This window comes from Equus przewalskii, chromosome 22 (genome assembly GCF_037783145.1).
Source record: "Equus przewalskii isolate Varuska chromosome 22, EquPr2, whole genome shotgun sequence".
Taxonomy (NCBI): domain Eukaryota; kingdom Metazoa; phylum Chordata; class Mammalia; order Perissodactyla; family Equidae; genus Equus; species Equus przewalskii.
Window position 1 is genome coordinate 6,443,029 of NC_091852.1, and position 72,089 is coordinate 6,515,117.

General features: G+C 41.6%; 1 protein-coding gene across 2 annotated transcripts; it reads left to right on the top strand.

Moving 5' to 3' along the window:
* Positions 1–2,976: 2,976 nt before the first annotated feature.
* Positions 2,977–29,727, top strand: LOC103563421 (solute carrier family 28 member 3-like). 2 transcript variants are annotated; one of them, XM_070590795.1, is made up of 17 exons: positions 2,977–3,385; positions 9,030–9,178; positions 9,945–10,036; positions 10,731–10,920; positions 11,988–12,132; positions 13,388–13,501; positions 14,118–14,195; positions 16,265–16,345; positions 17,715–17,795; positions 19,730–19,855; positions 20,998–21,128; positions 23,055–23,223; positions 23,625–23,822; positions 26,838–26,919; positions 27,653–27,751; positions 27,977–28,097; positions 28,979–29,727. In XM_070590795.1, exons 2-17 carry the CDS (start codon positions 9,087–9,089, stop codon positions 29,103–29,105), a joined length of 1,926 nt encoding a protein of 641 aa, XP_070446896.1. In that variant the 5' UTR covers positions 2,977–3,385; positions 9,030–9,086; the 3' UTR covers positions 29,106–29,727. The 2 variants fall into 2 exon arrangements, with proteins under 2 accessions (XP_070446896.1, XP_070446895.1); XM_070590794.1 differs by lacking the exon at positions 28,979–29,727 and having other exon boundaries at positions 27,977–28,384.
* Positions 29,728–72,089: the final 42,362 nt, after the last annotated feature.

Below are 72,089 nucleotides of genomic sequence, written 5' to 3' on the forward strand. Positions count from 1 at the left end.
TTCAGAAGATTAATGGAGCTCTAGGATATTCAACATGGAAAATTCAAACAACTGATGTCCATAGAAAGAGGAGGAAAATAAGGCCTCTACCCTCCAGGTCCTTCTGACTCGTCTACGTATGAAATTGACATCAGAGAATAACAAGACAAAAATCAAACAGAGCTTATAACATGAATACATGGGAGAAACCTAGGAAAACTGGGTAACTCAGCCAGAATGGCTGAAGTTGCCACTTTAAATAGCAGCTAAAGACAAAGGAGGGTGTTGGGGGTAGTGGTTTGGGACTTCAAAGGAGAGGAAGGCAATTCACAGGGAAATGGAAAAGCAAATGTTTGGTAGACAGAACTTTGATAAGAATGGGCTTAGCAAGGCCCTTCACAGTCTACTGATGCCCAGAGTTATCTATGGTGATGGTCTGTCCTGGAGACAGGCCTTTTATCTTAAATTTCTTTTAGGCAGTTAGTGGGCAAGTGAAAATTACTTTCAGAGTCTTTTGTTCTTAAAAATAATTAAGCCAAAAAGATACTTTTGGCAGTGGCCAATTCTCATCCCCTACCTGGAACCTAATATCCAGACAGTCTTCTAATTAAAGGTGTGAATTACCAACTAATTACTCCAGTCCATACAAAGTAGTTAATTCATCTTCTCAATGTCAATCAGCAAGCAATTGATTTGTCAAAACCCAATCCATTTTAAATCCCAACAAACTTGCTCTTCCCTTGTACTATCCTGAAGGTATTCCAGGTCCTTATCACCCATTAGGTGGGAGAGGCACATTATTGTCTTTAGGTTTCATAGGAGGAAAATGAAGCTCAGAGGAGTGATTTACCCAAGGTTAGTGAGCTACAGTGGAACAAAGCCAACTTACAACTTCACCTTCTGATTCCTAGTCCAAGATTGTCTGGTACACTGTCATAACCCCAAAGTATTTGCCAATATTCTAAATTCCTACTTAAATTTGATTTAATTCCTAAGTCTTTGAGGAACATTTTTTTAATGTATCAGAAGATATCTCTGGAGCTGGTTAGAGTTAGGATTGAAATCTCTTATCACATATACACCATCAAGAATATTTACCACATCAGAAAGCTGAGCTTAGTTTCATCCTTCACTTTACTTTCTGAGTCTCTGATGCTGGGGGCTGAGAGATTCTCTTGGGTGGTCAGAAGCACTCAGGTTTCACCAATGTCAATGGGATGGAAACAATCCCCAGGGGAATGGGAGGTGTTCACCCTAGACAAGCAAATGGCCAAGCGTCTATTTCTGTCTACTTTATTTTATGCAGTGTCAGCTTGCTGTAATGGACTACACACATTCCCTGCAGTTAAGAAATCTGATACATCTGCCCTAAAGCAGGTGGACGTGCCCTATTAAATGCTGCCCTCACCACTGCTACTTGTTAACACTATGTCCACAACTGAGGATAATGCATCATCAGCATTTCCTAAATTAGACCATGAAAAACTTAGTCTTTACTACACTATATTCCTTCAATATCTTCTAGAATGGTGTTTCTAATTCTCAGTACACATATTCACACATCATAATGACAACAGTTTCATGAAGTATACCTTCCGTCACTCTGTCTGATACACTCTGAGATGTCCTCTTCTTCCTTTTAATGATGGTTATCATGCCCTGTGTGACTTCACAACCCACTAAGGGGTCCCAACCCACAGCTGTAAAATACTGTTCCAGAAAAGCAGTGTATGCTCTCATTGCATGTATCTAGTAACTCGACAAATGCCTGTCAAGCATCCTCAGTATCCCAGGTGCTGGTGCTGTAGGGCTCACACACATCCATTTTCCAGGAAGTTATAGTCAGTCAAGGCTCCATAAGAAAACACAATCAGAGAAGACAGTAGGAAGAAAGTGCAGAGGATGCCTCTGCCTGAGCAGATGCAAGAAGGCTTCGTAGAAGCAAAGGCCTGAGCTGTGCCCTGAAACCTGAAGGGAGCTAAGACCTGGACATGTGGGCATGACTGTGGGAAGGAGGGGACTGGAGGTCTTAACCAAGGGGAAGGGGGCTTCCAGCTAGTGCCAGGGTCCTGTGAGGTCCTGGAGATTGAGAACCTTCTATACAGGATGAGAAGTGCTTGTTTTAGAAATGCTGTCCAGTGGCAATGGTTAAATGTGCAAGTAAATTCCTTCCATCTAGCCTTAAGCAGGAGAAGGAGAGGCCTCTGTTAGATGCGTCATTGAGGACAGAGGCACCTGCAGGAAAGCCAGGTCTCAGAACAGGTGTGGAAGGGACTGGGAACATCCCGGGAGAAGTAGAGGGCAATCATTGTGGGTACAGCCCTGTGGCCTCTCCATACTCATCACTGGTGGACACCTTCCTCCTCAGAAGAAGTGATTGGATACAAACATTGTTCCCATAGTACCTGTACAAATTTGTGACCCATTGGGCCCTCTGTCCCTCTGTTCTCCCAATGATCTGGTTTCCAATGGACAGATAACCCATTCATGCCACCGGAGGTTGAGCCTCAAGGGGAGGGACTCTACTCTTGGTGTTGGTGCTGCCAGCTTGGTGTGGCTTCCCCATTGGGAGACCCAATGGCCACTCTGAGGATTTTGCTCTGAGAATCTCTTGAAGGAGGTCAGTGGTGCCAACCCCATGGCACAACTATAAACATTATTTCTTTAAGTTGTCTCATAAATTCAGCTGCCTGAACCTTGGGTATAAGGTTGCCCCAGCCTTGGATTCGAGTCCCAAGGTCTGCATGTTGGAGCCTGGCTTCAGGGTTCGAATCTCTGTCCAGAGGTGGCCTGGCTCAAGGGAGTGACAGTTTCCATGTGGTTGGAAGGATTGCACAACCCGGCCACCCCAGAAGAACTGATGCTCGGCTCTGGCCAATGGGAGCAATTCCTGCTGACTAGTGATTGGGCAGTGAGGGCTCAAAGACCATTTGAGTTTGTCACTGCTGGGGCTTGAAGCCCGTTTGAGGGCCCTTTGGTGTTTTGTATTTTGTGAGTGACAGAAGGAGTTGGTCTCTAGACTCAGAGTCTGAGTCTTATCTTATAACTGTGGTACAAGGCTGGGTTAGGTCCCTGAAGTCTGAGTCTTAACTGCTGAGCCATCTGGAGCAAAGTGGTGGGCACACCCAACAGAGGATCCTCGTATGCCTCTGTTTCCTCAACAGATGAACTTCCAGGCCTCTGGGATCTCTCTGTCTCAGTTTCCTTACCAGCCATCCTTGGGGAAAGTCAACGCTCCTGTTCTTCTTTCCCCCTCACTTCCTGCTGGAGAGGTTCCGTCGGCCTCTCCTCTCCCAGGTCGGACCTTCCTGGGGTCCTTAGTCTCCTTAACCGTCCTCCTTCGAAAGGGTGCCTTTGGTTTTGCTGGTGGAAGAAACAAGGCTCAGAACTTGAGAAGACCTCTGTGGTGAGTCACGGAACTCGTGCATGACAGGGGCCAAGGTACTTGCTCTCCCAGCACTTGGCTCAATTTTTGTTTTACTGGATATTGGATCTGTCAGGGATTTTTATTGTTTTTCTCTTTGCACTAACCTTTTACAAGAGGACTGGCTAAAAATGATGGGCTTTATGTAAAATGATTGCACCTCTTTTGCCTAATTATATTTTAAATTATACTGGGGGGATTGTGAGCACATATAAATCCACCCTTCAGGCAATATTAATTAACCACGCTAAGTGAAACCTCTCCTTAAATTGCCCAAAATGGGGCAAGATCAGTTGACTGAAACCGCTGTATTTGCATTCAGAATTGGAGACAAAGCCAGCTATAAAAAATTAAAAACCAATGGGAAGCCTATTTTATTTTATTTTATTTTTTTGGTGAGGAAGATTGTCCCTGAGCCAACATCTGCACCACTATTCCTCTGTTTCATATGTGGGATGCCACGAAAGCGTGGCTTGAGGAGCAGTGTGTAGGTCCACACCTGGGAACCACACTCTTGAACCACGAGCCACCAAAGCAGATTGTGTGAACTTAACCACTACACCACTGGGCCAGACATGCCTATTTTGATTTTTGAGGCTTCCAAACATGTTCAAAAATCCCATACTTCCTCTTTAAGAAAAAATAACTACATAAACAAACGTGCTAGGGAAAGGACATCCAATCTGCTGCTCCTCCCTCCTCTCTTGCTGGGCTCCCCGACTTCAGCTTCGCCAAAATTCCAGATCTGACACTAAGCAAGTGAAAATAGGTAAACTTTTAAAATATTTTTAAAATTGTAATGGCCATTTTGGGGAAACTTTGTTCTAGAAAAGTCCACTTTAAAAGAAAGCATTCCAAACCTCTCACAGTGGCATGCATTCTTTGATTAATACACAGATGCTGCTTACAGATAAAATGACTTTAAAAGCAGCTATAAAACAGGATCCTTAGAGCAAAAAGAAAAAAAAATCTTTAAGACAAATCTTTAGCCATCTGAAGAGGTCACAACTTGGATCCCACATTCTTTTAAATTTTGTGCCTGAGACATGGCTGAAATTTTTAAAAATCTCTGTTTCTGATTGTCTACGTGTCTCTGTGTATGTGTCCAGACGGTGTCATTTCTAAAGAGAACTCTATTTAATTGACTTAAAATAAGCGCTTATATAAATTATTTCTAAATGTGATAAAAACTAGCCCAGATTTCTCTCAAGTTGACTTGATCTAAAAGGATCTTTGGTAAATAAAAGCTTGTTGAAGTTTGTTGGTTTAATTAAAGTAGACATGTCCTCAGAGTTGTCAACATAGGATTTAATGGAAACACACAACCTTCATGAGTCAAACAAACTTGTGTTGTCTCTGTTACAGAATTTGTCAACAAAAGTAATAACTTAAAATAATAGCAAATTTTGTGTGATAATTCATAAAGTTTTTATAGGTAATCTAAACAATCTTTGGAAACAGGTAAACTAAACAGATGTAAAAAGGTAAAAGCTTTGGGGAGAACTTTTAACAATAATCATGTGTTCTAATATATGTACATACAAGAACATAAAATGATGGCGAACTGCTCTGGTGTCACATTAAGACATTGTGAGTAACCTGGACGTGATTGTTAAAAACAAATGGCTTAAATGTGAGGTAAGAGTTTATGGATAGACATTTAACAATAATTATATTTTATAACATATGTATTTAGGATAACTTCCAAAATCTTTTTGGTAAGTTAAAACTTTTAAGTTTTACTCGATTAAATTAAATGATAAAAATTCATTAAATAGCAAGATAATTTCTAAGGAAGATAAAATATCACATAAAAGTTAATCTACTTCTGGCTTCTTATTACAAAAGATGCTCAAGTCTATTAGTAAACTCGTCCTGTATTTTATTAAAAGATTATACTATGAAGGAGCATGTTTCTAAAAATTATAAAAGTGTTTATAAATATACCAGGCTACAGAATACTAATGCAAAAGACAATATGTAATTACTTACCTCTTAGTTTTCACAAACAAAATCAAAGTCTGTAAGGGCTAAAATTCTGATTAATACATGTGATTAACGCTACTAAAAGTTGGGCCTGGCCCCATGGCCGAGTGATTAAAGTTCCCCGCTCTTTGCTTTGGTGGCCCAGGTTCTTGGGTTTGGATCCCGGGCATGGACCCACTCCACTCACCAGCCACACTGTGGAGGTGTCGCACATACAAAAAGTGGAGGAAGATTGGCACAGATGTAGCACAGGGCGAATCTTACCAGCAAAATAAGTTACCAAAAGTTAATAAGGGAAACGTCTTTGTATTCAAGGAAAGTAAAAGGTATGTTTTCAGGAAAGAAGACATAAAGAATAGAGATATTTTTACTTGTTTCATCAAAAAGATAAGTTTCTCTTATAGTACTAGGAAAAAAAGGAGGAAGACATGGAAAAATTCTAAATGTAAGAAGCAAGTGACAAAAGGTTTGTGAAAGTAAAAACCCCAAGAAAAGAGTTTTATACATAGTTGACTAAGATTAAAATAAATTCAATTAAATAAATGAGTTTCTGTATCAAAAGCAAAAGCAAGTTAAGAAATTAGAAATTTGGCTTTCTCTCTCTTAAAAGGATAATCTTAAAGTTTGGTCCACTCTTGATAAAGAGATTATGAAAGGTTCTTTTTTTTTTTTTTTTTTTTTTTTTTTTACTTTTGAGTGAGTCTACTTACAACACAGACAATCTATGTTTGGTTAAAATAATTTGCTATGCTCAAGGAAGCTGAGGTCTCTCTATTAGGGTTTTCTTTTTAAACTATTGCACTCTCTCTGTTTGCCTGTGACATTTTCTGTTGTCACCTTGATTAAATGGATAATAAAATATCATTTCCTATTTGACCAACTGTTTTAAAACCTTTTGATATTTTTTGACAAATTTCCCCAAGCTTCAAACACTAAGTAAAGCCTTTCTTTTGAGGGGTTTCCAGTGGGGCCCTGAGGACTTCTCAAAGAATTTGTTCTCTTTATTTTGTGAGGAAGATTGGCCCTGAGCTATCATCTTGTTGCCAGTCTTCCTCTGTATACTTGAGGAAGATTGTTGCTGAGCTAACATCTTTGCCAATCTTCCCCTATTTTATGTGGGGTGCCACTACAGCATGGCTTGGTGAGCAGTGCTAGGTCCAAACCCAGGAACTGAATCTGTGAACCCCAGGCCGCCAAAGCGGAGCGTGCACATTTAACCATGATGCACTGGGCCAGCCCCTGTTTTCTCTTTCTATAAAGGGGGCAATATTAGACTAGTTAGGCTTATTTGTTGTATTAAATTACACAAAAATTGTCAAATAAATAAGAATAAACCTTCTTAGATTGTATCAGGTGGGTAAATGTTACTGATATAAGTGGTTCTTGATACCTGTTTCACATCTCAAAGTGCTCCAGATATCTGTATGAAACTCCAAAAATTGACAATAGGGCCTGATACCAGTTCTGTGCAGTTAGTGGAGGTAGCCTTCAGGGTGCTCAACACCCAAGACATGACAGAAGAAATGAGAGATGACCAAGAGATGAAGAGGCGAGCAACTCTGCTCTTGATGGCTCTCCAGTCTGCTCAAGGTCACCCAAGGGAGAAGAAGAAGACGCCAAGGGTGATTGACCCTGACCACCACCACAGGTCCAGCAGCCACCAATGAAGTTGGGGCCTAATCAGTGTGCAACTATAGACAAGAAGGGCATGGGGATTGTTCGAACCAACCCGAGAGAGGGAAGAGATCAGACAAGACCAAGCCATGGCAACTGCCCATGACTACAGATGAGATTTGATGGGGCCATGGAGCTCCAAGGTTGGCTCCAGGCAACTAGATCTTCATCTCCAGGTAACCTTAGCAGTGGGAGAAGAGCATGTTGAATTTTTGCTCGATACTGGGGCCACATTCCTGGTATTAAATACCCTAAAGGGAAACCTTTCAAAAAAGAAAATGTGATAGACAAGGAGTATCAGTAGGGAAGAGACCAGGTTTCTGGAGCCCTTGGCCTGTGAAATGAGATCAAAAACATTAAGATGTTCTGTTCTATATATACCAGAATGCCCTGTTCCTCTCCTCAGGAGGAAGATGTTATCAAAACTAGGGGCCTCAATACGGTTGGAACAAGACAAAATAGAAATCCAAGTTCCCAAAAATCAGGAGGTCGAGTTCATGCCTTGTTAAAAAACACACCAGTACCTGAAAAGGAAGAAATCCCCCAAACATTCTAGGTTGAGTCAACTCAGAGATATGGACACAAGGACAAATTGGACAGGCAGTCACTGCCATACCTGTAAATGTGGTCTTAAAGCAAATAGGCCACTGGCCTCTCACATAACTATGCCCCCTAAAGTCAGAAGCCATAAGAAAAATCCTTCCTGGAATTGACAAATTTTTAAAACAAGGAATAATCAGGCCATGTAGATACCCATGTAACACTCCCTTTTTACCCATTAAAAAGCTGGGGAAAAGGGAGTACAGATTTGTTGAAGACCTTAGAGCCCTCAACAAAACAGTCTAAGACCCACATCCTGTAGGACCTAATCCTTGCACCTGCTGGCTAATCCCCCTGGGACAGCATGTTTCATACAGCACTAGATTTAAAAGATGCTTTTGAATGGGAGGACCTAGACTCCCACCAGAAACAACAATGCTGCTGGGCTGTCTTCCCCCAAGGATTTAAAAACTCCCCTGCAATTTTTTGGGGGAAATCCTGTGCTGAGATTTAAGGGAATTAAAATTAAAACAAAGGACTGTGTTACAGTATGTGGATGGCATCCTAGCAGCCAGTCCTTGTAAGAAAATCTCTGATGAGAGCATAGTGACCTTGTTAAACTTCTTGGCCAGTAAGGAATATAAATTTTCTAAAGGAAAAACACTGATATCTAAACAAACTGTAAAGTACTTGGGGTTTATTATTTCAAAAGGGCAGCACTGCCTTCCTCAAGAGAAGAAAATGGTAATATATCAACTTCTCCATCAAGGACACGTAGGCAGCTATGAGGATTCTTGAGATGGCTGGGTTCTGCCACATGTGGATCCCTAATTTGGGTTGATTGCTAAGCCTTTCTATGACAAATTACAGGGGCCAGAAATGGACCCCTTTGAATGGAATAAGCTATGTGACCAAGCCTTCAATAAGCTTAGAAACTTCCAAATAGAAGCACCTGCACTGGCCTTACCAGACCTGAGCAAACCATCTGAATTGTACCTTCATGAAGGACAAGGAATAATTCTGGAAAGATTAGCCCAAATGTTGGGACCCTTAAAGAGAGTGATAGCCTGTGTCTCAAAACAGCTAGACACCATCGCGAAAAGATGGCCCCCATGCCTGAGAGCTGTGACTGCCACCTGCCTGTTAATCAAAGATGTGAACAACTTAGAGCTATGCCTGGTGACCCACAGACTTACCTTAGACCAGCAGGAAAAATTCTACTCCTCTACTACCCCCATGACAACACTCATGCTCAGGAAGAAGTAGTTACAAAAGATGGACCTTTGCCCCATGCCCTCAAGAATGAGGAGCAGGATAAAGGTAGAGGAAGGATTCTGTCACCAGCCAAGGACTCCAACCCGCTTCACTTGTCCTGCCTAAACTCTAACCTTTTGTGTTTGACCTAATTCTCTTGTCTTCTTGAAAGGTGCAGATGTTCTTCTTTCCAACAACTTTGGCGTCTTGACCTTATGTGGTTTCAGCTATGCCTGAGGAAGAAGCTGTAACTGACAACCGCCCGGGACCCAATAGCTCTGAACCTGACCAGACCAACAGGAACGACACCTACGCAGACAGGTGGGGAGTTGTGCTAAAGTAATCTGCCCTCATTAACATCGTAAATTCTCCTCTGGGAGGGAAAGAGCAGCCATTTTTAGATCACATGATGCACATAAATGCTTGATTTCAAACCACACATGTGCAAGCTTCAGCCCACATCTACATGCGATGATAAAACTTCCCCTTTGAATATTCATTCCGAACCCCAAATAAAGGTACCAACCTCCCTGTGCTCAGGGAGCCATGGCTTTGTGAATTATTCCCTATGGTCTCCATTTTCTTTCCTGCCTGCCGCAAACAAAGTTTCTGCTTTGTGTGACAACTACTTCTGGTGTAGGTTGATTAACTTGCCAAGTAGGGGACACATGTTTAGTCTGGAAACATACCCACCATAAACACACCCCATACTCATAACGAAACTCTGGACAGAAGCAAAGACCTGCCAACAATTATAGAACTCTCTGAGAAAGTTATGTTACAACCTATTGATTAATAGCTCTCAAATCCACAAAATCCTACTTTACCTTCAAGCACCCAGTAAAGTCTGTCAGCCTCCCACTAAAAAGTATGGTGAGTGAGGACAGGGAACCACCAGCTTTCTCAAACTTTGTGGAACCAGAAGGGATGACAGTTCATTGGATTTTTTTTTCTTTTAAATCTCGACATTTAAGGACAGTGGCTTAAAAGCAAGTGAAGGGCCTCATAGTCCAGGGAGAAACACTCTTGCCTTATGACTTATTTTCAGCTTTTGGTTAGTCCTCCATCTTCCCTGCTCCATTTCCAGGCATCTGGAAAGGAAGTATGGTGCAGTTTGGGATTTTTATCGAAAACACAAAACCAGCCTTTGGTACATCTTCCGGAGCATCTTATTAGCAGGTAAGTAACAAAGGGGGATGAGATAGAAGTGTCTCTTTTTGCAGATCCCCCAAATGTTAGCTGTACTTGCCACCTACAAAAGCAAGTGGCAGCCACATTTAACCTGCAGACCATGTTTGCTGACCATTAACAGGAAACCTTGTCGTTCTTATCCTACAACCTCCTCTTCAAAAGTAGCCCCCTTGGTAATTGCCCCACCCTTCCCCTTTCCTGAAGAGATCCCGGGACACTTAGAGATTGTTGGTGGGCTTGTTTTCCTACTCAAGCTTAGGCCAAATCTGAGCTGCAAACCAGGAGAATCAATACCTGTCGTCAGTGGTTGCTTCAACGCCTGGCCTTTCTCTGATGGAAGCTCACCCGCCAAGTCTGAATGCCAGAAAAAAGTGGTTAGTACTGAGTGAGAGGCCCGGTGATAAAGCATCAGGATTCAAGAACTCAGAAGGTTCTATGAGAGGAGAAGACCTAGCACACTGTCCTCCTAGTGTTCATGGTGAGACTGTTAGGGACTTAATTGTAAAAATAACAGAAGCTCCCAAAATCCACTACTTATAATCAGAGGAGCCCACAGCCCTATCACGAGCTCTCCTGCTTTCAATGCTCTCGTGACTGAACCTACCCTTGGCAGAGCCGATTGGTGCTGTAGCTGGTCTCCAGCTGGTGCTGATGGTCCCCATCTGTGTCTGCTTCCTGGCAGGTTACCTGGCTATAGTAATCGCTGCATGTGCACTCAACTTTCACCGAGCCCTTCCTCTCTTTGTGATCACCGTGGCTGCCATCTTCTTTGTGGTCTGGGATCACTTTATGGCCAAATATGAGCATCAAATCGAAGAGCTCCTGTCTCCTGGCAGAAGGCTTCTGGACAGCCATTGGTCCTGGCTGAAGTGGTAAATGCAGTTGGTTCTCTTACAGCCAATGAGGGGGAGCTTAGTCTTTTCAAAAACTCTTCCAAAACTGTGTTCTGAAATTGCTTCCTCATTTAGGGGATATTGAAGGTAGAGACAACCTAGTGAATAATCTGTTAAAATGCGTTCCTTTTACAAACAGGAAATCAAGGCCTGAATAAGGTAATGATTCATTCAAGATGTGTTCAAATGTCCCTACAAACTGCCTTAATTTCAACTGCCACTAAATGATAAGATGTTCTCCAAAGGATGGGATGGTTCTCACTTGGGGAGGTGACCCTCTGCTCTAGGCATGAAGCTGGCCCCCTTGGAAGGAAGGGTCTGTGAATTATTAAAGCCAACCCTCTCCTACAGGAGCCCATGGCCTGCAGGTGACCACTCAGGGCGTTTCTCACAGCCTCTCTCTGTGGGACTTCTTCTCCCTCCAGGTGGCCCTGCTGGGTAGGACCCAGGACCCACTCTCCCCAGCATGGCCCAACTGGGATCTACCAAGAACCTTCACACATCCTTGGCCTAATAAACCCGGGTTGTGCAATACCAACACAGCACCCTTTCTGGTTCTGCCATCCAAGCCGTGAGTCAGCCTTGTCATGCCCACCTGATTCCCCAGGGAGTTGAATCCACTCTAAAGTTCGACTTGGTTTTCTGGGGCTCAGGTGCCGGCTCTCCCTTAAAGGGAAAAAAGTAACACCTCAGCCATCTTCCAAAATGGAGATGAGGACTCCCCATAGATCTCTCAAAGAAATCACTAGACTTCTCTCCAAACATCCTTTCTTCTCTCTGACCCCTTTATATTATCCTTGAAGGGCCCAAGAGTTGCGGAATGAGGGGGACACATTGCTTAATGTTTTGGCTATTTGCCTTTATAGCCACAACAAAAGAGGGTCTGTTGCAATTTCTAAAAGCATAACTTCTGGTGCCAGAGTGTGTTACTCTTAATATTTTTTGTTTGTTAGTTTCAACCTGATTATGATTTTCAAGCTAGCACGTGAATGCAACAAACGTTGCCACAAATACAACAAATGATGCCTCCTTTCTGGTTCTCTCAGGGTGATTTGGAGCTCTCTGATCCTGGGAGTTGTTTTCTGGCTGATCTTTGACACCGCCAAATTGGGCCAACAGCAGCTGGTGTCCTTCGGTGGGCTCATAATGTTTGTTATCCTGATGTTTTTATTTTCCAAGCACCCAACCAAAGTAAGTATCAATTTGATCATTTTTTGTTTTTTTCTCTCTTTTTTTCTCATGTGTAAATTGCTCAAAATAATGAGTGTGAGAGAATTTAACTTTTATTCAGTATTTTTCTTACCTTGCTTTGATATTTTGAGTGGCTAGGGGTCCCTTCTTCCTGAACGTTCATAGAACTGTCACTTTCTCATTGGTCATTCTCAGTAATTTTCCAGTTACACAATCAGTGAGATGTTCTGTCCTGTCAAGTAAAACTTCTACTCGTGTCCCCTCCTCTCCCCATAAAACACACATTCAAAGAAAACTCATCCATTTTGACCCAGATTTCCCCTGGCCAGTAAATAATCTAACATTCTACCATTGGATTCTGCAGTTTGTCAAATTTCCAATTGCAATTTTGGCTATTTTACTCCAAAACTCTGTCCTTAAACAGTTTTATTCACATTGAATTCCAGCCTCATCCCTGTTCTGTCAGTCGGTAACCCAACACATGGGCAAAAATTCTGACACATCGATTGTTCACAAATGACTCATAATGGCAAACCTTGGAAGACTTTACTGGCTGAAAGCTTCACTCCTCAAAAAAAGCATTAGTCAGAGACCAAAGCAACCTGATGTGATCCAAATTCTTTGCCCTGTGAACATCTCTGCTGTGTTCTATGCCTCCAATCTCATAGTTCTTTGCAGGCCGCTCCTCTCTGCACCAAAAATGAAAGCAGCTGAATGTCCATGACTCTGCTCTCCCTGGGTCTGCATTACAGATAATTGGTTCCTTTTACAGCGAAATGAGAGCCCCTCCATAGAGTGGAATTTCTTTCACTTAATTCACTTACAGTTTGTCAGATCAACACACCTAGGACACACAGAGAAGTCATGTTCTGCCTCTTCGTCATCTAGACAGGGGAAATAATTATATGTATTGAATATTTACAGCATGACCATCAAGGCTAGATCCTCGCTCCTTATGGCCCTGCTAAAACTCCTCTTTGGGTCTGAGTTGTTTTATCGTGACATCATGGTTACAGACTCCCCTGAGAGTGAAGGCTTCAAACTCGGGTTTAGAAAGAGGGAATACAACCCTGAGATTTCTGCATATGAGTCTATCAAGGGACTCTCTGCTTGTGACTGCTTGGGCCTCACAGAGAAGGTGGGTTACAGGCCACATGTGAGAAGCTTCCAAGGAAACCGTGATCCTCTGGGCGTTTATGCTGAGGTCAGCATTCATCCTCTAACAAGATACGTCTCTTTCCATCTTTCTCCATAGGTTCGCTGGAGGCCTGTCTTTGGGGGAATTGGGTTACAGTTTCTTCTTGGGCTCATAATACTAAGGACTGGCCCTGGATTTATGGCCTTTCAGTGGTTGGGAAAACAAGTTCAGGTAAGTTGGGTTCAAAAGAATATCTTACTTTTATAGTGCTTCTAACATTTGAATATAATCCTTAAGATATGTCAAAAATAGGCTTATTTATCTCCATGAGTTGACTTAAACTTTAATTTTATAGCATGAGTTAGACAATTTTATGTAGAAAATGTTAATCTGTCCAGTTCATTGATATTATTGTTGCCCCTCACCCATACCATCCACTACATCTCTCCCCTATCCCGGTTGCCCCCTTCATCCTGCCCAAGGGGTGTCACAATTCTAAGATGGTTCCACAAACAGTGAGACAGGCTTTCTTTTCAGCTAGTGGTCAGCAGTGCCACCTATGTGCCATCTATTGCTTCTGGAGCAAATTACCACACCCAGCTTAATTTTCAGCACCCTAGAGTCAGATTGAATGTTAGAAATGCCAGGAAATCTGTGTGCAGTTATAGTTCAAAACTTCACTTCCATGCCACCCACTGGAGGGAGAAATGCTGAGAAAACTAACTCTCCAAGTCTATCCAACAAGTGAGCTGGGTCCTCACCCTCCGCAGAGCCTGGTGGGTCCTGGGAACCGTAACCACCGCTTCAGTGGTTATGATGATCTGCTCTTGCCCTTTCTTTATCTCAGACCTTCCTGGAGCACACTGACGCTGGTGCTTCCTTCGTCTTTGGTGAGAACTACACAGACCACTACTTGGCATTTAAGGTAAAACCAAACCCTTTTCTATGGAGTCACATCATTTTCAGTAACTTCTTAGTCTTTGTAGATGTTCAGATAGAACCCAACTACTGGAAATCAGGTGTATAGCTGCTGGGCATGTCATAGGTGGACAGCACACCACTGTCCTTCCTCATTGCAATTTTATCTGAAGTCATTGGAATGTAAATGTTTTAATTTGTTACTATAGCATTGAGGGAAACATCTAGAGGACACAGAAATGTTCAAATACTTTTGGAGGGCTTGTAGTGTTGTCTGAGATACTTCTGAAAAACCTTTGGGGTAACAGTATCTGAGATTTCAGGGAAAAGATCATTAGGTACCTGGCCGTGAACAGGCATATGGCCACTAATGGCTTCCGGATCCAGGATCAGTGACAGGTGCACCCTCAGGAAACCCTCAGTCCCAGGCCAACCAGGACACCTGGTCACCCACATCAGCCTCTGTCCTTCCAGAACCATCCTCGTGCTAAACGGTTCCCATTTTCCTTCAGCACAGCCTTTGCCTAGGGAGGCCTGGGGGCTGGGCCTTCTCCCAGCCAAAGAGGGATGTTATATTACAGGGGAAAGGCAACCTGGCCCCTGCCCGGGCCTCATCGATTCCCCCCTGGGGTTCCCACAAGCCCCAGGAAGTCACTGTCCTCTGGGAAGTCCCTACAGATTCCTGTCGATGAGTCAGAAAGATGCATTTGGCTTTTTCCTCGGCTTTCCTTTACATGGTGTATTATTGTTCCTACACTTCTAAACTGTCTTCTCATTTACAGACTCCAAATTTACCTCCAGATTACCCCAGTTTCAGTTAGGCCAACTGTTAGACTCTATATTTTTTCAACTACTGATTTGATGATTTGGTGCTGAGATAACTAAGCCATCTCTGAAAGGTCAAGTGTTTACAAATTAAGATGGAAATATGCTCATATCGTGATCTGAATCCAGAATGGTAAAAGATAAAGTCACAAAGAAGGCGTGACTTGCTGCCCAGACTGCACCAGTGTCTCAGCCCTCCCTCCCGCTCCCCCCAGGGCAGTAGCCTCCATCCTCTCTGCCAGCACAGAATCCCTGTGGGCACATTCGAGAGATGAGCCCCTTCAACTCCCTGATACTTTCAGGAAGGCTCTGCCTGCCCATTAAAGCCAAGAAAGCACATAAGTGCGTGAGCTCTGAATGATGGCACAGAAAGTCTTTTAAAAGATAGTATTAATAGAATTTCCTAAATTGGATCCTGTACAAATTGTCCTCAGTCATTCTGAGCCTCTGGTGGCAGCTTGTCCCTGGCCATTTAGCTGGGGAGCAGAGGGGAAGGGGTGTGGAGGTGTAGGGGTGGGGAGGGACTGAGACCGCAGCTCTGTGTGGTCTCTGCAGGGGAGACATGGCTCCCTGTAGACACCCAGGCTGCACTGAAGGCACCCAAAGAGCATCAGGAAAATAGGATCTAGGAAAGGACAACCTTTGTGAACACAGAAGTAAGCTGGTTTCCAAAGTTTAACCACTTGTTAGTGATCAAAAGTTTATAAGTAAAATAGTTTTCATTCTAAAAGCTAAAAGAGTGGATCCTTGCTCCATAGGAGGCACTGTGTGTGAGGACCTACCGTGCTCTATCTAATCTGTGCAGCCACTTTGAATAAGGATCTGAGGTTGCTCGCACTTAATCGCGACCCAGGTTACTCTGCTAATAAGTGGCAAAGCTCATGTCTATTTAATATCAGAACAAGAACATCTGCCAGTGGCCTTCAGTTCAATGAGCCTAATTATTACATATTCCCCCAAAATTTTATTCCTTCTCAGAGGCACTAAAGGAAGAAAAGATCCTTATAGCAGAGGGGAAAAAATGTCAACTTTCCTGTGAAATATACTCAAGCTTATTCAGGTCAAATTAGAATAAGAGACTGTAGATGGGGCAGCTGCCTGATAAAGTGTTGCTTAGTTCCAGAGGAGTTTCCAGTATTTTTATGACTTTTCAGGGGGGAAAAGGAGGTAGAAAGAAGGAGACTGATCTGAAACCTACTAATACTCCTGAGGCCAACGTTACCCCATGATTGCTTCCGTCTTCCCCTCCAGTTCCTGCCAATGCTGGTTTTCTTCACGGCTGTCATGTCCATGCTCTACTACCTAGGACTGATGCAGTGGATCATTAGAAAGGTACGGGACCAGAGGGATGGGTGACAGCTGTAGAGCTGATTATTTCAGGGACAAAGTCCTAAATACCTTTAATCCAGAGTTCTCCAAAGTGCCTCTCTCTTCATGCTAAGATCCAACCCCTGCCCCAAGTTATTGGATTCAAACTCAAACATCCTACACGCGTCCCTAGAGGGAAGTCTATCTCAGGGACTTCTGACAGGGCTTTGACTTGCAACCCACTGATATCTACGTGACACCTTAGCAGTTACTTCTTTAGCCACAGAATTGACTCCCACAGGTCCCACACCTGCCAGGGAAAACAGCACTGTCCTCCATCTTTGCGACGACCCTGTGCCTTATGCAGAGTCACTGCTTATCCGCAGGAGTTTCCAAAAGGGGGCACTCTGGTCTGCAAGCTGATAGGGAATCAGAGCAAGAAGGGGAAGCTGCTTTTCGCTCCTCAGGGAATTTTATAATGACACAGATTTTTTTTTTTAAGTCTAAAAAGTTAATCTCATTCCTGCTGCCTCAGCAGCTGTCAGTCCTACCATTACATGTTAGACCAGAAATCTATGAAACACGTAAGCTGGTTTGAAGGCACCTGAGAGTGAGGCTGTGCCCACAGGGTTTGGGCACAGGCCAGCCCTCCTTTGATCTCTGTCAATAAATAAAATGAAGAGAGAGAGAGAACCAGAATACCAGCAGAATTCACAATTTCAGCAAGAGCACCAGGGCCCGCAATTTTCCAATTGTAGACTTAAGCATTCAGAATTACTGTGCCCATGTCTAAGGAGAAAGAATGCCACAGGAAGTCCCCATCCTGAGGTGGGCACCACAGTCTCCGGTTGGAAGGGCCACTATGAAAGTGGGACCATAAGCCGTGTTTGACTGAGAGTTAAGTAGAAAAGGCCAGATGTCAACTACACTCCACTACTTATTAGCTGGGTGGTTTTTGACAAAACAGTTAAACTCTTCTGTGCCTCAATTTCATCTTCTGTCAAATGGGCATAATTATAGGACCTCCCTCAAAGGGTTATTGTGAGGATTAAAGCATTACTCAGATCAAGGGCTCAAAATTGCCTGGAATGCAGTAAGCCTGCCGTGACTGTCAGCAGTTATTATAACTTATGACTTGTCCACAACGTTTCAGTAGAAATTCATTCGTATGATGTTGAAAGTATGTACAATGACTCAGACTTACCCCTCAAATAGGAGGGTGTGATTGCCCTGCTCTAAGGACGAGGTAAGATGTCCTCACAGTTAGCACATTGCTGGCCTGCCCACAGTTGTTGAAGGCCTCAGCGTTTTCCTGCAAAGACTTTTATCCCTACTTTGAAGTTTTGTGTGTACAAATAGCTCTTCACTGACTTTGTCCCTTGTCCCCTTTTAGATTGGATGGCTCATGCTGGTTACTATGGGATCATCTCCTGTTGAATCTGTAGTTGCAGCCGGTGGTATATTTGTTGGATATGTAAGTGGTAATATCAAAAAGAAAAACAAACACCTGCTAAAGTGGATATGCTTTCCAGAAAGCCAAATAAAAAAATATGATAGTTTTATTTCTTTTAGTGTAGAGGGAAGACTGTTAAAATAAGGACCCCTCAACATTGACAAAGTCCAGATTCCAGAGGAGAGATAAAGAGAGAGAGAGAGATATCCCTTCCAAGATTCTCAGTGCACGAATGCGGCATTGGGGTTATGGAAATTTGGTGGAGAGGATGAAAGATGAAAGAGGCATTTTGTCAAAGCATCAGACTTCTCATGCATAGATTCTCAACCTATCTTTTCTGAATTTATAGAGTTGTTGAGGCCTCTGGACCACCCTTCAGAGGCGAGCAGCTCATTCACTCACATGGAGTTACCCACTATCTCGAGCCTGCAAACCTGTAACAGGCAGCCTCACCTGCTCTAGTGTAAAGCTGGGGCAATGAGAGAGACCAGGAAAGGCTCCCACCAACAACCGTGTAGCTGTATAGATTCCTGAGTTCATTCTCAACTTGTCTGAACTGGCCAACAGTCTGTCTTTGCTGAGCCTGAGGAACAATGCTGATGAGCAAAAGCATTTTCACTCCCTGATCCATCTCATGGTTAGATGCTCTTTTGCCTGAAGTCCATTTAAGCAAAGAAATCTGATTCAAAAGGAGTATCTCTCAAAACAGCGGCATTCCTAAGGGGTGGATGAGTGAGAAGTAGTAATAATCATCCTCATCACTCTGCACATGGAGCTTCAGGCAGAATGGAGTCACATACCAAGGAAACCAAGTGTGAGTGCTCACCAGCATGGCTGCCCAAGGAAGTTGGATTTGAAGCAAAAATAGTCACCCAGAAAAACACATGGCCCCAGATCCTAGGCTTACGACTGCTCCAGGCAGCTGAACCTTCTTCTCGACCAGCCCAGCTTACTAACCTGGGGCACAGGCTTCAGAGCAGGGTCCATACTTCCTTCCCTAGGAATTGAAATTATTATAATTACAGTCGTAAGATCTCTCAGGACTAATTAGGGCACCATCTTGAGTTGATTACTCCTACCTGTGGGGTAAGAGGGATCATGTACTGAATTTCTATTCAGTCCATAAATTGACACTCAACACATTCACTCTTACAGAACAATTAGAAATAATGAGGGGAGAATTGTAAAACTGCACACATGCTCATTTTGATACCTAATAAGCTAAAAGTTCAGCTATTATTTATGAAGAGCCCCAGGCTGCAGGCTGCCTGCCCTCCTTGAGGGGACTCGAGCCTTTACAGCTACATTCTACCTGATTCCTTTCCACCCAAGGGGAAAAAGAGGTCTCTGATTCTCAGTTAGGAAAAGACCTCTTGGCACCTGTCCTCGCTATTTCTTTTCTGCTTGTGTCTCTATTTCCCTGTGGTGTCAGCAAAGAGGTTTAAGGTCTGTCGAGATGAAGCTGGAAGATGGGAAGTCACAGAGGCTTGGGAATCACCAGTTCTCAAGGCCAGGCCACTGGGCAGAGTTACTTAGCCAATGGTGTTCCAACCTTAGAAAAGTGTCCCCAGCCAGTAAAGTCCAGTCCCAGGTTAAGTGGGGGCCATATGTGAATTGGCCTTGCACGCTCCACAAACTTGCGCATGATTCTGTCCACACATTCCTTTAGAGTTCAAATGACCCAGACATCTACACCCTAGGTGTTCTCAAAATCAAGCATGTCTCAGAACCACCTGGAAGACCTGTTAAAACAGGATTGCTGGCCCCACCCCCAGAGGTTCTGATTCAGTAAGTCTGAGAATTTGCATGTCTAAGGAGTTCCCAGGTGATGCTGATGGAGCTGGTCTGAGGTGTTCTCTTAGAAACACTGCTTTAGAGGATGGAATTTTGAGTAGATTGGCATACCCTCCTAAGACTTAAAGGGAACGCTTAATCTGGTCACTGTTCGTTTCCAGACAGAGTCTCCAAAGCTGGTCCGACCGTATATACAACACGCCACCAAGTCTGAACTCCATGCAGTCATGACCACTGGGTTCGCTACCATGGCTGGAGATGTCTTAGGCATATACATTTCTTTTGGGGTAAGAATATTTGGGCATCAATTTATGGAAAATACAAGCTCTTCTTTGTTTGCTGTTGTCATTTCTTTTTTTTTCTTTGCCGTTGCTTCTGGATAAGGAGGCCAAAAGAGTCTCCTTTTTACTCTATGGCTGGTCACAGTTCCTTTGGCATTTGAATGGAGTCCCCAAAGGAGCTTTGGGGCTTCACTTTTATATCCTTGCCACCTAAATGTGAATCATATCCAAACAGGGCAGAATACAATCATATTTTGAGGCTACTTTGGCTGAAAATATAAATATGTAAAAAAAAAAAACCCTATTACACTAGTAAAGGCAATCTAAACTAGAGGTCAGCAAAGCATGACCCATGGGCCAATTCTAGATCACTGCTCTTCTCTTGTAACTGAATTTATACTGGAAACCAGCTACTCCTATTTGTTTCTCTATGGCAGCTTTCATGCTACAGAGTTGAGAAGCTCTGTCACTGGATCCCCAGATGACCCACTCTCCACCACTGTGGGAACACCGCCTGCAGAAATGTGCTGGGTGGAATGGGAGTTGGGGTGGGGTGCCTATTCTGGAATTCTGAAAAGATAGGGAAGAGAATCCAGAGACAATAACGGTGTGGGGAGGGGAGGGAAAAGAGTTTAAGTAGACCTGCAGTGAGGAGAGCAGAGATGCTCACAGATCACAGGGACTCTGCATAAAGGAGTGTTACATAAAGGCACAATCTTTCGGAAGAGCACAAGGAAGACAGAGAGGGTTGTATCCATGCCTGCAGCCCCAGACATCCCCATCTAAATCGAGGATGTAATGAAATATGGGCTTTAGGGACTGTTTGAAAATTCCAAAAGCAACAGAGAGGTAGAGAAATCTTCTTTGAAAGTTCCTACAGCACAAGATTCATTCTCTTCTAAAATAATCAGACTTTGGTTTTGTGCCTCTCTCCAGGGGTGTGGTCAATTCTCACAAATTCCTCCCTCTGACTCTCACGATGATGCCAACTTGGCTGCCTGAGCTCCTCCAAGCCTCCTAAGAAACATTGTTTTCTGGCATAGACACAATCCTGCCCTTCTCTTCCCTCGTAAGGTTTTTGGGACATTCTTTCTGAACACAACAGAAAAGCAAAACCTAAGTGGGCCTTCTTTCTCCTAAAATCACAGATTTCACCTGTGCACTTATTAAGTACTTTAATTATGTCAGCGCCCATGTCATTGGCTGTGGCTAAACTCTTTTGGCCTGAGACAGAAACACCTAAAACAACCATCAGGGATGCCATGAAAATGGAAATGGGGTAAGTGAGATACATTCACCTCATTAACGACTATACCTGCTGGGGGGAGAGGAGGGCGGCGGGTCTACTTTCAAAAAACAGCAAAAAATTGACAAAAGGACCATAATGAATTATGTGATTAAAGTGAATTTAATTTCCCAATGACTATTAGACTTCACTCCAAAAAATCTTGTTTCAACATTTGAAAATCATTTTTTTTAACTGAAGTATACTTGACATACATTATTAGCTTCAGGAGTACAATACAGTATTCACCATTTATATACATTATGAAATGATGACTATGGCAAGTCTGGTAACCATCTGTCAGCATACAAAGTTGTTACCATATTATTGACTATATTCTTTATGCTGTACATTACATCCCCATGGCTTATTTATTTTGTAACTAGAAACTTGTATTTCTTAATCCCCTTCACCTTTTTCACCCACCTCCCTTCTCTCCAGTGACTACCACTTTGTTCTCTATGAGTTTGTTTCTGTTTTGTTGTTTATTCATTTTTTAGGTTCCACATATAAATGAAATCATACAGTATTTGTCTTTCTCTGTCTGACTTATTTCACTTAGCATAATACCCTCTAGGTCTATCCATGTTGTTGCCAATGGCAAGATTTCATTTTTTATGGCAGAGTAATATTCCATTGTATAGATATACCACATCTTCTTTATCCATTCATCTATGGATGGGCACTTAGGTTGATTTCAATATCTTGGCTATTGTAAATAATGCTACAATGAACATAGGAGCGCATATATCTTTTTGAATTAGTGTTTTCATTTTCTTTGAATAAACACTCAGAAGTAGAATTGCTGAATTGTATGGTAGTTCTATTTTTAATTTTTTGAGGAATCTCCATACTGTTTTCCATGTTTGCTGCACCAATTTACATTGCCAAGAATAGTGTACAAGAGTTCCCTTTTCCTCACATCCTTGCCTACACTTATTTCTTGTCTTCTGATAATAGCCATTATGAGAAGTGCATTTCCTTGACTTCAATGTAGATATTTTATTTTAAATATAGTGTAGTGTTCATTTGGCCTTGATTTAAAACTTGCAAAACCACAGGATGACCATTTATGGAAGTGTCTTATATAATAGAGAAAGAAAGCGTGATACAGGTATCCTTAACCCCTCTTCAGTTCATTTTCTTTTGCCCTGTGCAAAACAAAGAGAAAAGGGTGGGAAAGACTAAGAGACTTAGGATGTACAAAAGTATTTCATTAAATAACCTAATCCATCAACTAGCATGTTTCTGAGATTTGCCCCTTGTTTGTATGGAGGTAAAGTCATAACCATGAATGAAAAAGCAGGTTGTCAAAGAATATGTATATGGAATATGTGTGATTCCACTTACAAAGTTAGCAAATGTGTGAACCTACCCAACATATTACTTAGGGACGCAGATATATAGGGAAATTGAAAAGAAAGGGAATGATAAGCAACTTCTAGGGAGCCAGGTACCTCTGAGATTAAAGAGGATGAGATTAAGGAAGGGCACTGAGGGGAAGGGAGACTCAAAGGTGAGAGTGACGTTACATTTCTTAGGTGATGGATATCCAGGCCTTCCTTGAATTATTAGTTCTTATACCACGAATATTTTACAAATATTCTCTGGAAGCTACTTTTAATTAAATATAATTTTTAAAACCTATAATATTTTCATCTTTTCCCAATCTTTAAATTATAAATTTCCCCAATTAAAAGAGTAGTAAAACGGTTAGACACCCATATGCCCATCACATACACTCAGGAATTATAAACTTGTCATGATTTCATGGAATCCAGGTGAGGATTTTGACCAAGGCATGGGCCTGAGTGTCTGTCTCTCCATCCGAATGAGCTCTGATTACCCCATATCTACATCTGTGATGTCCATCTGCTGACAGCTCCTTGTTAATTCTGCCATTCCTACTTTTTGATAAAGTGATTCGAGGAATCTCCTAGAAGCAGCATCACATGGAGCATCCTCATGCATCTTTCTGGTGACTCACATTGCTGTGAATATGATTGCCTTCCTGGCCCTGTTGTCTTTTGTGAATGCAGCCCTGTCCTGGTTTGGAAACATGTTTGACTACCCACAGCTGAGTTTTGAGGTATATTCTATCATATTTGTCCTCCATTTTGTTTCTGCCTGTCTCTGTTTAAAAATAAAATAGGTTTGTGAATTGCCTCCACTAACTGCCTCTAGTGTTCTCTTACACCAGCACAAACCTGTCATGTATCCTCTATCTTCCCACAGCTCTTTCTCTGTCTCTTGTCGCCCTTATTTCTCCATGATACAGTCATTGTCTCCATCCCGAGAATCCAGGTTATTTCAAATGAGCCAATTCCCGCCTTGACTTCTAATGGATGAAGATGGACAAGGAGCGTGTGAAGGGATTTCTATGTCTACAACAGACACGGAGAGGGTGGGAAGAATCTCATCATGAGGGTGAGGCAGAAGAACGGGAGTAAAACACTACTATAATAAAGTATCTATTTTTGGTTTTTGTAGATGATATGCTCCTACATCTTCATGCCCGTTTCCTTCATGATGGGAGTGGACTGGCAAGACTGCTTTATGGTTGCCAAACTCATAGGTTACAAGACATTCTTGACTGAATTAGTGGCCTATGAGCGACTCTCAGAATTGATGTCTTTAAGGAAAGAGGCTGGACCCAAATTTGTGGATGGTGTGCAGCAATATATGTCGGTGAGTAAATAGGTTGATTTTTCAGTGCACTTCTTTGTCACATCTATACACCCATCAAATAGTTACTGGTGACTCTGTTTTTGAGGCCAGGTACTTGGGATAAATCAAATAACAAAACAGATGCCAAATCTCAGAGCTCATGGAGCTCATAATGAACAGAGCACCTCATAAGTCTCAGTTACATTATATTAATAATTGTGTGTGTGTGTGTGTAGAAGCACAGCTAATCCTTAACGCTACGATCATTTGCTGTTGAGCACCATGGATCCAATCCCAGAGTCATATGAGCTGGGACTGGAATCAATCCATCAACAATTATCAAATGCCTTCTGTGTGCAATGCACCTAGGAACTGAGGCCACAGCGTTGAACAAGTGATGAGGCCTCTGCCCTCGTGGGGCTCAGAGTCTAATGATCAGGGAGGTCTCTTCCTTTCAGCTTAAGGGATTCTATGGACTCTGATAAACTGCCTAAATGCAATCTAGTGCCTGGACATCCTAACAAAGTAGTGAGACACAATCGCTGCTCTCCATGTGGATGAGAGAAGAGAAGCAGCGCAGGGTCTGTGGTCTGAACCTTTGAGACAAGCGCCCTAGAACTATGTCAGGACTTCAGGTCAATAGCCTGCAAGGAGATGCTCATGTCCCCTTGGCCTTGGATGGGATAAAGAAGCTCAGGTGAGGCTCTTACTTGGGCCATGTTTGCAGCTGAGTCTCCAACTTCTATTTTCATAAAGAACAGAATTGTCACACATAGAAACTCCCAGGGAAATGGTGAAAATTTCTGACTGCCACCATTACTCCTGGAAACGATCCATTTGGAATTAATGTCCTAGGCACATATTGGGCTTTAAAAGGAAAGGGGAGGGAAAACATGCTGCCCAAGCTTCTAACTGAGATGGCCCACTTCTGAACAGCCCCCACTCTCCAGTCTCCCAAAGACCAAAGATGGACATTTACTCCCACGTGTTACACAAAATAACAGCACACCCCAGGAGAGAGTTGATATGTATGTTCTAATCAGGGCATTTGACCCACACATCTGATGTGCACAGTGGCTCTGTAGGTCTCCTGTTTCTCAAATGTGCATTCTTCAGCTGAGCACACAATGGGGCTTAGCCGAATATCCTCATTGTCTGGTTCCCACCACAAACCAGCTTGCTTCCCTGCAAAAAGTAAACAATAGGCTCAATTAAGTGAAATGGTTTTCATTCCCAACTGCCAGTTGCTGGGAGAAAGTAGTTTTGTTAACAAGCAAAGCAGGCTCAGTTCTGGCAGTGCTGAGCAGGTTTGTGAGCAGGTTAGTAAGAGGAGAGAGACAGGCCAGGAGAGCTGATTCGGATTGGGGTTGAGCCCGACCAGGGGCAGGTGCACAGAGGACATTTAGGAATATGAGCTCAATAGCTTCTGTAGTTGATGACCCACGATGTAAAGGCATTTTGTTTTTCTTCCCAGTTTCTTATTTCTAATCAACAAAATGGGGATGAGTCCCTGCAATTTCTGTTTACCAACCAAGAAGTGGTGGGGGGTGTCCCAGTAGTCTCCTGGAAAAGGTACCATGTGACTGAAATGTAAGATCTGGGTCTACAGGCAAAAACCCCATGTTATCCATTAAATTATGCCCACTGCTGATCTCCATCTGAGGTAAGAGGTCAGAATGTGTATGTTGCACTTTATTACTCCATTTTCTCTTTCTTAAAGATGACACTTTGCATGTTTGTTTGTTTACATGCAATGCATTTCATGGCACAGAACTCAAAAGGTACAAAAAGCTATAGAGGGAAAAGTGAGTCATCCTCCCTATTTCTCTGGCACTAGCTCCTCTCCCTGTGCCATATTATGCTCACTGTCTTTAGCCTTGCTCATTGCTCTTAATAACATATCTCAAATGCCTTTCCATACCAGTGCCTGGGACACAGTATTCTATTTACAAACACACCACAGTTTATTTTAGCCAGTCCCCTGTTGATGAACACTCTTATCGATTTTTTGCTATTGGAAGTAGTGCTACAGTGACTGTCTCTGTACATATGGCATCTTTGCTCATGTGCAGGAGAGCTGTAGGATGTCCTATTAATCTCCTAGTGCAGTTCTTTCCATCACATAGTCTTGCACATTTATGGGCAAAGACAAAGTGGAATCATCCCAGCCTCCTTTCCCTCTTCTTATAAAACCCTACGTGGCCCCATCTGTGCGCCCTCTGCAGATCCCCAGAAAGGAGAAAGAGGACTCTCGAGCACTTCACGCCCTCTCCCTCCCCATGGTCTCCTAATAAGTTGCCTGTTTTTGAAGCCAATTGAACTAAATGAAAAGCACTAGACAGAGCAGGGGACGAGGATGAGCTTTTCCAGAAACAGTGGACTGCTCAAATACTTGAACTATTTCTTCCCTGCCTGCTATATGCACGCTGATTGAAAGCATCAACAAAGGAGTTCTCAGAAACCAGGGAAAGAAGCGGCACTTTCTCAACAAAAACTTACCATGACCACTTGAGTCTTGAATGGCAGCTTTATAAAATCCAGTTAGTGAAAGAAAAAAAAGGCACCACCAGTTTTGAATGTAGCATTGACCTGGTTTGTTCTCTGCACTAAATCATAGATTTTTCAAAATTTGGGGGAAAATAATAATTGCCTCAATTGTGTTGGTGCCTTTGCCAGATTGGGTGTGCCTCCAGTGAACAGTGAAGTACCCTGGCTCTTCCAAGCCTCTGTAGCCAGTTTTTCACCCTGAGAAAGAGCCATCTGGCCTGAGCAGTACCTCTTGACTTCAGAATTGAATTCCAAGTCCTTTGTAGAGAGTCTCTGAATCCATACAGCCCCTTTCTCTCCATTGAAATTCAAGGGGAAATGGATAAAAGAGTCTAGGACACGTGTTTGCAGCAGGTGTTTGACACCGTGCACTGTACACTTATTTGCCAGTATTGATTCTGTCGTTGGAATAGAAAGCCCAGTTAGGGTGTCAGATTTACTAAGCTGGTCACACCATGTATGTATCTGTGTCTTTATGCTTATTTACAGATTCGTTCTGAGACAATTGCCACTTATGCTCTCTGTGGCTTTGGCAGACCCGATGCCCTAGGATTAGCAATCAAGACTCTCAGTAAGTAAAAAGAATATTCTTCAACAACAGGTGTGCTGTAAATGTGCTTCAGATCTCCATGTTGCTCTGTAAGATTATTCACATAAGGAAAAGAAGGCCCTGCAAGAACAGTAAGTTGTTCGGGGTCTATTTGTTATCCCTGCTCTGCAGTGTAGTTCCCTGTGTAGACCCAAGCTAACATCGGGAAGGATCTGCCCAAATGCACAGGTGCCTCTCCAGCCAGGGATGACACATGGCTTTCACTTCACATGCCTATTCCAATAGACTTATAATGGACACTGAAGAAGGATTCTGAGGTCCAATGGAAGGTAAGTGGGAAAACACTGTGATTAGTGAGTGATGTCTGCCGTGGGCACAGATGTGGATGGTGACAGATGAGTTGCAGATGTTTGGGATCCTCCCTTGCATTGCATTTGCCTTGCTGTGCCCTCAACATGCTGTGTGCACCCTTTGGATGAAGCTTAGGACTTGTTTCTTCTGTAGAGAATGGAAAACTCTGGGCCTTTCAGTGTGGACAGGCTTCTTTTTCTCCTGCACCAGAGGACTTCTCTGGACATGGAACTCATCACTAAGCTCTTGAATCTTGAATTTCCCAACTAAGTTTGAATAAAAAAAGCAAAAGTCAGCTGATCCGAGACTCCAGCCCCAGAACAATTCTCAGAGGTTGGGAATTTGGAATTCTAATCAATAAGCCTCAACATTAACCTCTCATATCTGCTTCCATATTTCCCAGCACTTATAGCGTTTTTCAGAAGGGATGATATCACTGCAGTGGCAGTGAGAGCTCTGATTGCAGGAATCATCTCCTCCTTCATGATGGGCTGCATCGCAGGTACTGCTTCCACTCTGTCTGGTGTCCCTGTGCCCACAGCTCTCAGGAGGCAGTGCCTGCAAACTGCACATGCAGCATATGCTGTGCAGAGAGCTGAGAGGCAGAACCGTGTTAAGCATGTCATGAAGTGAAATGTGTGGAGCGTGGTGGACAAGCTAAGAAAAGATGGAGACGTCAGTGACTTCGTGAATTAGTAAAATCAGTGGCGCTCTGTTCCACTTCTAGGCATCCTCTCCAGCACTCCTGTAGACATCAACTGCCATCACACTTTAGAGAACGCCTTCGCCTCTGGCTTACCTCTAAACACAACCGATGTGGTGTCGTGTTGCCAGAGCCTATTGAAAAGGTATTGTATTCTTGATCATAACCTCTTTATATCCATCATTAATTTAAAAATTAGACCTAAAGACCCCTTCTGCTTATTTTTAAACTTCATAACTCTTACTTTATTTAAGTATGAGAACCTCTGTGGCAATTCTAACTGCCTTTCATTTTGACGTTTCTCAGCTAAGACTAGGACCCATAGCCATCTAGTGTTGCTCAAGCATTTCACACGCCCCCGCTGTGTGTTGGGCACTTGGTGTGAATTAGCTCGCTCACACCTTGCAGACGCTGTGTAAGTTAGGCACTGTTGCTTTTTTAAGCGTTATATAAAATCAGGACTTGGGGAGGCTATGTCACTGACCCAAGCAAAATCAATGCAAGCACAGTCAAGATAGAAAGACCAAGAAAATCTGGGTCTTTCTGCTCACAGAACCCATGCCCTTAACTAGTACTGTAGTATTCTAGTACTAGTTACGAGATGCTGCCTCATTTTCAAGCGGATCAAGCAATGCTGGCTGTCCTGGCAACACAGCGATGGTGAAGGGCCATGGTGGATGAGGGGCTGCCAATGCCCCATGCCGGCCACCCCCTCCCTGTACGGCTTCTATTTGCAAAATTAATATCCCCACCCCATCTTCCCTTCTTAATGTGCAGGTGTTTTATAAGGATTAGTTCTATCCTTTCTTTATTTATTCTGGAGGAAATAGGGGGAGTCCTGAGGCCAAACATGATTTGAGAGTCAAAACTATTTCTTTGGCGCCTCTGTCCTTAACCCGCCCTAAGCTGAATGTGGGGAGGAAGTCAGCTCCCTGTCCTATGCTATTTTTAATGTGTCATCTTCTGCTCATCTACACTTTCTGTCTTCTAAGTCTCAGCTAACTCTTTCATTCTACTTTCTACCAGCACTGTTGCCGTGGGTCCTGGGGAGGTCATCCCAGGAGGGTACCACAGCCTGTCTTCTTTGAAGAACTGCTGTGAATTGCTGAAGCCATCAACACTGAACTGCACTTGGATCCCTGATCAACTCTGAGCTCAGCTACTTCTCCAACAGAACTCTAAGTACAGATGCTGAACTTTCTGCTTCTGGGAGAAAAATAAAAGCTATTCTCCACAGATTGGTGTTTCCATCATGGAGTCAGCTTTAACTGGAAAGAAGAAAAACAGGAGTGAACCCTTCACATCTAGGGCATCTTCCTCCCCTCCTCAGCCCCTTCCCCGCTGCGAACTGCTATAGTGTCCCGAAGTGAGGTGTTTTCTCCAGTCTCCAAAATGTCTTCTGACCTTAGAATTTCAGGACATTTAACCAGAACACAGGTATAAATCACAGCTCACAACAACTGGGCTTTGACTCGGCCCTACTCATTAGTGTGAATCTCTAAGTAGTCAAGAGTGACCCACTTTAAAAACATCTCAAGTGAGGTCTCTGTGCATTCACCCTGGCTGAGCTGAAATAGCCTAACAGGGAATCTCAAGTGGAGGAGGACCAGTCACATATCACCCACTCATCACCTGCCCTGAGGAAGTCCTGCAGAAATCAAGCATCCTTCAGGAGAGCGCCTAGACCAGTCCAAAGCTGTTTTAAATCCCGTGTGCTTTGAGTTTTATCAGTCAGCTTATGGTGAACTGTGCTGCAATAACAAATAATTCACAAACCCTGGTGGCTTACAAGTTTATTTTTGCCATATTATGTGTTTATTCAGGGTCAACTTTGGCCATACTCTAGGTTGTCTTTATTTCCAGGACCCAGGCTAAAGGAGCAGCCCTATGTGGGGCATGTTGGTCTTATGGGAGAGGGAAATGAAAGGTGGGGACCACATGATGGCTCTTAAAACTTTTGCTAGGAAATGACACCATTCACTTCCACTACATTCCATTATCCAAAGATAGTCATGTGACAAGCATGAGTCAATGGCCATTGATGTTTTATCCTGTCATAGGGAGGGATAGCAAATATTTTGAAGAAATAATATCATATACCACATGGGTACATAATATCCATGTCTCCCTTCAAGAAATCAACCTGTTATAGGGCATAACTGTAAGCCTATTCATGTGCGAATTTGGTTATGTTCCTGGTGACAAGACTGGAAAATGGTGCTAGTCTTTAGACAGAAAGCCATGTAAGAACGATTTGAAGGAGAAAAATCTTCCATTGATACTTCCAGAAGAGCATCAGCATCAAACTTGCTTAATGGGTATCAAAGAAGAACCTTAATGTGTTCTGACACTAAATGTGTCTCAGAAGAAATTCCAGAAACAATGATTGGATGCTGTTTTATGAAATGCTCATCATCAATGCCCTTAAAAGCATAAGGACCACATTTTGTGAGAAAACACAAACAGTAATGATTGGATTAAAAGATGACTCATACAAAATAAAGCATGTTAAAATGGTTTTGGAATACCTTAAGTAATTTATTTGTTTTCCTTTTTGTTCATGCACAAGAGTAATTTTTTTAAATCCCTGTGTGAATAATTGTTTTTTTTGTGTGTGATGGTGGTAGTGATGGTGAAGGAGGGAGTTAAATGCCTACAGGACTCTTAATCTATGAAGTACAATATATGTATTAGGATATTTCTAATTATTGATCATTTGTATCAAATTTTTCTTGGAACTCAATGTGTCCTTTCAGTATTTAAACTTTGTTTTAAGAAAATATATTTACCTGTCTTTCCCCCCATTCTCCATGCTCTGGTGTCAGCCTTCACAAAAGCCTGTGACACAGTGTGTCAGGGATGCAAGTTATTCATAAGTTGATTCTACTTTGTCTGTTGTCGCTATTATTTTTCTAGCGATTTTTTGTCCTTTTAACTCTTTGCATTTTTCTATTCTGTTTTATTCCTAAGAATTCTTTCTGAGAGAATCTCTTTGCTGTTTCTAGTGGACCTCTCTGGCCAACTAATTTTCAAATTCTGCCTGTTGCCATTACTATTCCTTGGATGTTAATGGTTCTTCTTGGAGCTTTTATTTTTTATTTCAAGGAAAACTTAATTACTGCCATTTTCTTTTTACTGTTTTATTCTTTTTCATTAAAAAGTAATATCCATTTGTAATAAAACGTGACAATATTTTACATAAACACATATCTTTCTTCCTACCCTCTTCAAGCCAGCTCTCTTTCTAGTACCACACACCCTTGAGATTGTTAATTAGCATATGCACCTTTCTCCAAAATTATATAAGAAGACGGGGAATTTGTTGTTTCTACACAAATAGAATGAGCCTCTTTACATATCACCTTCAACTTCTTTTCACTTGTCGATACACTTTCTACAAGTCATTATATATAGTTCTAGCTCTATCCTTCCCTTCCTCCTAGTGTGTGTGTGTGTGTGTGTGTGTGTGTGTGTGTGTGTATGATTCTACACAAATGAGACAATAGACATGCTGGGTATGGGAGGGAGTTAGACATTTTATTGTCTTTCTACTTGCTTCCCTCTTCCTCTCTCCTGCCCCTGGCCTGCCATACACTGGTCACCCAGGTTAAATAACTTGATGGTTTTTAACATCATTGTACTTTTCCCTGTACTTTTTTCATGTTCAGGTTGTATTTTACAAGTATATCCATATATTGAGCATTGGGATGATAGTTTTACAATACAGATCTTCCTTGACGTACAATGGGGTTATGTCCTGATAAACTCTATTGTAAGTTGAAAATATCGTAAGTCAAAAAAGCATTTAATACACCTAACCTACCAAACATTATTAACAGCCCGGCCTACCTTAAACATGCTCAGAACACTTACATTAGCCCACAGTTAGGAAATACTCACCTAACACAAAGCCTGTTTTATAAGAAAGTGTTGCATATCTCATGTAATTTGTTGAATACTGTACTGAAAGAGAGAAACAGAGTGGTTTATGGGTACAGAATGGTTGAGTGTATCGGTGGTTTACCCTCGTGATCATGGGGCTGGCTGAGAACTGTGGCTCGCTGCCGCTGCCCAGCATCACGAGAGAGTGTCATACTACATAGAGTATTGCTGGCCCAGGAAAAGATTAAAATTCAAAGTACAGTTTCTATGGAGTGCATATCGCTTTCACACCATCTTAAAGCCAAAAAGTCATAAGTTGAACCACCATTAAGTTGGCCACTGTCTGTACTAAGATTACTCACATTTTTATGCCGTTTATTTTTCTTCTATAATAATACTTTGTGGATAGTGAAGTCCACTGGAAAAACTTTCTTCTTTTCACAGGCTTCATAACAGCCCATGACACGTTATATATTTGTCTGACCCATTCATCTATGCAGAAGCACTCGCTTTGTTTAAAGTTTGTTTTTGACTTATTTGAATGGTGTTTGTCCATTCACTGTACATACCGCTGCTTTTATTTTCTTTAGCAGTGCTGTCTGATGGAAATATAATGCAAGTCACATGCAATTTACAATTTTCCAGTAGCCACATTAAAAAGTACAAAGAAATTTGTAAAGTTAATTTAAAAAATATATTTAACCCAATATATCCAAGATATTATTTCCATGAGATATTTTACCTTCTATTTATTGAATTAAGTCTTTAAAATCTAATGTGTGTTTTATACTTAGAGCTTATCTTGAGACACTAAATTTTCATTGACAATGCTTGATCTGTACTTAGATTTCATAAAATTTGCAGTTGAAAAGTAAATTTACATACCAAGGTTGTTCCAAACATGCTTAAAAGTTTTGTAGTGGAAACTTCCATTTCCAACTGAAATGAACATCATTTTTAAATTAAAATTTTAGGTCCTCAGTTCCATATACAAAATTGTTCCATATTTCAAGTATCAGTGGCTACCTTATTGGACAGTGAAATTTGATAGGATGATTTCCTAGGTGAATTGAAGTGTGTGTATATTTGGTATTAATATATGTTGCCAGATTGCTTCTTAGAAAAATATGTAGTCTTAATTTTCATCTGATTTGTGGTATAATCTTTCTGATGTGTTTTATTCTCCCACCTCTGTGTGTATGTGTGATATTTTTATGCAACATGTTCACATAAGTCCCATGCTGATTTTTTTTTTAATATCGTCCAACCTTGAGCCAAGGATGGGCTTACTATTCCTGAGCCATATGAGAAAACATAGTAAAGGTAAGGACCAGGTGGGTGAGCTGGTGAGCACTTTGGGCTTGTTGCCTCCAGAACCTTCTCAATCCCCTGTGAATGTTGTGAGTGGCTCTGGGTTGGCTGGAAGTTTCCCTCCTCCCAGTGAAACCACTTGATGGAGGTTTTTGGTGGTGGTGATGTCTTCACTCTTCTCTAGCAGACACAGAAGGTGAAAGGCTGTTTGCTCCCCCCAGTTCATCCTCCACCCACCCGCCCATAGTCTCCTAGGGTGGCAAAGATGGAGTGTGCGTGTGTTTCCTGTGTGTTTGCTCGGGTGTTGTCTGAGGTCACTCAGGGCTGAGAGCAGGTTGCTGTCTGTCTATGCACCCCGACCGTGTTTCAAGCCAAGACTGTGACATGTATTTTGAAGAATTCTGTACTTTGTCTAGTCTGCCTATAACATTTGAAGCCCCCAGCTTTCTCCCTGTGTCTATCTTCACACTGGTACACTTTTCACTAATCTGAAAACCCTTCTTCAAGCATAGTATTATGGGTCCAGATATGAATTTTTCCAAATTCCAATGAAGAAGGAAGTTTCTTTACTGCTTCTGTTCTCCTTGTTGTTCTCCACTGGTTTGCAAAAGGAGATGGAGGTAGAAATGGCATTTCTCACCCCAGTCCAGAAACCATGGTAATTAACAAATTCTCTGACCCTACAGAGGCCTAGGGTCTCAGCCAAAAATAGACTGCTGTCATGGGATATGGAGAATTTTCTTTGATTTTTTTTTCCATTGGTCAAATCAGCGCATCCACACAGTTAGATCTGAGTGAGAAGGTCTCTGTAACTACACAGATCACTAACACGCATTCATTTTGCAAATACCTCCAACTAATGGCTTCTATATTTCTGTAGTCTAATTAGGCTGGTAGGCCACTGTAAAGAGCTGAAGACACGTACTTGCCCAGAGAGGCTGACTTCCAATTACAGAGCAATTCCCAATGAGGCACGCTCATGAGGAAGGTGCTGGAGGACAGTGTACAGGGAAGGGTTAAATTACCCGAGTGCACCGGAGCAGGGGAAGGGAGACAACCAAACACATTTAAACAGGCAGGAGCACAGGACTTAAGGAAGGAACACCTGGTACAGAGTCACCACGGGGAGCTAATGAGCCATATGGTCCTGAGAAAAGCTACTTTTTGCCACTGTTACTTCATTAAAAAAATAAAAGTAAAAAAAAAACCTTGTTTTAGGCTAGAGCAAGAAGAAAAGTATACATTTACCCATTCTTCTTCTGGCTCTAAAGACAGCACAAGCTTCTGATAATAATTATCCTTTGCTTTACATTATAAAGGCAGTGTGACTGCCCCCTGGATATAGGGGGACTGCTTTCAACCCTGGTCATTGGTGGGCTACTTGGCAATTTCATTTCAAGAGACTCTAGAAAGTAAGCAAAGAGTCTGCTCCAAGCCAGCCCTCTTACCCATTATGCCTTTTGTGAAATGTGAAGACAGTGACGAATTTTAGAGATCAGCCTGTAGCCATGGAACAGAGAAAATCCCTCAGATGAGAACCTTGAAATTTGGTCCTTGGGCAACTGACAACCAACCCCTTTACCAAGAGAAACTAGGATCATGAAAAAACTGATCTCTTACAAGCCACGTAACATGGAGAATCAGCCCTACATCTTCCATGCTCTGGGCATGCTTCTGGAATACTCATGAAATAAAAGGATGGCAGAACCCTGGGTCATTCACAAATGCTTCTCACCCTCCAGTCATCTAGAGTCACCGAACCCATGGGTAAAAGCAGAGCTGGGGCAGAGTCTCTTGGTCTAATCTGAATCCCTTCAACTGCAGAGCTCCTGCCTCCTTCCAAAATTGTCCATACGTCTTTCTGACCCCTAGACTACTACTTCCTGTGTGTCTCTAGTACCTAGGATCTAGCATCTAGTAGATATTCGGTAAATGTTTACTCAATGAATGAATTAGTGAATATTGCAAAATGGCCAACCTTCAGATATTCAGGAAAAGTTAATTGGTTCACTGTTAAAAACTTTTTAAAAATCTCATCTACAATCCATACTTTTAATAAAAATTGCAATTGGAAATTTCCTCCCTCGTCAATCTCCTTCCGCATAGTCGGCCTCTGTTAACACTTTGGTGTCACTATTAATTTTCCCTCCATCTTATAAACAGTACAGTAAGCTACAACTATCAAGCTGGAGTGGATGAGTATTCTTCGCAGCCCAATGCCTCAATCACTTCCACCTTCCATTTCTTGGCAACCTCAGGCACGTGATTTTGCTTGTCTTACAACATTAACTGTGTTAAACAACGATCAGCAAACACAGTTCAGGAGACTGGAATTCGTGATAATCTACAAAGCCAGCCTGCAGTTTAGTAGCATTGTCTATGCTGAAGCTAAATGGAATCATTAAAAGCATCCCAATGCCCAACATAAATAGGCGTATTTTAAATAACCAGATTCTTCTGCCTAGATGAGCAATTATTCTGCCACATTTGGAAAAGCTCTTAATAGGAAATGGAAAAGCACAAGCTGGTGGCTACTTCTGACAGGTGTGGAAGTATAACTCAGCAGCTAAGAGTCCAGCTCAGGAGCTGAACTGTTAGTGTTCAAATCCTCACCCCAAACATGAGATCCATAACTTTAGATATTTAGGTAACCTCTCTGTGCCTCTGTTTCCCTATCTGTAAAATGCAAATAAACATATCTCTTCTTCTATATTTTTGTGAGAATTAAATAAGTTAAATCATGTAGAGCACTTGGAAGAACGCCTCACAGAGAAAGACTATAACGTACTCTCTTCATTGAGGTATAATTTATACACAGTAAATGTACAGATTTTAAGTATACAGCTTGATGAGTTTTGACAAATGTCTACACCTTTGTGACCATCACCCCAATCACAGCACATTCCCATCATTTTAGGAAGTCCCCTGAGCCCCTTCCCAGGCAATCTCACCCCCATCCTCCCACGTAAGCCTGATTGACTTTCTTTCTCCCAGAGATCAGTTCAGATAAACGGTTCAGAGAGAACTTCATATAAATGGAGTCACATGTGTTCTTTTGTCTCTCATTTTTCTGAGTGCAACATATTTAAGTTTTATTCAGTAGGTCATTCTGTTTATATTGCTGAGTATTATCCCATTGTATGAAGAAACCACCATTTATGAATCCATTCTACTAGGTTGTTTTCGGTTTTTGCAGAAGATTTGTTTTTGAAAGAAGCTTATATTTGCCACCATTTTTTGGGTGTTTCAGAATATTTCGAACTTTGGAAATGTAAACTGGGGCTTGAAGAAGGCGTGGGACCCTCATAGGGGCTGCTACTTATTGCCCTCTCTCTCCCTTGTCATCTTGCCCAGTCTGTTCACTTATATGTTATTATTCACAGGGATTTTCAAGTCCTTCATTGGCTTCAGGCCACAAACTGGAAGATCAGTGACGCTGGAGCCTCAAAGGGAACATCAGGGAAGCTGGAAAACCCTGAGGCCACTTTTGGTCTAATAGCACATTGATCAGCCTGCCCTGACACTCTGCATAATGGCCCTTTCACTGTGCTGCATTTTGAGAAAATCACCTGGCTTTTCTAAGTCTCAAATAGAAGTAAGAGTTACATTAACATTTGATTCCATAGGGCTATAGAGCAGGCACATGAATAAAAAAAATACAAGAAATGTAAAAAAAACACTTTGCAGTTTGAAAGCAGCGTAGGAAAGCCTGATGAGCATGCAAGATGAGCTCTGATCATAAGAGAATTGCAAGGTATAGAAGCATCCGTCAGCTGGGAACTTTCCCACTTAGGAGCTATAATAAATTTAATCCCATTTATGTAAAAGGTTGGCAAGTTCTTAAAGGTACTTGAGTCTAGCAAAGACCCTAATTTTCATTAGAATTCATCCATCAAAATTCAACCTGAACTTTTATTATTTTGGTGAGGAATATTGGCCCTGAGCTAACATCTGTTGCCAATCTTCCCAAAGCCCCAGTACACAGTTGTCCTTTTGCTTTTTCTTTTTTCTTCCCAAAGCCCCAGTACATGGTTGTATACCCTAGTTGTAAGTTCTTCTAGTTCTTCTATGTGGGATGCTACCACAGCATGGCTTCATGAACAGTGTGTAGGTCCATGCCCAGGATCCAAATCTGCAAACTCTGGGTCTCCAAAGTGGAGTGTACATACTTAACCACTATGCCTCCAGGCCAGCTCCCACCTGTCCTTTCTGAGAGGGGCATCTCAAACAGTTGAGAAGTATTTGCTCTTTTTGACCATCCATTCATCAACGTCTGGCTGCGGAGAACAGCTTATCCAGAAAGTGAGGGTTTCTGCATCTACTTCAACCAAATGGAACCAAACAGACGGAAACTATGTTTTGGGGATTCAGGAAAGGTCCTCCTGTTGCTGTCTGACTTGTTTTCGTAGCAATAGAATCCAAAGACTTCAGACAAGTACAGTGTGGTCATGGAGGCTGCAGCTGGACCCACAACAAAGTTCTTTCTTAAAAGGTACTGGAGTATTCAGAAACAATTCAATCAACATTCTCTCTAAAATTGGTAGAGGGTGGTCTTCTAGATGACCTGAAGATAAAGTGAATTTCTTAAACGCTTTTTCCTCCCTCACGCCAGTAAATGCTTGAGGGGAATTTTATTGAGGTTACAAGTGCCTCTGCTTGGGTGGATGGCACAGACACAGTCCAGACATCAATATTGAGGGAGAGGGCAGACCCAGAGAGCTTCCCCAGCAACTGACCAGAGCCCGTGTGGGCCTCGGAGGACAAGGCAGGGGTTCTGGTTCTAGAGGAGGCTCCCTGCATTGGCTGCTGCACCTGTACCTGGACAGGAGCTCAGAGGCATTCTTGCCTCTACTCCTTCTCATAACAGCTTCTGTAAGATGCTTTACTGTAAAAGTGATCAGTCATATATGTTGTATAAAAATATTCAAAATCTTAAGAAATTAAAAGCTTTACCCATATCCCTGCACAAAAATATAACAAGTGCTAACAATCTGTGGTGTAGAGCCATTCAATGTGTGTGTGTGTGTGTGTGTGTATAACACTTTTAAAATGAGATCTCTATTATGATTTTTTCTTTTTAAAGATTGGTACCTGAGCTAATGTCTGTTGTGAATCTCCATTTTATTCTTCTTCTCCTCCTCCCCAAAGCCCCCCAATACATAGTTGTATATTCTACTTGTGAGTGCCTCTGGTTGTGCTATGTGGGACGCTGCCTCAGCATGGCCTAATGAGTGGTGTCATGTCCATGCCTAGGATCCAAACCGGTGAAACCCTGGGCTACCAAAGCAGAACGTGCAAATTTAACCACTTGGCCACAGGGCCAGCCCCAATTTTGAGGTCAGCTTTTCCCCCTTTAATATATCATGAACACGTTTGCATCTTGTTAAATATTCTTCTACATCATCATTTGTAAGTGGCTCCACAGCATCCTGTGTGTGACTGTACCATAATTTATCCCGTCTCATATAGTTGCCTGTTATGGACGTTTCCCATTTTTCATGATTACTAACACATCTGCAATAAACATTCTTGCAGCCAATTCTTTACACAAATTGACAATTAGTTCTTTGCAAAATATGCAAAAATGCTAGAGACACATAGAGAGTTATCTCCCAACAGAATGTTTCCTATCTTATGATAAGCCTCAGGGCGAAGCCAATGATGCATCTTTGAATGGACATTTCTCCAGCACACAGCCGGTCTACCTATGATCAAACTCCTAGATTCTGCTGGCCATCAAGAAGGTGGTTGAAACATGACAGCAAGCCTTGTCTTGTGTGAGATTTCATACAATCACTTTGTAAAAACACTTGGTACATGACATACCAGGTTATCTTCATCTGCTTAAAGGTGCATTTTCTAGTTCCAGAGCTGGAATTAAAATTGATTTCTCTATTTCTTCAGTGGGCTTTTATCCTGCCCACACAGATTCATTGATATGAATAAAACAAAAGTAAGCCTGAATGCTAACTCCCAACCATCCTTAGACCCAGTCCAGGAGGAAAGAAGTCCTAGTCCACAGAGAATCAGAAAGTATGGTCCTGCCAGGGATGACGCAGTGGTTTAGTGGTTAAGTTCAATGCACTCTGTTTTGGTGGCGCAAGTTTGTGGGTTCAGATCCTGGGCATGGACATACACCATTCATCAACTATGCTGTGGCAGTGACCCACATACAAAATAGAGGAAGATTGGCAATAGATGTTAGCTCCGGGCAAATCCTCCTCAGCCAAAAGAAAACAAAAAGGTATGGTCCCCACCAGCACAGTTGGATACAGGGCGTGTTGACGGCAAGGGAGAGGTGAGCACTGCATGGGTCCCTGAGGAACTGGTTCTGTTCACCACATCAAGGGAGGGCCAGCAATTTTGCCAGCAAAAGTAGGGTCCAGAAGTGTGTGTCACATCTCTTCAGGTTGCCCAGGAGAGCAGCCATGGGTTTCCCTTTGTGTGGAGAGGGGCTCAACTCCCCATTCTCATGGTTCAAAAATGGCAGCCTACTGTACACTGTTCTGTATCTGGGCTCTTTGTTGCTTAATAATATATTCTAGGGCCCCTTCTAAATCACCACATAAAGACTGCATTCTTCTGTACATATCATGTGGATTTATATCATATAACTTATTTTGTACTCCTCTATTTACGTTGTACCCCACGTTTTCTAAACAAACACACACAAATGCTGAAGTAAATACACTCTACCTATGTCACTGCAGACATGTGTGAGTATACTTGCAGGAGAAATTTCTAGAAATGCAATTGCTAAAACATAGGCCATGTACATTTATAATTTTGGAAGATGTTGACAAATTGTCCTCCATGGAGATTTGATTGACTGATATTCTCACTAGCTAAGCACAGTGCACTATTTTATTAAAGTATTGGATTTTTGAAAATGCAAACGATATGGCCTCTCAGTGTTGCTGTAATTCGCATTTCTATTCTTTAACAAGGCTGAGGATCTTTCCATATGTTTAAGAGCCATGTGCATTCTTCTTCTAGGAATAGTCTCTTCTTATCCTTCACCCATTTCTCTGTTAGATAAGTCATCTTTTCCTCAGACATTTGTAGGGGTCATTTGTCTGTTGGGGAACATAACCCTTTGTCTGTGATAAGAATTGCACATATTTTCCCCATATTGCCACTTGTATTTTTACTTTTTTTGTGGTACCATTTTGCCCTATAGAAGTTTGTACTCCTCACTTATCAAATACCGGTAATTTCTATTTTTCCCATTTACTTGAGATGCAACTTTTATCACATAATAAAGCCTCATTTATTGGAGTGTACATGGACTTTCTGTTCTTTTCTGTTATCTGTCAATCTGCTCCAGTGAGGATCAGTCGTTTTATCGTGAGGGGATCAAAATGTGCTGCCCCCAAAGATGCCACTTTGGTGTAAGGATTGTTTTGATCTGAAAGCAGTTAGATCTCTGGTCTCCTGCCTAATCACTTTAGATGATTCATCAAAGGAGAAGGCACCAACTTGAGTCTGTATGACACACCTTACTACATAATTCTCTTCCTATCGTTTCCCCATATGTTTACCTTCCCACAATCTACTGCCACTGGGATCCTGGAAGCACAATATACTTTCCAAAATTTACCCCAAATACTTTGTCTAGTTATGTCACAATTTATCAATCTTTGTTAAATGGTGTATAAGTCCCTGAGTCTAATCACTCCTTTGAGTTTTCATTTCTCTCTTGTGAAGCTCCCTTATACATGCAAAATAAACATTTTCTCCTGTTAATACGTGTCTTAGTTTAATTTGTTGGTCTCAGTCACAAACCTAAAAGGGTAAAAAAAAGATTCTTTCCCTTCCCGACAATCTCTAAAATAGAGATTATAATATCTACCCCAGAGAATTAGCCTGAAACAATTGAGTGCTCCTGTGCCTAGGGCCACCCTCACTCAGCTGCAGTTCTAAGAGAACTGAAAACAGCATTGTAGCCCTGAGGCCTATAGCAACTGTAAGCCCCTGAGCCTAGCAACCATCTAATCTGGATACCCACCTAATTAACAGGAAAACTGCAACAGGACTGTGCTGTTAGATCTTATCGTCAACCATGCTGAGGCTCCCCAAACTGGATTTACAAACAGCTGGCCAGGGAAGGAAAGACTAGACTCCCTGGGTACCTGCATTAAGAGCAACCTTGTCACAGGAGAAAGAGACAAGTAGCCCACAAAGGGGTCACTCCTGGATCTCTTGGACTGCTGATGATAGGGAAGCACACTGTTGGGCCTCCAAAGTCATCTATACATAAGGCCACTTCTCCAAGATCAGGAGACATAGCCGACTTACCTAACACATAGAAATCAGCACAGAGAAAGAGGCATAATGAGGAGATAAAGGAATACATTCCAAGCAAGGGAATAGGACAAAACCCCCATAAAAAGGACTAAATGAAATGGAAATAAGTGACCTACCTAACAAAGAGTTCAAAGAAAATCTCATAAGGATGCTCACAGATATTAGGAGAAGAATGGATGAACACAGTGAGTTCATCAACAAAGAACTGGAAAATATAAAAAGGAACCAACCAGAAATGAAGAATACAATACTGGAAATGAAATATTCACTAGAGGGACTCAATAGCAGAGTAGAGGATACAGAAGAACAGATCAGTGAGCTAGACTAAAGACTAGAGAAAATCACCCAAGCAGAACAGAAAAAAGAAAAAAGAATTAGACAGAATGAGAACAGTCTAAGGGAACTCTGGGACAGTATCAAGTGCACTAATATTCTTATTATAGGTGTCCCAGAAGGAGAAGAGAGAGACAAAGAGGCAGAAAATTTATTTGAAGAACTAATAGATGAAAATTTTCCTAATCTAAGGAAAGAGACATTCAAGTACAGGAAGCACAGAGGGCTCCAAACAAGATAAGCCCAAAAACGCCCACACCAAGACACATTATAACTAAAGTGTCCAAAATTAAAGCTAAAGACAGACTCCTAAAAGCGGCAAGAGAAAGGCCACAGGTGATATACACAGGAAAGCCCATAAGGATATCAGTGGACTTCTCAGCCGAAACCTTACAGGCGAGAAGAGAGTGGCATGACATATTTAAAGTGCTAAAAGGAAAAAACCTATAGCCAAGAATACACTATCCATCAAGGTTGTCATTCAGAATGAAAGGTAAGATAAAGAGCTTCCCAGACAAGCAAAAATTACAGGAGTTTATCAGCAAGAAACCAGTTCTGCAAGAAACGCTAAAGGGACTTACTTAAGTGGGAAAGCAATGACCACAAATAGGGATAAAAAAATCATTAAAAAAATAATCCCCCCAAAAAAACAGGCAACAAAATCACTTGTAAAAGTAAAACTATAGTAAAGGTAGGAGATCAACCACCTGTGAAGATAAGATGAAGGTTAAAAGACAAAAGCACTAAAACTACCTATTTCAATGAGAAGAGGGTAATGGATAGACACACACAAAACAAGAGATTAGATATGATTTCAAAAACATAAAATGTGGGATGAGGGTGTGAAATATTAGAGCTTTTAGAAAGAGGTTACGCTAAAGAGTCTATCAACTTGATATAGACTGTTCTATACATAGAATATTATATAGGATCCTCATGGTAATCACAAATCAGAAGTGTATAATAAGCTGGCAAATAAGTAAGACAAAAGAAATCAAACATATTACTAAAGAAAGCCATTAAAGCACAAGAGAAGAGAGCAAGAGAAAAAGAAAGGAACAGAGAAGAACCACTAAAACATCCAGAAAAAAAGTAACAAAATGACAATAAATACATATTTATCAATAGCTACGTTAAATGTCAATGGACTAAATCCTCCAATAAAAAGGCATAGGGTGGCTAATTGGGAACAAAACAAAACCCATATATATGCTGCATACAAGAGACACACATCAGACCTAAAGACACTCACAAACTGAAAGTGAAAGGATGGAAAAAGATATTCCATGCAAATGGGAAAGAAAAGAAAGCAAGGGTTAGCAATACTTACATCAGGCAAAATAGACTTTAAAACAAAAACTGTAACAAGGGAAAAAGAAGGGCACTACATAATGATAAAGGGAATGATCCAACAAGAAGATATAACACTTGTAAATATTTATGCACCCAACATATGAGCACCTAAATATATATAGAAATTATTAACAGACATAAAAAGAGAAACAGATAGTAACACAATAATAGTAGGGGGCTTTAACTCTCCACTTACACCAATGGATAGATCATCCAAACAGAAGATCAATAAGCAAACACTGGCCTTAGATGACACATTAGACCGGATGGACTTAGTGGATATATAGACAACATTCCATCCAAATACCACAGAATACACATTCTTTTCAAATACACATGGAACATTCTCCAGGATTGATCACATAGTAGACCACATAAACATCTCAATAAATTTAAGAAGACCGAAATAATACCATGCATCTTTTCTAACCACAAATCTGTGAACTAGAAATCAACTACAGGAAGAAAACCTGGAAAGCCACAAAAATGTGGAGATTAAACAAAATGCTACTGATCAACGATTGGGTCAATTGATAAATCAAAGGAGAAATAAAAAAATTCCTGGAGACAAATGAAAATGAAAATACGACATACCAAAATCTATGGGACACAGCAAAAGCGGTTCTAACAGGGAAGTTCATAGCAATTCAGGCCTAACTCAACAAAGAAGAAAACTCCCAAATAAACAATCTAACAGTGCATCTAAGGGTGCTGGAAAAAGAAGAACAAACAAATCCAAAAATCAGCAGTAGGAGGAAATAAGAAAAAGCAGAGCAGAAATAAACGAAATAGAGACTAAAAAAAAATAGAAAAAATTAATGAAACCAAGAGATGGTTCTTTGAAAAGATAAACAAAATTGACAAACCCTTAGCTAGACTCACCAAAAAAACAAGAGAGAAGGCTCAAATAAATAAAATCAGAAATGAAAGAGGAGAAATTACAACAGATACCTCAGAAAGACAAAAGATAATAAGAGAATACTATGAAAAGCCATACACCAGCAAATTGGATAATCTAGAAGAAATGGATAAATTCTTAGAAACATACAACCTTCCAAAAGTGGACCAAGAAGAAGTAGAAAATTTGAATAGACCAATCACCAGCAAGGAGAACGAAACAGTAATCAAAAACCTCCCAAAAAATAAAAGTCCAGGACCAGATGGCTTCCTGGTGAATTCTACCAAACATTCAAAGAAGCCTTAATACCCATCCTTCTCAAGCTCTTCCAAAAAATATAAGAGGATGTGAGTCTTCCTAACTCATTCTATGAAACCAACATTATCCTGATGCCAAAACCAGACAAGGACAAGACAAAAAGAAGAAAATTACAGGCCAATATCACTGATGAACATGGATGCAAAAATCCTCAACAAAATACTAGCAAATCGAATACAACAATACATTAAAAAGATCATACATCATGATCAAGTGGGTTTCATTTCAGGGATGCAGGGATGGTTCAACATCTGCAAATCTATTAATTTGATACACCACATTAACAAAATGAGGAATAAAAATCACATGATCATAGATCAATAGATGCAGAGAAAACATTTTACAAGATATAGCATACGTTTATGATAAAAATTCTAAATAAAATGGGTATAGAAGGAAAATACCTCAACATAATAAAGGCCATATATGACATTCATTCTCAATGGAGAAAAACTGAAAGCTATCCTTCTAAGAACAGAAACCAGACAAGGATGCCCACTGTCACCACTCTTATTTAACATAGTATTGGAAGTCCTAGCCAGAGCAATCAGGCAAGAAAAAGAAATAAAATGGTTCCATATTGGAAAAGAAGAAGTGAAACTGTCACTCTTTGAAGATGACATGATTTTATGTGTAGAAAACCCTAAAGAATCCACTAAAATTTTTAGAAATAATAAATGAATACAGTCAAGTCATAGGATAAAAAATCAACATAAAAACATTGGTTGCATTTCTATACACTAACAATGAAGTAGCAGAAAGAGAAATTGAGAATACAATCCCATTTACAATTGCAACAAAAAGAATAAAATACCTAGGAATAAATTTAACCAAAGAGGTGAAAGATCTGTACACTCACAACTATAAAACATTGTTGAAAGAAATCGAAGAAGACACAAAGAAATGGAAAGATATTCCTTGATCTTGGATGGAAAGAATTAACACAGTTAAAATGTCCATACTTCCTAAAGCAATCTAAAGATTCAATGCAATCCCTATCAAAGTTCCAACAACATTTTTCACAGAAATAGAACAAAGAATCTTAAAACGTATATGGAACAACAAAAGACCACAAATAGCTGAAGGATTCATGAGAAAAAAGAACAAAGCTGGAGGTATCACACTCCCTGATTTCAAAATATACTACAAAGCCATAGTAACCAAAACAGCATGGTACTGGCACAAAAACAGACACACAGATCAATGGAACAGAACCAATAGACCAGAAATAAACCCACATATTGATGGACAGCTAATATTTGACAAGAGAGCCAAGAGTATGCAATAGAGAAAGGAGAGTCTCTTCAACAAATGGTGTTGGGAAAAGTGGACAGCCACATGCAAAAGAATGAAAGTAGACCATTACCTTACACCGTGCACAAAAATCAACTCAAAATGGATTAAAGACTTGAATGTAAGACCCGAAACCATGAAACGTCTAGAAGAAAACACAGGCAGTATGCTCTTTGACATCAGTCTGAGCAGCATATTTTCAAGTCCCATGTCTGGCCTGGCAAGGGAAACAAAAGGAAAAATGAACAAATGGGACTACATCAAACTGAAAAGCTTCTGCACAGCAAAGGAAACCATCAACAAAACAAAAAATCTAACATCGGGAGAAGATATTTGCAAACCATATATCAGATGAGGGGTTAATACCCCAAATTTACAAAGAACGCATACATCTCAACAACAAGAAAACCAACAACCCAATTAAAAAATGGGCAAAAGATCTTAACAGAGGTTTCTCCAAAGAAGATATACGGATGGCCAACAGGCATATGAAAAGATGCTCAACATCATTAACTACCAGGGAAATGCAAATCAAAACTACAATGAGATATCACCTCACTCTGGTCAGAATGGCCATGATTAACAAGACAGGAAACAAGTTTTGGAGAGGATGTGGAGAGATGGGAATCCTCATACACTGCTGGTGGGAGTGCAAACTGGTGCAGCCACTATGGAAAGCAATATGGAGTATCCTCAGAAAATTAAGAATAGATCTATCATATGATCCGGCTATCCCACTGGTGGGTATTTATCCAAAAAATTTGAAAACGCAAAGGCGTAAAGACATGCACCCCTATGCTCATTGCAGCATTATTCACAATAGCCAATACTTGGAAGAAACCTAGGTGCCCATCAAGGGATGAATGGATAAAGAAGATCTGGTATATATACATAATAGAATACTAGACAGTCATGAGAAATGATGAAATTCAGCCATTTGTGACAACATGGATGGAACTTGAGGTTATTATGTGAAGTGCTATAAGTCAGAGGGAGAAAGTCAAATATTGTATGATCTCACTCATAAGTAGAAGATAAAAACAATGACAAACAAACATAGCAAAGAGATTGGATTGGTGATTACCATAGGGGAAGGGAGAAGGGGGAAGGGGAAAGGGGTGATTAGGCTCATATGTGAGGTGATGGACTATAATTAGTTTTTGGGTGATGAACATGATGTAATCTACAGAATTTGAAATATATTACTAGTACATCTGAAAGCTATAATGTTATAATCCAATGTTACTGCAATAAAATAAAATTTAAAAAATCAAACAAAAAAGGAACTAAATGAATGTGGAATGCTTGGCTCATAAATTTCAGCAATTATGATGATGAGAAACACTTGCAAAATTACCCTCAAAACCAGAGTTCATTGATTACTTGCCAACGCACAGGCCAGGTTTATAAGTTGCACCTAAGCTACAGGATGCTGCTTCCTTCTATCCTTTGAGAGCCCTTGGAGTTGACACTTCCCTTGCAAAGTGCAGGCTTGCTGATAACTACAGGGAGAATATTTTCTCCAAGGCCCCTGGATTCAAAAGCCCATTCAGTGTCTTGGAAGGTCACAGGCCTCCAACTGCCTGTCGCTGGGTGTGGCTGCGGCCTACAATATGTGCTCAGTCCCTGCAGCCACCGGTTAGCTCATCTGGAACCAGAGTCAGGACTGCATCCCCAGCCGGTTCTGGCAGGCCTGCTGGTGGGTCCAAACCTTGGTCCAAGGATGGGTAGCTGACTAATATTCCACATTTTCTAGGATGATCAGTCCCAGGCACTCACTCACCTTGATCCTGGAACAATGAAACCAAGTCTGCACAGCAAAACATGAGCACCACGTGTTTATACTTAAGGCCATTCCAGAAAGTCACCCTTACAAACTCAAAAAGTCCGCCTTTCCCCTAGGATTTTTGATGATACCTACTGTGTTTTGAACTGTCCCTCAGGCAAATTTGAATCTAAGAGCCAATGCCCTCCATGACAGTACACCTTCCAAGGATGCCAAGGAAATGAGCCTTCCAGTGGCTCCTCCCGTGGAGCAGGTGAGGGAATCTGGTGCGCGCTCATCCTTCCTTGTTCAAACCTGTTCTCCCGCTGAAGCTTATTTGCTTTGACTCAGAGATTCACCTCTGGGGACGAGGGGTTGCGATTAGACAGCTGTTCATTAGAGAATGTGTACAACCTTGACGTTTCTGCCTGTTGTCAGGACACAGGTTCACATTATCGTGGACACAGACTTGCTGCCCTTGAGGAGATGAGAGGGACGCTTAGAGCTGTCTTTCCAGAGAAGGAGAAAGAAAGGGCAGGCAAACGTGATGCAGACACGAGGTGGACAGTAAAGCTAAGACTGGTTGAGGTAAAAGTGAAAAGCTAGGAAATTAAGGCAGACCCATTCAGTCTTTAAGAGAAATATTGTAACAGAGGCTGTGTCAGCGTCTCCTCAGCCCTGAGCTATGCCATTTAGAAGTTGTCAGAGCTCTGTGGGAAGAAGTAATCATGTCAAAACACCTTTTCTGTCCCAGATTTATTTATTATTTATTTATTTAAATTTTTTTGTGAGGAAGATTTTCCCTGAGGTAACATCTATTGCCAATCTTCCTCTTTTTTTGCTTGAGGAAGATGATCCCTGAGCTAACATGTGTGCCAATCTTCATCTATTTTGTATGTGGGATGCCACCACAGCATGGCTTGACGAGCAGTGTAGCTCCACACTCGGGATCTGAACCCATGAATCACAGGCTGCTGAAGCAGAGCACGTGAAATTAACCACTATGCAACTGGGCCAGCCCTGTGCCCATTTTAAAAACTCTAAGCATTTCTGCAGTCATTGGATTATGTTCCATGATCTCAAAGGTCCTCTGTCATTTGATCCTTGACTCCTTTCCAGCATTCCTTCATATGTCTGTCCCCAGTTTGACTTCTTGTGGGACAGATTCACATTTTATTTGACCTACGCGATACTTTTAAAATTTGAACCAAATTTACAAATTGGGAAATTTCAAATTAAAACATGGGTTTTTGTTTCTCTTGAAAACTTGGAAGATCTGCACCTGGGCCTACATTCCCCAAGTGGTTAGCTGGAGACCAGAGGTGGCTTCTCTCCATTTCTCCACAGTCCTCACCTTTCCCAGTTGTCTCACTGATCCTGAGGCTGTCAGTTACCACCGTCATAATACTTACATGGCTTTTCTGGTGGAGGAGAACTATTTATCTTTATTCTTCTTGTAATAAAACTCAGAAAAATGAAAAACAAATTGAGCGTATCAGGCATTTTCAGAAAAATGGGAGAAGACATTTCTTTGCATAAGTTAAAATTATTTCTTTATATTTCCTATGTAAACAAAGTACGTCTATGTCAAACCAGTCACTTTGCCTCTTTAAGTCTCTCTTTGTCTGTAAAAAGGGAAGCATAGACAAGATGACATCTTAAATTTGTTTCGAATTTAAAACACACTCAATCTTCATGCATAGGACAAAATTAAGGAGTGCATTGAATGCTAAATAAATGTCTAAAATGTTCTAGGCCTCCTACAGCTACTTGGACAATCCACACATAAATGCTTTAACACTTCTTCTGTACTTTCTCTTTGCATGTATGTGTCTAATCCACTCTCTTCACAAAAATTCATTGTGCCGCTCCCATGTAAAAGTTCTATAAACAGTCGCCATGGAAAATGCAATAAAGGATAACATGAAACTTGCTTCAAGGGGTTTACAATCTACCAGAGGTGTGTGTCCTCGTGTTATAAAACAAGAAAATATTAAAGAATAAATGGATGGTGGGAATCCTACCACAGGTCAGAGAGGAAACATCACTTTCAGCTGTAGTGAGCAGAGGCAGCTTCCTGGAGAGGGTGTCACTGAGAAGCTCTGATTAGCAGGGTTCTCTCCTACTAAGAGCACGATGTCCCTAGGTCACGTATTAGCACAGCTATCGTACAGGAGACAGCACTAAAGAAGATGACCGAATGACGCAGTTCCATATCGACAGACTTTTGTCAAAGGCTGAATCCTCTGGCTAGGGAGTCGTGTCTACACACATAAGTCTCTGCCATCAATAAGAATTTCCCCTCCTGCTTAATTATCATTTTCTTAAGATTCGGGTTCGAATCCTTTTAGAAATGCAGATCTCCAGCAATGTTGGTGAAGATTCACTTTGAATTCTCTTCCAGATGTATCCTCTACCAACCTGTACTCAAAGCAAGATTCTACCAATCGCACAACAGTTACAGTAAGCAAAATGCTGAGGTAAATGTCATCGACTTTATGTTCAGAGTCCCTTGGCCTTTCTTTCATCCCTTCGGGCAATCCTTTTCCCTCCTCCCTTCCATCTTCATCCTTCCTTCCCTTCTGCAGACATCCAATGCCTTCACATCAGTCCACCTTCTCTGCTAACAAAACCAGCTGCCAAGAAATGCTCTGGAAACAGTTAATTACTCTTCAGTATAAATGAAGTCAATCTGAACCTCTTTTGGAGTTCCTAACATTTTAACCCTTGTCACGTATTATCACATGGAAGGGTTGGCACCTAACAAAAATATCATCCCTTCTACCTGAACCAGCTTCTCCTGCAGATCATTACAATTTTTCGAATTCTGAGACTCTGGGCAAGTAGCCAAAAATTTATTCACGTATTTAAATCAGTAGAGTATCCAAATTATCAGCCAAAAGTGAGCCACTATACTAGTCAGGCTATTAGAAATGTGACCAAACCTTGGTGTAATCCTGGACCAAAATTGTGGGAAAAGCTGGCATGGTCAAACCCTCGAAGGGACCTCCTTTTGCAGAGCCCGTATGTTTTAAATACCAAGACCCTTCAAATCTTTGTCCTTCAAATACAAATTAGAATACCCAAAGCGGTCCAAATAATAAGACCATATCTGCACAATAAAAATGAGATTGGAGAATATTTCCTCTGATATCTGAACACATCATCCTTCATCTTTATTTTAAGATTGCTGAGCCTGTTGGATATGTTGGAAAAATAGGAATATTGCCAAATAGTAATTCCCTCACTCACTCATTCAATCATTCATCAGATGTGTATTTAGAGCTCCCTACAGGCCAGCCTCTCCCCGGCCTCTGGAGCAAGAGTTGATGTCACACGAGGGTGTGGGGGAGGCACAGAACTGCTGGATGGAGGAGAGGGGAGGATTCCCCCTGCTCTCCCTCAGATCTTCCCACTGATGTCTGAGAAGTTTGCCCTCTGAAGGATGGGATCTTTATTGAATGAGTCTTGGTGGAAGTGGGCTCTCTAGGGTTTCATCAACTGCCTGAGAAGGAGGCAAGTCAGAAGGTTGATCCTCTGTGGTCTCCTAGATTCCAGGTTCCACCAGATCAGGGGTTTGTGCTCCACAGCATTGACCTTTAGCTGTAGAGTCATCAGACATTGTCGTGATTACATCCCCCAAACACTCTCCTTCCTTAGAGGGTGATGTTCTAAGCCAAACTTGGAGGCAGCAGACACTATTCCCCCACCTCTGTGGAAGCCCTCTTTATTTTCTCTGTCCCACGGGAACCAGCAGACTTCTGGCCTGAAATCACCAACAGAAAAGAGGGAGCTCCAGAGCCCTAATCCAAGGGTGTGCTCTTCAACTCACATCTGGACTAGGGCTTTACTTAAACAGGAAGCGTTAGGTTAGACCATTGGAGAGTGCTGACTTTACAGGGAAAGACAGTCGACTGCTGGCAATTTCATGTGGCTCAACTTAATACTGTACTGACTTCGGTTTCTGCACTTGCAGCACGGGGTTAGTGCTATCTTTACCCACAGATTCAGCAGCCTTGCATCTTGAAGTTCATTGGTTCTGGATGTTCATGTGGTAAATCATGTGATGAATGAACACTGGACCCCAGTTATTTTGGGCAACACAGATAGGCTGCTCTTCAGAGGCAGGGGCACATGAGAGACCTGATTCAGAGAAGATGTGTACCCTAAACACATTCAGCACTAACAACAACCGCAGGAGGGGGCAGGGGTAGGAGACCTCTAGGTGCATCTATATTCATCTTGTTGATCTATATATGTAACTGATTATAATGGTTTTCCACTAATTGTGATAGTTTGTAATTGATTAGAATTTTCCATTCCCTCCAGCAGCAAATTCCCATAGTCTCACTCTGGGGGTACTGCTGATTCTTTCCTCCTAGAGTCCAGTGTTAACAGAAGCTCAGGAACTTTCTGGAATGCATGTAAAGGAGTCAGAGGGGTGTGCTTGGTCCGCTGCTTCAATAGGCTGTCATCATCAGAATTGGTGGCTGTGCCAAAATCAGGTCTTAGAGAGTTAACACAAGTGTGTGATTTTGACAACACAATTCAGAATCAGTCTAAAATATTGTTCTGTCATAAAAACATGCCTATCAGTGAGCATTTGTTTATTCTCATGGGATCTCTATAGCCCTCAAATCTGCGAGCTTGCACGGACATGGAGAGGAGCCCTTGGGAAAGTCAACCACATTCTGACTTGAATTATCCGCAGGGCGTGGTTCGTGCTTTTGTGGTGACAGCCCAGAGAGTAGTCGCTGTTCACTCCAATATATTAAACATTAGAAATCAATTCCCTGCTCAACTAAAAGCATATAGATATTTTACTTTTCATTAAATCCATCCTCATATTCCTAGTCCCCTGAGGGCCAAGCACTTGGTTATATCTTTTTTTTAATAAAGTATCTTGTATGATATTAGCTTCATGGTTAATTTGGTACATTTTCCCTCTTTTGGTTGCCCCTCCATCTGTTCAGATAAGCATGGCCAGGTGTGCTACCTGTCCCAGCGAGAGTGCTTGGAGAGCTGCCTAGCAGGCCACCACCCTGCCAATGGGCACACCTGGCTGCCCTGCACAGACACCTGTGAGCTTTGCCACAGTGCACATGTCTGCACGCAATGCATGGGTGGCCACTTCATAGTGCACACTAACCCCACCTGCCAGAAGGTAGAGTGTGGATGAGGTAAGGCCACTCTGGGGCCACTACCAGTAGCTGGCACAAGAAGCTGGACTTCAAAACTAGTTGCATGGCATAGAGTTAAAACCTTGTTCGACATGTACCCAATCAAGCTGATCCAATCTACTAAATTAATAGAAGGAGATAAAAACAGTTCTGACACATATATCCTCAAGGATAGCTTTGGGTTTCATAACTACTCTATGATTTTCTTGAAAATAAGCTACACACTCACATATTTTCATAGCAATTAATGTGTCTCCACTCAGTTAGAATGAATTGTGGAGCCAGCCCCGATGGCCTGGTGGTTAAAGTTTGGCGCCCTCCACTTCAGTGGCCCAGGTTTTTTCCCAGTCGCAGAACCGCACCATCTGTCTGTCAGCTGCCATGCTGTGGCAGCAGCTCACATAGAAGAACTAGAATGACTTACAACTGGGATATATAACCATGCACTGGGGCTTTGGGGAAGAAAATAAAAAGAGGAAAATTGGCAACTATTTGTTAGTTTGGGGCGAATCTTTCCTGCAAAAAAAAAAAAAAAGAGAGAGAGAGAGAAAAGAATTGTGTTTTTCACTCCTCTCACCACATAGGGGAAGTCCAAGACCCAGACTATGAAGAACACATCCCTTATGCAGAAGGATGTCTCGATGCAGGTAGGGTATGCCATCTTCCTTTATTACTTAAAGAGTAGAAATAGCTGTGTGCTTTTCCACACATCCTCGTGCTGTGATGGCTTCAGCAGGGACTCTTGTCATTGTTGTCTCCATCAGTGTCACCATCAACATCCCTTAAGTAGGATGACTCCCACGCAAACAGGGCCACAGTGAAAGACATTCCCTTTTGAGACGATGGCTAGGTCACTTGTCCTGTGAAACTCAAGTTTAGGAAGGGACAGTGGCACCTTTTCTTCCGGCTGCCAGCTAGTTGGCAGGGGATACCTACAGCAACGTGTTTGAGGGTGCCTGGGACTCTGCCTCTCCTTAGCTTCTCAAGGTGACAAATTTGAAGATGGGAAATGGTGGGAGAGAAATGAACTCAAGCAAAGAATGCCTAACGGTTCCAACTCACTCTGTATGTGAAACACAAAAGCTTGGCAGGAGCTTGGGGATCTTCCTTTGCAAAAGTGACTCTATTGCTTGGAGCCTAAGACAATCCTTTGAGAAAAAAGAACCTGGTGACAGTAGATTTTGAAATCCCATCATACAAGGAAAAGCACTTGCCAGTCTTCCATGTGATTCTCTAATTCAAACCATTGGCTCCTCCTTTCTCCCCTGTCTCACAGGTGGCTCTCCTGTGGCAGGTGGTGGGGACAGTCTGCACCACACAGCACCAATGGATTGGATGTAAAATGAAAAGTAGGGAGGCCACCAAACCCCAAGATTTATCTTAAATTTATGCGAGATATGGAAAATAATTAGCACTTGGGTCTTTGGATTTTTGAAAGGAAACTCAACCTAAATTAAAGATGCATGGAATATTTTCTCTTCATAGAGTTCCCTTGAGGCCCTGTGATTGGTTAACTCATGCTTGTAAAACTTTAATTTGCACACAAATCATGTGAGCGATTTGTTAAAATGCAGATTTGGACTCAATTTTGGTCAGTTCATTAACTTTGATTGAAATTACTGATTCGGGAAAAACAGACTGAGTGAACTGAAGAATAATATCCCACTGCGCTCGAATGTTTCTGGGAGAGAGAGAAGAGCAGACAGCCCACGATCATCTCCACTGGTTCGCTATATAGGGATTCATTATTTGTAGATTTTCAAGGCCTTGAGAATGCAAAGTTCTTTATTCTATGCTCTTACCTCTTTGAGCTGATAGTCAATTTAAATTCTCAGTTGAAAGAGGAGTTAAAATGTTGGACTTGTTAAGACACATTTCTTGGATGAAATAAATCAATGCAATCTTAGTTTCTTTAAAAGAAACTGAAATAAAAGTGTTCCTGAGATTCTCTTCAGCCTCTTTAGAACGTGGCCTTGCATAGAGCACTGAGCTAAGCCAGCCAGAGGTGCGCCTTTGTGCTTCCTCTCTGTGTTCCTAAGTAGGCGGCAGTGTGTGAGGAACTGTGGCCCTGGCCTCCACGGGGACCCAGAGGTGGGAGAATGTGAGCCCTGCCACTCAGCCTGGGAAACCTGCACAGGCGTTGGCTATGACAAGCACAGCAGCTGCCGAGAAGGACTGCAGCTGCTGCATGGGACGTGTGGGTCCTGCCCAGACCCAAGTGGAAGGAAAATTCTGGAATGCTATGTACTTCCCAAGAGAGACATCCCGGTGAATAGCTTCCTTCCTTGCCTCCCTCCGCTTTTAAGTCTTGCATTTGAGACCTCCAAGAGATGAAGGCTGGGCAGTGAAACAACTGTTTGGAGTGAGTCAAGTTTGGGCCACTCCTGGGCCTCTTTGACGCTCACCTTGGGAGAGGTCAGGAGGCTGTGGTTGGCTGGCATTTGGCCAGGAGAGAAAATCCAAAGGGCGACTTACAATTGTCCTGGCCACTTGAATTTCCACCTCAGTGGAGTAGAACTTGGAGCACATAGAGAGAGGCATGTAGGGAAATGGCCTGACTACTATTTTCTCTGAGATTTCAGAATAGCTTATACCACATTCATCTTCCTCTTTTTTATAATAAAGGACAACATTACCAGTATGATCTGCTTTTCCAGTTAGACAAGAAAGAGCTGCTCTAAAGTACTGGAACTGAAGCGAAAACAGCTGCTCTTTCTGGCTGGATGATTAGAACTTGCCATCATGCAAGCTTGCCTTTTAAAAGTTGCCCTCTCCAGCTGCAGATGGGGAAGGTGAGGCCTTGAGGGGGGCAGGAGGGAGGAAAGGGCAGGAGCCTAGAATCTAACAGTAAGACTGCGCATATTCATCCCTACCTGAGTCTGCACAATTGGTCCCCTCTCCCTGGAGCTTCAGTCACAGGCTTCCTTGCAAGGTAATTACAAACTTTCAGGGTCCTCTCCTTGTCTGAGGTGGGTAAAAACAGAATCCTCTTTTTTAATTCTGAGGCAAGCATTTGTGAATGAGGTCATTTCAGTGCAGAAGCCACAGCAGCTGAAAGGAGGTCTGCTCAGGGGGAGTCTTCTAAGGGCTGGAGAGAGAGAGAGAGATCTGAGGCGGGAGAAAACGCTCTTGCTGGGTCTCAGAGGAAGGGTGTCATGGCTGCTGTCTACTGAGATAGTGTAGCACATGCAACTGAAAGGAAGATCAGCTCAGAGATGGTCACAGACACAGCAGCCAAACCACACAGAGAACAAGGGGCTGATTTCAGAGACATAGCAGGGAAGAAAGTCATTCAGTTCAGATTGGGAGACTTCTGTGAATTGTAGCTGAACCAAAATGCTGAAATGAGTTTCTCTGGCATTCAGGCATTTGAGGGGCAGTGCCAGCCAGGAGGACAATACTCTGGTGCTCTGTTTTAGTTCAGAACACGTGTATTTTATCTGTTGTCCAGATGATGAAAAGGTGCAGGGAGCCAAGAGTCAGAGCAGACTTGATTCCCAAGTGATTACACGTCCCTTTCAACGGGACTCTGCACGTCGCAAGCAGAAATCAGGATGTGATTGTTCCCCTTTGTCAAAGCACCACACCTCCCCTCTGCATTTTCTGCTATCAAAAATCAACAACAACAAATACACACATAGACACAGAGAGGAAACTGGTGGTTACCAGAGTGGGGGAAGGGAGGGCGAAAGGGGTGAAATGACACATGTTCGGTGACGGACGACAATTAGACTTTGGGTGGGGAACACAGTGTAGTCTACACAGAAATAGAAATATAATGATGTACACCTGAAGTTTATATAATGTTATAAAGCTATGTTACCTCATTAAAATTCAAATAAATAAATAAAAAAAGAATGTTTTTGAAGAGAAGAAATATCGGTCCATTTGGGGATTTTGCACTAATAAGGGATTCTGGGAGCGGATGGGAATGTTTCTCATGGCTGGACAAATGCAATCAAGTCAATGACAGGGGTGAACTTTTCCACTCCCGTGACCCAGGAAATAAGACACTCAGGCTGTTAACACAGAGAACAGGCTGTTGCTTCACTGAACAAGGTAAGGCCGTAGCTCAGCTTCCCCCGCACAGTTTAGGCACCGCTGAAATGGACAGTGAATGGGACTCACACTCCATAATGCCCTGGGAGGATGTGAGCCGTCCCCACGTCTTTCCCCTGCCTTCTTTCCTTACAAACAAGGTTGAGAGTGTGGTAGGAGAGTGGAGGGTTCCAGAGAGCAAGCATGAAAGGGCTACACCCTGAAGAGGATGGAAAGCAGATTGCAGTCCTCCTGGGTCTAGTTAGAGGGGCCCAGAAAAACCACAGAGTGTTCATGAGAGAAGGTGGCTGCCTGGGTGGAACCAGCAAGGCTTTGTTGCTGTTGCTTTCGACACAGATTCAGATCCAGGTAGGAAAGGTGAGACGGGAGGTCCATTCCTTCACCCAGTGAAGTACAGCAAAAAAGACGGCACTTACAGCTGCAGATCATGACCCATCCCATGAGTCTAGCCAGCATGTGCTGGGGAAACACTCTTGAAATAAAATCCAACCAGAGTTCACTGACTCCTCTTCCAATAAGGTGGCCTATCACCAGGAGGGGGGCAATGATGAGAGGCCACCATTCTGTCAGCCACCAGTAGAGTAGGAGTTCCTCCTACCCTGTCCGGGACAGAGATTTCCCTACACGTCAGACCACGCCTGGAAATCCTCCAGCCAAGATCCAGTAATCGCCAAAGATGGCTGTTCGACTCTCTGTTGTTCCCACCACCAGAAAGTCGTGCACAAAAGTACAGACCATCCCCAGACCCCTGCCCCAGTTACTACGATATTGTGACGATTACTTAATCCAGTGTCCCTACATGGCAGTAACAGAAGCATGTTAAACAGGCTGCGATGGCTTCAGCAGGGCCTCAGGCATCACACGGAGCCACCACGGGTGGAAAAGTTCAGTGGAGCAGGCCACGGGCCTTGAATGAAGATAATGGCTCCAGCTGTTTTCCTGAAACCACTTCTGGGAATGGAAACTGTTTACTTGATTACTGTTCAATAATTTGGATTTTCTCAAGTGGGTTCCCCCTGGTAGTGCTGGAAAGTCCTAGGAATAATTCCTGCACATTTCCCCACCCACCTATTTCCATCACTGACTGAAACCATGTTTGTGCAGGCTCTAATTACATAGTCTGTGGATAGTCTAATCTACAAAGTGCAGAACGGTGAATCTACTTATTTCTTTGACCACATGCTAACAATTTATCACTAGCCTGACTTTTGATCTTAATTCCTGTGCCCTGAGAATGACTGGATTCCCAGAGTCAGTTGCAACCACTGAAAATCACTCAGTAGAAAAAAATTTCTCAGTAGTGGAGAGAGATGTTGCCTAATAGTAACCTAACTTCAGAGAACTTTAAAGATGCCTTGAAAATCTGAGTTTTAGGAGGATTTTATGGATGTCTACAGTTGTCTCACTTAGAAATGAGGTCATCATTTTACTTAATTAACCAATCAGAACTCAGAGTGCAGAAACACACGTCTCTGGGGAAGTAAGTAACCGAACCTTTGCCCCGTGGTATGAAGGAGCCGTGTGGACACGTGCCCGGATTGTTACATGTCCAGGAATTTTGTAAGTGGATCGTTTAAAGCTTTGGGAGCTTGAAATCAGTGATGGTGGGAGTATTTAGACCACAGGAATTGGCAAACACTACAGATTCAGTTTTTGTTTTGTTTTCTTTTCCAAAGAGCCATTTTACCAATACCCCACTTCTTCGGCCTCTACCAAACGATTTTAAAATCCACCTTAATTACTGAAACGTCTCTCTAGTGGTTGTAGGCTTTAGAGTTAGGCCCACCTGAGTTCAAATCCTGGCTCTGTTCTTTACGAGCAGTGTGACCTTGAACAAGTCACTCATCCTCTCTGAGCCTCAGTTTCATCATCTGTAAAATGAGACCATGAAACTACCTCACACAAGGTCATTTTGAGAATTACATGAAAGAACACATATAGAGCTCCCAGCACGTAATATGACACAATCAAAGTTGATCTGTTCCCTAACCCTTTACCTGGTCCAGTTTCACCACAGGAAACACTGGGTCACTTTCAAAACAGCCTCCCCAGCTCATGAGAGAGAGTAGTGTGGGGCCTAGAGAGTAATACACGTCTGGGAGAGACAATCCCAGGAGAAAGGCAGCAAATAATGGTCAGTTGGGTTGCCCAGTAGTCAGGCAGAGTCCTGACTCAACCAAGAGTGTGTACTTGCGAAGATGCTGGCAGCTCTATTTATAATAACAAACAAAAAGGGAGGGGAGCAATCTAAAAGTGTAACAAAAGAAAAATTGAGAATTATAGTCCATGCTAATAAATACACAAACCATTAAAAATAATGTTTATGAACAATTTTAAGGGCAAGAGAAAATGCCTATAAGATTTATAATGTTAAAGGCAAAATGTAGGGTTGGTATAACATATGTAGAAGATGTAAATGATTACACGCATATATACACATACGTTATTATACTCACATATTCGATATAAAGATGGGAAATCTATGTAAAAAAATATACACAGCCGATATTCCTGGGTGGTAAAATTATCTATAAAAATTCATCTTCTTCTTTATCCTTTGTGCACTAAAAAAAAAAATCACATTTTTTAAAAATATAAAAGAACCCATGCCCACTGCAAGCCCATCTTTGGTGAAGAGCCCCCTGCAGGAGCCAGAAAGGTGGAAGTTTCAAGTCACAGGAGATCACAGGGCCAGAGGGAGGAGAAGGCCGTCACAGCCAATCAGGAGTCTCTGTGATCAGAATCCAACCAAAGAAGCTGGGCAGTGGCAGCGAGGGGCAAGTGGGGATGCAGAAATCCTGAGAGAGAGATGCTGGGGGGCAGGGCAGGGCGGGGCGGGGTGGGGGTGGATGACAATGACACAGGACCACCGCATAAAATGTCAGCGGGTGCCCGAGGGGAGGGGAAAGACTGGGAGGAAATTCAGGCATGGAGACTTCTCCAACAATTATACACGTTCCTGAGGTGCTAAGTGGTTTTCCTGGGAGAGGCTCTCAGGAAAAACCTGTGTCCTCGCATCTGTAAGAGCAGGCTGAGAAAGCACCTTTTGTCTTCCCAGTCATGGCAGCATTATCTGAAACAGCAAAGACTGGAAACAACTAAATGACCACCAACAGGAGAGGAGCAAAACGAAGCAAGATTGATCCATACAGCGGGTACTGAGGAGCCATCTGAAGGAACGAGGAGGTTCCTTATGGACTGATGAACAGTCTCCAAAATATACTGTTACGAAAAAAGGGAGGGACGATAAACAGCATGAATAGATACAGTTAGTATAAAAAGGGTGGAGAAGGGATTGGGAGGGAGCTTCATGGTGTATGCCTTTCCACATTTTGAACCATGTGAGTATTGCTTGTTGAATAAAAAATTAAAGAAAAAGAACCCCCGTTTTACATGGTTGAGCTAAAGTTAATTTTGGAAGGACGGACACTATATTTTCTTGGTCAAGGTGATTTTTTTTTTGAGGTCCTGTCCAGTGTAGAATTTCTGGAGGAGAAAAAAAGGAGAAACTATGATCAAGGTCAGACTTTACTGGTTGAGATTAAGCCACTAATCTTTATGATAAAGCTCTGACTGAGGATGATCTTATCCACCGTCCACCCGGAATTACTGTTAAATGTGTACAGATCACCCTCTAGTGGAGGCATGGGGATATTACAGAATTTTATGCCAAGGGCATCACAGTAAAACAAATTGAGAGAATGTGAGATACAGGTAATTATAAATACATGTGTATGTGTAGATATATACATTATATGTTACACAAATATGAGAAAATGAATGAAAACTAATATTTGGAAATGCAGCATTTTAGTATAAACCTGGTAAAATGAAAAGAAAATCAATCCATGGCCTGGACATATATTAAAGATTTTCAAGGTGCTCAATGTCTGATGAATATTATTTTGCTATTATTCTTTGAATAACTGCTCTCTGCCATTAAGCAAGCATCTTTTTCTTCCAGCTTCATTGGGATATAATTGACACATAACAATGTGCAGGTTTAACATGCAGAACATGATGATTTGATAGACGTGTGTACTGCAAAATGGTTACACAATAAGGTTAGTTCACATCCATCACCTCCAGAGTTAAGCTTTTGTGTGTGTGGTGAGAACTTTTAAGATCTACTCTCTTAGCAACTTCAAGTATCCAAGACAGTATTGTCAACTGTAGTCACCATGCTGTACGTGCGTCCCCAGAACTTGTTCATCTCACACCTGGACGCTTGCCCCTCTGACTACCTCCACCCACCCCACCCCCAACCCAGTCCTGGCAACCGCCCATCTACTCTGGTTCTTGAGTGTTTTTTTTTTTTTTATATTCCATATATAAGTAAGATCATAAAGCATATATCTTTGACTGACTTATTTCACTCAGCATAATGCCTTCATCCATGTTGATCCAAGCTCATCCAAGGCTCACTCATGTTGTCACAAAAGGCAGGATTTCCTTCATTTTTATAGCTGAAGAATATTTCATTGCACTATGTATATACATTTTCTTTATCCATTCATCCATCGATGGACACTTAGGTTATTTCCATGACTTGGCTATTGTAAATAATGCTGCAATGAACATGGGGGCTCAGATATCCATAATAATTTCACTTCCTTCAGTTATATTCCCAGAAGTGGGATTGCTGAATCAATGGTGGTTCTATTTTTAACTTTTGGAGGAGCCTCCATGCTGTCTCCCACAGTGGCTGCACTAGTTTACATCCCCACCAACAATGCACAAGGGTTTCCCTTTCTCCACATCCTCGCCCAGCACTTGTTATCTCTTGCCTTTTTGATCATAGCCATTCTGAGAGGTGTGAGGTGAGATCTCATTCTGGTTTTGACTTGCATTTCCCTGATGATCAGTGAGGACTGATGTTGGCAACAGACTTGTTGCTTATCTCTCTGCTGCCTTCTCTCTTGGGTTAAGTGGAGTTCTCAGGTTAAAAAGGCCTTAAGGGAAAGACTCCCTCATGCCAGGAGTCATGCAGACCACTTTTGTGACAATCCCCTGAGTAGCATTGCTCTACACAAGGCTAACTGAGCTCTTAGCAGATCCCACAGGGAAAGTATGTCAGTCAGTCAGTCTACTGGAAAACCAGGGCAGATTTTTCCCTCCAAACTAGGAAGAAAACTGCCACTCAGCATCGCAGGATAACAATCATTTCTCTCTACCTCTATTGATCTCTATCTTCTGTATCTATATCTTCATCTATATCTAGCTACCTTTGAATGTAGTTTTCTCTGTAGCAAGAATCAGCAGCTTATTAGCCATGAGCACAATCAGACAAACCAGCCAATGCTTCCCGGTGTGACTCCAGGTATGGAACAGAGGAAAGAGAGAGGAAAATAAAGCAAAAGCCTCAGAAACGGGGTAGAATGGCCACAAGTGAGGAAATTGGGAGAGAGGAGAAAGGAAGCAGAAGGAATGGCCATTTACTGAGCCACTGTGTGTACACTTTACACACATCATCTCATTTAGTCTTCACACTAGTCCTATAAGGAAAGAATCATTTTCTCTCATCATAGAGACACGGAAAGCAGGACTCTGAGAGTTACTGCTTCCATGGTTACCCTACCTGTAAGTGGCACAGCTGGCGTCTGAAGGCAGGTGTGACTTAGAGAGCTAACTCTGCCAGCCTGACTCGCAGGGAGAGAAGGCAGGAAATGAAAGGCAAAGGAGGGAGGGAGGGAGGAAGGAAGGGAGGAAGTAAGAGAAGGGAATGGAAAGATGCCAACAAAGACACCTGACTGAGTGTCAGGGAGAATCGTATCACACATTTTTATCTAGAACATCTTTTTTAATTTCCCCCTGTGTGTGTCATGCTGATTCCCAAGCTATTAGTAAAATTTAGTCAAGATCTCAATGTGTACTGATTAAGTGATGTCCTTGAGGCTGTTTTGTATGTCTTTGAAAGCTTCCCATGGAGTTGCTAGCTTCTTGGAAAAGCCTGCACATCAAATGCCCTTGAAGAGAAAGAGAGAGGGGAAACAGTTATGTTTCCCAGGTTAATGGTCACTAACCTGGGATGGTCTGCTTTTCACCTGATCAATAAGAAAGTTATAGGGGGGCTCCATTATGTTGATGTTTAATGATGATTTGGGACAAATTAACATGAGATAAATTTAGGTTATATTCCTTCAGTGACTACTCTGAAGAACACAGAGACCCAAACATTGACGAATTATGAAATCTAGTTCCAAAGAACAAAAAAAAGAAAACATGCTCCATCACGAAAGGCACAAAGACTTCTCAATCATCATCTTGGAATGAAGAGAAGTGGTCACTTGAGAATCTTGGGAAATAAGTGATCACCTTTGAAATGAAAATTCCTCCATGCATGCATACTCGCAAGCACACAAACACTTACTCCCACATTTGTAAATATGAAAGAAGTAACATTTGGTAGTTCAAATATCCCTTTAGTATTTAAGGTTATCCTGTCATGAAAAGTTTGCAAAGAAAGTCTTGATAATCAATTGTCAATGAAGGAGTAAGAGAAATAAATAAATGAATGAAGTCCACATTGTAGGCAGTGGGTGGGTGCCAACATTTAGTTAATGCAAAATTGTAGATATTCTATTTTGGGCAGGAAGGGAGACCAGATTACCCTTGACTTCTTTTCGAACACTGTAATGCTAACAGCCTGATCAAAGGAGACTGAATTTTTTTACACATACATTTTGAGAAAACACCAGCCTTGTCATTCTTCTTGTAAAACCAGCAATGGATCTGTAACCCTGTGCACTTCATGTCCAAAAAGTTATTGGGGAGTGTGACAAGAGGTGGCAGTGGCCAAGCCCATGCATTGTGTCATGTATATGAGCATCTTCATGTAAGGGGTTTGATCTAGTGCCATCACATGTTCCTATCACAATGGCTACACTCTGAGAAACACAGGGACCCAAACACTGACCTATAATAAATACTGGCTTTCAAGGGACCAAAAGTAAAAGAAAAGAAATGTTTCTTATCTGAAAGCATGATGAAGTTAGCGATTGACTTGGCCACAGAATTTGTTATGGTCTCTGGGTAGCTGACATTTCTAGGAGTTTCATTCTTCTTTTAAAGTGCATCAACTGAAACGAGAACTTATGGTAGAGAATCTAGGTGGGGATAAACAGTTTACTTGTTATTTCTTTCTTCATGTCTGGTACTGAACTGAGGGGAGGAAAAAAACCCAAGAGCAACAACTTAATAGCTCAACAAATTAATTGCTTTATCATGTATAAAAACAAAACATCAAAAAGAACAACTTCTTTGAATTAGAGGGATATTTATTAACGTGGTATGTTAAGATTAAGTGGTAAGAATGCTGTACTCATAGCTACAGTAAGAAGTAAAGATTGTTACATACAAGCCTTGTAGTAAGAACAAACCAAAAACCTATAATAGATACAGAAAAATAATGAGAAAGGAATCCAAATATAACACTAAAAAACGTCATCAAATCACAATGGAAAAGAGCAAGAGAAGAAGAAAGAAACAGAGAAGAACTATAAAAACATCTAGAAAACAATTAACAAAATGACAATAAGAACTTATTACTTAAATAATTACTTAAAATGTAAAGGGACTAGATCCTTCATTTAAAAGACATAGGGTGGGGCTGCCCTACTGGGTTAATGGTTAAGTTTGTGCACTCACTTTGGCAGTCCAGGGTTCAGGGGTTCAGATCCTAGGTGTGGACCTAAGCACTGCTCATTAAGCCATGCAGAGGCGGCATTCAAAATACAAAATAGAGGAAACTTTGCACAGATGTTAGCTCAGCAAAAATCTTTCTCAAGCAAAAAGACGAAGAATGGAAACAGATATTAGCTCAGAGCCAGTCTTCCACCCCCAAAATAAATAAATAAATAAACAAGCAAACAAATAAATAAATAAAAGTGTCGGTGTCGCAATCAAATGTACACATCAGGATAGATGGAGAGAGGGCTGATGGCCACTCTGAGTTTATTATAACCAGCATTTCAATATATACATAGCTTACATCTGCTAAACATACACAGGTGTTCTGGACAATGTAAATAGCAAATACCAAGAATTCTTAGTGATTTCTCAAGGAGCCCTTCCTTGGCCTCCGTTTTGATACTATCATGTTATTGCTGTGCCCGTATATTTTATCCTGGAGCATGCAAGTCCTCCTAGGCAATGGCCCCTCCTGCTCCCGATATTGTGTCTCCATCTGTGCCCCCGGGGCACTGGCGCCTGTCTTAGGTTGCCTCCCCCTGGAGGTCTTACCCATCATTGGCTAACCGGCCTTCTCACCTCTGGGTCACAGTTTGTTGGCAAGCCTTTTCCAGTGATTATTAACCCTTCCTGCATCAGGGATGGCTACAAAAAGATATACAGTGGCTGAATGGGTTAAAAAAACAAGACCAAATCTCATGTACGCTGCCTAGAAGGAGACACATTTCAGATCTAAATACGTTCTCAGAATGAAAGTGAAGGAATGGAAAAGCTATTCCATGCAAAAGGAAACAAAAAGAAAGCTAAGGTAGCAACATTTACATCAGACAACATAGACTTTTAAACAAAAACTGCAACACGAGACAAAGAAGGGTATTACATAATAATAATAATAATAATAAAACAATCCAACAAGAAGATATAAAACTTGTCAATATCCATGTGCCCAAAATAGGAGCACCTGAATATATAAAGCAAATATTAACAGATATAAAGAGAGAAATTAACAGTCACACAAACATAGTAGAGGACTTCAACAGCCTACTTACATCAATGGATAGATCATCCAGATAGAAAATCAAGAAGGGAACATTGTCTTTAAAAGTGACACATTAGAACAGATGGACTTAGTAGATATATACAGAACATTCCATGCAAAACCTTCAGAATACACATTCTTTTCAAATGCACATGGAACATTCTCTAGGATAGATCACAGGTTAGACCACAAAACAAGTCTCAAGAAAACTAAAATCACAACAGACATCTTTTATTTTTCATTTTATTTTTAATTTTTTAAATTGTCTTTTGAGGGAAAATTAGCCCTGAGCTAACTACTGCCAGTCCTCCTCTTTTTTTTTTGCTGAGGAAGCCTGGTCCTGAGCTAACATCAAGCCCATCTTTCGCTACTTTATATGTGGGATGCCTACCACAGCATGGTGTGCCAAGCAGTGCCATGTCCGCACCCAGGATCTGAACCAGTGAACTCTGGGTTGTAGAGAAGCAGAACGTGCATACTTAACTGCTGTGTCACTGGGCCAGCCCCTCACACCAGGCACCTTTTTCAACCACAACGATGTGAAACTAGAAATCACTTATAAGAAGAAAACTGGAAAAAATACAAAACATGTGGAAGCTAAACAACATGCTACTAAACAAACAATGAGTCAATTAGAAAATCAAAAATTACCCTGAGACAAATGAAAACAGAAACACAATGATCCAAAATCTATGGGATGCAGCAAAAGTGGTTCTAAGAGGGAAGTTTATAGTGATACAGGCCTATCACAAGAGAAAAGAAAAATCTTAAAAAACGCTATCTAACTTTACACTAAAACGAACTTGAAAAAGAACAAACAAAGCCAAAATTAATAGAAAGAAGGAAATAATAAAGATCAAAGTGGAAACAAATGAAATAGAGATTTAAAAAAATAGAAAAGATCAGTCAAACTAAGAGTTGGTTCTTTGAAAAGAGAAGATTTTTCAGACTCACACAGAAAGAAAGAAGGGTCAAATTAATAATATCTGTAAATGAAAGAGAGGAAATCATAACCAACACCACAGAAAAACAAAGGACTATAAGAAATTACTACACACATCGATATGCCAAAAAATTGGACAACCTGGAGGAAACAAATAAATTCCTAGAAACATGCAATCTTCCAAAACTGAATCACAAAGAGAGAAAATCTGAACAGACCTATTACCAGTAAAGAAGTCGAATCAATAATCAAAACACTCTCAAAGCACAAAAGTGCAGGGCCAGATGGCTTCATGAGTGAATTCTACCAAACATTTAAAGAAGAGTTAATACCTATCCTTCCCAAACTATTCCAAAACATTGAAGATGAAGGATCACTCCCAAACTCATTCTATGAGGCCAGCATTACCCTAATACCAGAACCAGAAAAGGCATTCCAAAGAAAGAACATTACAGACCAATATCCCTAATGAACACAGATGCAAAAATCCTCAATAAAATATTAGCAAACCAAATTCAACACAGTAAAAGGATCATACGCTATGATCAAGTGGGATCAATTCCAGGGATGCAAGGATGGTTCAGTATCCACAAATCAATCAATGTGGTACACCACATTAACAAAACAAAGGATAAAAATCATATGGTCATCTCAGTAGATGCAGAAACAGCATTCAACAAAATTCAACATCCATTTATGACAAAAATCTTCAACAAAGTGGGTATAGACAGAACACACTCCAATATAATAAAGGCCACATACAACAACCATAGCTGACATCATACTCAATGGTGAAAAGCTAAAAGCATTTCCTCTAAGACCAGGAACAAGACAAGGAGGCCCATCCTTGCCACTCTTATTCGATACAGTGTTGGAAGTCCTAGATCTCAGACAAGAACAAGAAATAATAGGCATCCAAATTGGAAAGGAAGAAGTAAAACTGTCAGTATTTGCAGATGACGTGATACTATATATAAAAAACCCTAAAGATTCCACCAGAAAACTATTACTACTACTAAGTGAATTCAGTAATACAAAATAAATATACAGAAATTGGTAGCATTTCTATACACTAACCATTAACTATCAGAAAGAGAAAGTAAGAAAACAATCTCATTTATAATTGCATCAAAAAAATAAAATACCTAGGAATAAATTTAACTGAGGAGGTGAAAGATATATACACTAGAAACTAGAAGACACTGATGAAGTAAATTGAAGATGACAAAAATAAATGGAAAGATATACTGCACTATGGATTGAAAGAATTAATACTGTTTAATTGTCCATATTACTCAAAGCAATCTAGAGATTCAATGCAATCCCTATTGATATACCAATGGCATTTTTCACAGAAATAGAACAAACAGTCCTAAAGTTTGTGTAGAACCACAAAAGACTCCAAATAGCCAAAGTAATCTTGAGAAAGAAGAACAAAGCTTGAGGTATCACCATCCCTGATTTCAAACTATACCCTAAAGCTACAGTAATCAAAACAGTATGGTGCTGGCACAAAACCAGACACACAGATCAATGGGACAGAATAGAGAGCCCAGAAATAAACCCAAACCTATATGGTCAATGGATCTACCTCAAAAGAGGCAAAGTATATGATGAGGAAAAGACAGTCTCTTTAATAAATGGTGCTGGGAAAACTGGACAGATACATGTAAAAGGGTGAAACTAGACAATTTTCTTACACTATATACAAAATAAGCTGAAAATGAATTAAAGACTTAAATGTAAGATCTGAAACCATAAAACTTCTAGAAGAAACAGAAAGTAAATGCTTTGACATGAGTCTTAGCTCTATTTTTTTGGATAGGTCTCCACAGGCAAGGGGCATAAAAGCAACAATAAACAAATTAGATTACATGAAACTAAAAAGCTGTTGCAAAGTGAAGGAAACCATCAACAAAATGAAAAGGTAACCTACTGAATGGGAGAAGATATTTGCAAATGATATATCCAATAAGGGGTTAATATCCAAAATAGATAAGGAACTCATACAACTCAATGTCAAAAAAACAATTTGATTACAAAAATGGGAAGAGGACCTGAGTAGACATTTTCAAAAGAAGACATGTAGATGGCAGACAGACACATGAAAAACTGCTCAGCATCACAGATTATCAGCGAACTGCAAATCAAGACCACCATGAGATATCATCTCACACCTGTCAGAATGGCTATTATCAAAAAGACAAGAAATAACACATATAGGTGAGGATGTGGAGAAAAAGGAATCCTTGTGCAATGTTGTTGGGAATGGAAATTGATTCAACCATTATGGAAAACAGTATGGGCATTCCTCAAAAAATGAAAAATAGAACTACCATATGATCCAGCAATTCCACTTCTGGGTATTTATCTAAAGAAAATGAAAACACTAATTCAAAAAGATATATGCACCTCTCTGTTCATTGCAGCATTATTTACAATAGCCAAGCCATGGAAACAACCTAAGTGTCCATCAGTAGATGAATAGATAAAGAAGATGTGGTATGTATATACAACGAAATATTATTCAGCCATAAAAAATGAAATCTTGCCATTTGTGCGAACATGGCTGGATCCGGGGGGTATTAGCCTAAGTGAAATGTCAGACAGATAAAGAAAAATATCATATGATTTCACTTATATGTAGAATCTAAAAAGCAAAACAAACAAACCAAAACAGAAACAGACTCAGATACAAAGAACATATTGTTGGTTGTCAGGTGGCGCCAGGGGGTGGGGGGAAGGGCAAAATAGGTGAAGGATATTAAGAGGTACACACTTTTGGTCATAAATAAGTCACAGAGACTAAATACACAGCATGGGGAATACAGTCAACAATATTGTAATAACTTTGTACAACAGATGATTACTAGTCTTATCAGGGTGATCATTTCGTTATGGATATAAATGTTGAATTACTATGTTGTCCACCTGAAATTAATACAATATTGTATGTCAACTATACTTCGATAAAAAAAGAGTGTTATAGTCTCATTAAAGTGATCATTATGTTGGGACATGCAATGTTAATATGTAGTGAGATGGAGTGCAAATATAATAGAAGTTAAAATGACAGGTGTGCCATGATTCTACTGCTACACAATATAAAAGTTTACTCACAAAAATTGAAGGAATTATGTTGGAATTTTGGAGTTCAGGGTGATTTTTAATATAACCTTTTTCTTTTTGTGTGTAAAGAAGATTGTTGTGCAGCTAACCTCTGTACCAATCTTTCTCCATTTTATGTGGGATGCTGTGACAGTGTGGCCTGACAAGCGGTGCTAGGTCCACACCCAGGATCCGAACTGGTGATCCCCAGGCTGCAGAAGCAGAGTGCACAAAGTTAACCACTATGCCACCAGGCTGGCCTGAAAATCACGTTCTTTGACAATGATGTTGTCTGATTTTTTTCAATGAAAAATAAATAAATGAGCCATCTCTTAAAGGTGGAGTTGGGAGGAAGACTTACTGCTGTGTTAGTGTCCTAACAAGACAGGCTTTGGGAAGCAGAAGAATAGACTTCATCGAGCCGTGCGTGTACAACTGCCTTACACCAGGAAGACACACAAAGGGTTACTAGACTGATCAACTGGGGAAAGAGACGCCCCCAAGTGATCTATACTAACATCAGTAGGAAAGTAAAAGAAACAAGGAAAAAGCCTCTTGTTGTCAATTTCCTTTGCAGACATTTATTCATCTTGGAAGACTTAACATCACGAATACATATTTTGGTGAGGCTGAAATAAGTGTTCAGGTACTTGGGTCTTTGGAGCAGTTACAGAATCTGTTGTGAGCATCAGTTCTCTGCGTGGATGCTGTGCTGTCAGATCAAACACATGATACCCGTCTGATCTGCCTTCTTCCCTGGGTTTCTGGGTGCATACACCTGTTGTCTCAGGCCTGTGTCTCCCCTTTGCCCAGGGCACGTGGCCCTAAGTGAGGAGTGGTGGTTGTGAGAACTGTACAGGGGACTGTGCCTCCTGCTCTGGAGCCAAGCTTTGCAAAGAGTGCTGCCGTCAGCCAGAGCAGCCTCTCTCCCTCCAGGAAGGCAGGTGCTACACCAAGTGCCCTAAGCTTCCCTCTTCCTCTCTCTTCCTGCAGGTGTGCATTCTCCTGCAGTATCTGGGGCAAGTCCTTCCTATGCTCCAAAGAACCCTTGTACTCGCTGGTTAGAGCGCCGACATAAGTGTCCCTTCTTGACCATCTGGCATCACTGTTGGCCACAGCAGCCAAAACTTATATAAGGCCAGATGCACACTTCTCCCTCGTGACTATCATAGGCATATATTTTTGCTTTTGTGAAAATATGTTATTTTTCCACCTTCTATTCAGGATCAACTAGTTGCCAGTATTTTGCTTCTGGGTTTTCCCCCAAATCACAAAAGTGAGGCTGTGATAGGCTGGGCAACACATGAACTTCTTCTAAATGTTGAAAGTAGGTGAGGTGTGAATCATAGATAATTAATAAAGACTAATACAAAGGAGTGACATCATCAGCATCATGGCAGAGTTATCTCTTCCCTTAGTCTCTCCCCCCGAGATACAATGAAAAGGACATTCATAAAACAATGGAGGACATTTACACAACACAATAGACATCTGTGAAATCCACACAACCATATGTCTGATGGTGGGAGTGCTGGACCCCCTGGAAGGCAGTGGAAGGAGGTAAGCAGATCTCCTCTCCCTCCCAAGTGTCAATGATCTATGGCATAGGACCTCACACGGTGGTCAGCGCATGGTTCTGAGAGGAGAAGGAAGAAAAGGCAGCCCTCTGTGGGAGCACTTTAACTCTTGGAGTTGCTCCCCAGCCCACAGGAACACTCCACATTGAGGTGGCTAAGCAAACACAGGGGCATCGTCATCAAGCTGAACAACCCAGGCGGGCACACAGTGAGTGCAGAGCTGGAGTGTGTGGGATTGTGTATGTGAAAGAAAGTCCCCCTCCCTCCCACCTTACACACCGTCTCGGCTGATTGGCCAGTGCAGGGGATCCCTGCCAGAGTGCCTCTGTCTATGTGTATAAAGCAGAAGCTATTAGTGGGCAAACACAGACAAGGCCTGTTGACACAGCTTCCAATAGACAATACAATTGCACATGGTCCAGGTGGGCTTAGAAAACACAGCTCTTGCCCCTTCTCATGGCAGCAGGTGGAATATGCAACCAGATACTATCACTATGTGACAGCAAAAGTCCACCCCATCAGATAGCATGAAGAAGTATGTTAATGCTCCAGACTGGAAGGAAAATGACAAGTACTGAGAAATCAATCCTGAAGTCACAGAAATTTACAGTCTAAATGACAGAGAATTCAAAATAGTTACCATAAAGAAACTCAGCGAGTTACAAGAAATCTAAGAAAGACAGTTCAATGAACTCAGGAATAAAATTAATGAACAGAGGGAATTCTTCACCAAAGAGATTGAAACTATAAAAAAAAGATCCGAAATGTTGGAGATGAAGAACCTAATGTATGAGATAAACAAAAATCTAGAATACTTAAAAAACAGAGCTGATATTATGCAGCAAAGAATTAGTAATTTAGAGGACAGAAATATACAACTCTTCAGATGGAAGAGGAGTGAGAACCAAGGCTTGAAGGAAAGGAAGAAATTCTCCAAGAAATATCTGACTCAATTAGGAAATTCAACATAATGATTATAGGTATTCCAGAGGGAGAAGAGAAGGAGAAAGGAGCAAACAGCTTGTTCAAAGAAATAATAGCTCAGAACTTCCCAAACCTGGGGAAGGAGCTGGTGTTACGTG

Coding starts and splice junctions, on each gene's coding strand:
- LOC103563421 (XM_070590794.1), top strand. CDS start 9,087: ATGCCTGAGGAAGAAGCTGTAACTGACAACCGCCCGGGACCCAATAGC. Junction 12,133..13,387: donor TTTCCAAGCACCCAACCAAA/GTAAGTATCAAT, acceptor CTTTCTCCATAG/GTTCGCTGGAGGCCTGTCTT. Junction 17,796..19,729: donor GTGGTATATTTGTTGGATAT/GTAAGTGGTAAT, acceptor GTTCGTTTCCAG/ACAGAGTCTCCAAAGCTGGT.